General features: G+C 42.6%; 4 protein-coding genes across 5 annotated transcripts; 1 reads left to right on the top strand and 3 right to left on the bottom strand.

The window, feature by feature from the left end:
* Positions 1 to 4,639: 4,639 nt before the first annotated feature.
* On the top strand, positions 4,640 to 8,710 carry LOC108232684. Its single transcript, XM_017410632.2, has one exon. It carries the CDS (start codon positions 5,130 to 5,132, stop codon positions 5,817 to 5,819), a length of 690 nt encoding a protein of 229 aa, XP_017266121.1. The 5' UTR covers positions 4,640 to 5,129; the 3' UTR covers positions 5,820 to 8,710.
* A 1,133-nt stretch (positions 8,711 to 9,843) lies between these two features.
* asap3 (ArfGAP with SH3 domain, ankyrin repeat and PH domain 3) lies at positions 9,844 to 30,088 on the bottom strand. The gene is made up of 26 exons (XM_017418386.3): positions 29,708 to 30,088; positions 26,514 to 26,586; positions 24,450 to 24,595; positions 23,187 to 23,261; positions 21,958 to 22,007; positions 21,373 to 21,496; positions 20,145 to 20,230; positions 19,771 to 19,846; positions 18,491 to 18,577; positions 18,167 to 18,276; positions 17,337 to 17,406; positions 17,146 to 17,233; positions 16,903 to 16,951; positions 16,069 to 16,235; positions 15,837 to 15,970; positions 15,639 to 15,730; positions 15,362 to 15,542; positions 14,395 to 14,480; positions 14,162 to 14,277; positions 14,020 to 14,087; positions 13,238 to 13,345; positions 12,422 to 12,632; positions 12,061 to 12,331; positions 11,767 to 11,947; positions 11,485 to 11,613; positions 9,844 to 11,300 (listed from the first exon to the last, which is right to left on the bottom strand). Exons 1-26 carry the CDS (start codon positions 29,831 to 29,833, stop codon positions 11,226 to 11,228), a joined length of 2,979 nt encoding a protein of 992 aa, XP_017273875.1. The 5' UTR covers positions 29,834 to 30,088; the 3' UTR covers positions 9,844 to 11,225.
* Positions 30,089 to 35,768: 5,680 nt separating this feature from the next.
* Positions 35,769 to 46,524, bottom strand: e2f2 (E2F transcription factor 2). Of its 2 annotated transcripts, none has more exons than XM_017418366.2 (8): positions 46,334 to 46,524; positions 45,757 to 46,067; positions 39,772 to 39,871; positions 39,306 to 39,525; positions 38,894 to 39,055; positions 38,670 to 38,784; positions 38,341 to 38,536; positions 35,769 to 37,770 (listed from the first exon to the last, which is right to left on the bottom strand). In XM_017418366.2, the coding sequence occupies exons 2-8, from the start codon at positions 46,036 to 46,038 to the stop codon at positions 37,493 to 37,495; spliced, it is 1,353 nt and encodes a 450-aa protein (XP_017273855.1). In that variant the 5' UTR covers positions 46,039 to 46,067; positions 46,334 to 46,524; the 3' UTR covers positions 35,769 to 37,492. The 2 variants fall into 2 exon arrangements, with proteins under 2 accessions (XP_017273855.1, XP_017273847.1); XM_017418358.2 differs by having other exon boundaries at positions 35,770 to 37,770; positions 45,757 to 46,101.
* A 4,079-nt stretch (positions 46,525 to 50,603) lies between these two features.
* On the bottom strand, positions 50,604 to 52,354 carry id3 (inhibitor of DNA binding 3). The gene is made up of 3 exons (XM_017418377.3): positions 51,927 to 52,354; positions 51,644 to 51,718; positions 50,604 to 51,341 (listed from the first exon to the last, which is right to left on the bottom strand). Exons 1-2 carry the CDS (start codon positions 52,197 to 52,199, stop codon positions 51,665 to 51,667), a joined length of 327 nt encoding a protein of 108 aa, XP_017273866.1. The 5' UTR covers positions 52,200 to 52,354; the 3' UTR covers positions 50,604 to 51,341; positions 51,644 to 51,664.
* Between the last annotated feature and the right edge of the window lie 5,722 nt (positions 52,355 to 58,076).

Genomic DNA, 58,076 nt, shown 5'->3' with positions numbered 1-58,076 from the left:
TCCTGGATCTTGTTCTTTTGGACACGATTGGACATCATTTTGCTTTTAAAACCGCCAAGATTGTTTTCTTTCTTACAATGTTTTGGTAAAAGGAGTGACGTACAGAAGCCATCTATCCAGCTACTTTTTTACCTGCTTTTCCATGCAGGGTCCTGGGGGACCTGGTGTCTATCTCCAGTTGTCATTAGGCAAGAGGGAAGGTACATCCTGCACAGGTCGCCAGTCCATCATTGGACCACATGGAGACAAATGAGACACACAGTCATTCCTGCTCTCACTCACACTAACAATTTTAGTGTTGCCAATTAAGCTAACATGCATGTTTTTGGTCTGTGGGAGAAAACCCACGCATGAGGTTTCTCATTATAAGGTTGTACAAAAGTCTTAAAGGGGAAAACGCTCCATTTTATTCGTCCTTGTTCTGATCTCCAGTGAACATGTAATTATATGAACATCGTTTCGTTTCCTGACTTTAAATTCTTAGAATGAACGAACCGACTGCATGTTGTCATTTCTGACACTTGTCCTGTAGTACTACAGACTGACGAGTGTTGGTTCCGCTGTTGCACTTTGCTGGGGGTGTCAAAAAATAATTGTGGTCGAACCCACCGTCTGATGTGTTTCCACAGATGATCACTGGAGGGAGATAAAGTGCAAGTGCAGGCCCACTGAATGCATTTCTGTCAACAACAAAAAAAACCCACAAAGCTGGTATCTTTCTCTGCTGTGAAATCATCAGCAATGTTACCTTTTATTTAAAGTACTGATCGGGCTAGTTAAAGTATTGCTTCACATGGTTTATGAGCTTTATATGTTGGTACAATCACACTGAAGCCTTGCAAACAGTGCTATCTTACAGCAGTCTGGTTTTCCTTGGCTGAAGCATTTTAAGAGTAATTTTGTCCCACCTTCTTCCTCCGAACTTGGGCAATCATCACATCGAATCAACACTTTTTTTACCTGCTGTTTCCTGCCTGCGTGTGCACAGCAGCGCTCCCTTACATAACAGGCATGACATTAGTGCACCAACATGTCTGAGATAAATGCCTTCATCTGCACACGGACGCGCAGGCTTTTATATGTTCCCACCAGGCTCCTTGACCTCATTTTTGCCAGTAACTTGTGATGAATGATTCGCACACACTCCCACATCCACACACACTCCTACGCGGACTGACTGACTCAGGCTGCAGCAGCTGAAAGAGAAAACTGATATTGATTACAGAACCATGGAAAACAATCGCCATCATTTATCTTATATCGCAGAGGAAGAGAAAAGGGGGGGGTTGCACTTTTAATGCTCGTCCTGTCTCCTCTGTTTAATGCTGCTGTCAGTTTTTTCTTGATATATATCTGTTTAGGAAGGTCTTATTGATTGTATTTCTTGTTTTCTTTGCCTGATGTAATATATGCCTATAGCCTCTCCTTTGCTTCTTGCACATAAAAAAAACCCAATATGGAAACATATTTTCCCACTTTAGCACACTGCTCAAGGGAAGTTACAGTTTTATGGCGACAAGAATTCTTAACTGCACATGCACAAACAAAAGGCAGCTTTTACAACACAGCATTCATATTTTTACTGGGAGAAAATTACCCTCGCAGTACATGATATGTACCATTTAACATGCAAAACACTGCACATGACCGGCTGTATATTATACTGTCACTGAACCCTGAAGAGACAAACAAGGTTGTTAGATTTCTATCAATATTATTTGTTTTTTGCCCCAGAACTTTTGGCATTTACCTCTTTATATATATATATATATATATATATATATATATATATATATATATATATATATATATATATATAGTGTGTGTATGTTCTGTTCTGTTATATTGGTTCAAGGAGGATTTTTTTGTAGTTTATTTACCCCCAACATTCATTTTAAAGCAATTTATTTCACTTGTCTTCATAAGTGTGGTTCTGTGGAAATGTTATGAACAAGTAACATCACACCTGTTGTAGATAGCTGTTTGAATGACCTCAGTTTGGAGAAACAGAGTTTCCGTCTGACCAGACTGGCGAGCTAAGAGTTAGTTTGAGAAGAGTTGAGATAAAGTGGGTTGTTTAAAACAACTCCAGCCTTATAAAAGTCAAAGTAGGTCATACAAATGTGTTTTTATAAACCTTTACAAAGCCAAAAATGTTGAATTACATCGTTTTCCTGACAGAAATATTATGTTGTTCCTGCAGGAAGTGAACCAGGATGCAGGAAGTGAACCAGGATGCAGCAAGTGCTACGGCTATCTGCATGGCCGTGTAATTTAATATTATCAGTATCTAAAATAAATCTTAATTACATGTTTTAGAAGGAGCATTTATTTCTGACCTGGTTGATGAGCAGCTAGTCCAAGAGATGCCAAAACCAAAATGGATGACCCCAATCCAAAAGATTTTATAGAGGTTGATGTAAACTTTGATTATAAAACCTTTACATTGCTGTCAATTTCACAATACACCACAGTTTACATGGAATTGTGAATATTTGCAAACACAATATTGTCAAATCCAGCTAGCTGTAGCACTTCTGGTGCAGCCTGGGTTACGTTCAGCAGAAATGGCACTAAATTTCCACCTGAATAACAGTGTAATATCATTGATGGGAATGTAGAGGTTTATAAAGTAGCATTTGCAAAAAAACAGGAGTTGTGTTAAGATGGCAGGGATTTACTTTGGTCTTGGACCCGATCAGGCTACCATCTGAACTTATCATCTGAACTACTGCTTTAAAGTTTAAAGGCACATCAAACTCATAGTGCAGTCTATCTTTTTAAATTAAAGTTTAACTCTTTAGAATGAAAGCCTTACTTATCCTTCACTTTCACTTCAACCAGACAGATTATGCAACAATCTGAGTGCAAGCTAAATCCTCTGCCACACACACACATACACACACATGTGATGTCCAAAACAAACAGCTGATAAAAAAAATAAAAAAAATTCAACCCAAAACGGATAGGAACATCCACCACACTACCACTATCAGAATACAGAGATTAAAGTAATCTGGAACAGGAAGTTCTGTTTGAGAGATTGACCCAGGCTTTTATTTTGGTCATGGAGAAGAGATTTGTGGAACAGGGTGGGAGATAATTGTATTTTGGAAGGATTTGGCACATGAACGCAATTAATTTAGAAACACTCAGCAGGATGGCGACTTATCCGGTGCCAATTTTTGCTGGTAAGTGTGGAAAAAAACGTGCTTGACCTTTTCAAACCAGGATGTTTTTTTTTTTTAACAGAACAAACAACTGTGCAGAACATGAAACATCTTTAGGGCTGAATGTACATCTCCTTCCTCCTTCCTTATGCTTTTCTGTCTTTTTTTTTTGTTCTGAATGACCCCTCTGTTTTCTCTAGAGATCTGTAAAGCTAAAAGCAGGAAGATCGCAGCCATTGCTACAGCTAATGCAATGCCAATCCAGAGATAAAAGCAAAGTGCTAAGTGAGCACTCAAATATGCATGCACATAGACATCACACACATGCAAACCCACCTCTGACCCGCTAAAAGCGTCATCTGTTTCACTTCAAGCCTAAAAGAGGACATTTATTTAAAACCTCGCTCCTCGTGGCGTTGATCGTTGCCAGCCCCGCGTGTCTCTGAGTGAACTTTGTTTTCCTTTACTTACTCTGGTCGTTCATCGTCTCTGCAGCGCAGCCCCACGGTTAGTCAATACTTGTCTAGACAGAGAGGTAAACCTACCCAGGGACTGGCTGTCGGCGCAGGAGAAAACCTAGTTCAAGGTGTTATATCACGATGATGGTACTGGTTACTGTCGGGTCAGTTTGCCTAAAAAGCAAAGCTGGTTTGGGTTTGGGTTTTAGGCCGTCGTTACATAAAGTAAGAGATTCCATGGGCAAGATCCTGGCTTTTGTGTTGGTATACATATGCAGAAACATTAATAATGCAGGGCTTATTATCGATATCTTTTATAGCACACTTAAATGTTCTTTGTAGATTTTTTTTTCCTGATGGATTCAGTCGAAGGAGGAAAATGTTGCTGCTTGGAAGGTTTTACTGGTTCTGTTACCAAAGAATTCACGAGTTTCCTGTTTAATACCCATGAGCAAGGCTTGTAACAGTTACTGGCACCACCAAATTATAAGCACAGAGTTTTCATTTTACTTGACTTTGGTTATTTGTGGTTTTACCGGTCTGTGCCTTGTTTTCACGAGTAATGCCCACCTCCTTTGCCCACAGAGACGTGCTCTGTTTGATAAACAGTGTTCGGCGTGAGATACAACCGCAGTTAAAGATTGCTTCAGCTCAGCCTGAAGCTTCTTCTGTCTTTGTTTCTCCTCCTTCGCAACAACCTTCTCCTCTCTACGAAGTTTATTTCACCAAAGTGTCGTATAGTGGTGGAACCTATTGGTAAAATAGGGAGCAAGGATATTTCAAGGTCTCTGACTTTGCTTTGAAGCTCATGGAACTGATACGCTGTGATATCTGATGCTCTCGGTCAGCATTCTTGTTTTTACCAATCTGAAAGAAGAAGAAAAAAAGGATTAACTGTGGACAATTAAAAAAAATGCACTCTGTCAAGTGAGAGATGGGAAACCGGTGAAGCAGGAAAGGGTGGTAATGCCGAGCAGCAAAGTGATTAAGGGAGAGATAAAGTGGAGCATCACCCCTCCCTCCTTCCTATGCCATTTGATGTCAAGGCTGTGTTGCCATGGGTAACCATCTGAGAGAGACAGGCAGGGAAATGGAGAGAGCAGCTGGTGAGCAGGATGGTAGCAGAGGCAGGGAGAACAGAAAGAAAGTGAATTAGAGTGAAAACAGCACAAACTGAATTGATCCCTCCGCACCTTTGGACTGAGCAGAGCAGATTGAAGCCCAGCTCCAGAGGACGACGGTGAGGCAGTCAGGCGGAGGACACGACAGCTTGCCAGCATCAGCAGCACAGAGGAAGGCTGCCCAATCATCAGCTGACGTGCGCATGAGCTCAGCAGCCAATGAAATGCCAGGAGGCAGCCTCCCAAGCACAACAACTCGGATGCAGAGACCGCACAACCCGAGCTCCGATGTCTTATTAATGAATGGAGCCGTTCCCGGGCTGCTCAGCTGCACGTCTCCGCTGTCTCTGCTCGGCTCCTGTCTCGTCTGACGCAGCAGAATGGAGAAGGGCATCCGGAGCATCATTAAGGAACGGAAGAAAGGTGAATCGGTGGCAGCAAAGGGACGTGAAAGAAGCACGGAGAACAGTGATGAGGACGCAGCTGAGGACGCGGCAGTAGCCCTTAAAGGTACGGACTCGCAGCCTGACCTCTATCCGCCGGATTCATCATCCCCATCCTCCTCCTCCTCTGCTCTCCCTCTATCAGTCATGCCGCCCTCCGCGTCTGCCTCCGCTCTCCTGGCTCTGGCGTCCCCAGCAACCAGGCGGTCCATTTCTATGGGGGACTTCCGCAGGGTGACAGGTGCTCTGCTGGCCGGCTCTGACCCCCCATCCAGGTCGGCCACGGCCCCCTCCTCCAAACTGGTCACCCCGAGCTCCAGCATGGAGTTCGAGGCCGCCCGGCGGCGCCTCCTGGAGGTGGAGGAGCGGCAGCGCGTCATCAGGGAGATGGAGCGGCGCCTGGAGGAGCTCAGGGAGATGTTCGTGCGCTCGGAGCAGCAGGTGGTGGTCCACGGAGAGCTGGTGTCGCGGATCTCCACCGCGGCCCAGCAGGGAGAGCTGTATGTGGCAGAGAACACCCAGCGCCTGAAGAAGGGCATGAGGTTCAAGAAACATCAACCGGCCATCGTCTTCTCCTCCATGCTTGGACTTCGCACATGCCTTCCTTGGCCTGTGAAACTCAAATGAGACAGTAGATGCTTGCATTTCATCTCTGACTTTAGAAATGTGCTTTACATACCTGGTAGGACAGGCCTCCTGTCTTCAGCTAACTCTCAGTGACACGGCTGCTCTCCAGCTTTCGACCTTACTGCTCTTGTATCCCTAGGCTGGTCCTTAAGGGGTTTAGAGTGCCTACGAATACCACAGAGGCTAGTAATTAGCTTCCCACTTTGTGTAGTTTTGAAGAGGCTAGAAAACCAATGCTCGCACCAGTACGACGGATGTCATTGTGTCCTCACTGTTTTCACAGGTGGTTTGCTGCTTGCAGTTGGCTTATGAGCGACTCGGATGAAATCCACATTGCATGGATGAGTCAGATGATGTGGGAGGAGAGGCTCACACTGGCCTGGGATGCATCAAGAGATTTACTGCATTTTAGCTCATTTTATGTTGCGTCAAAGTCCCATAAAGAAGGCAGAGCAAAACGGGTCATGACACAAGAGGAAAAACAAGACATGATCTGCTTTTTCAGCACAAGAAAGGAGGGAGGATGAGAGGTTTCTGTATAGATAAAATTAAGGAAAACAAATTTGGAACTCGATTTTTAAAAAAAAAGTGCCTTGGCCTCAATCCCAACCATGGCATCGCAAACAAAAACAAAGCAAGAGACAGGAGGGAAGACATTCGTGCTGGGACAACTCCACCTGTGGCCTCTTTTTTTATCCTGTCACCTAGCAACCACTCATCCCTCCATCCTAAATCTGCTTCTGCAAACACACCAAATGTATCCAGCTGAGAGCTGTAACCCAACACAATGTGACAGCTGTGGAGATCCGATGAGAGATTACAGATTGAGGTTTGGAGTAAATGCTATCCATGATTTTAAGAACAGGGGTTGAATTTACGTTAACTCACGCATGCATCAGATAGAGCTTTTGGGATACGACATCACTGCTTATTGTGTCTTACACGACTTAAGAGCTGAGACTTTGCTTCCTGGACTGCAAACAGGACTTAAAGTGCACACGAGCCTCACTAGCACCATTTAATTGTGGTTAACGTGGCAGCATAAGGAGGTTTAACTGTTTTCATTCAGGATTTCTGCGCGTTTTCAGTGAACACACATTCGTTTCCTGTACTTTGAGAGATCAGATGCTCCGTTTCGACACTCCCTTGCGTTAGCTGCATTTGTGTGTGCGTGAAGTGCGCAGCTAATACACCGAGGATATCTTTTTTGGGGGGGCATTTGAAGGTTAGGTTCAGTCTAATTGCAGTTTGGTGTTAGTGTCTATACGTTTTTCTAACACAGTTTCTGCAAAGGTCATAATTCCTATTGGTGCTTTGTTTAATCTCCTGTCATACATGGGTTTGTGCGGAACAAAAACAAAAAGCACAACTCTTAAATGGACAAGCACATGATTTGATTGTACAATCACTTACTGTAGGTTTCTATAAAGTTCTCGTTTGCTTTTAGGTGCTCCGTTTAAAACTTTGGCTTGCTCGCAGGTGAATGAGCTTCCCTTAGGTGAGACACAAAATGAGATGCAAAGTAACGCATGTTAAAGCAGATGTCTTAAAGCACGAGTTTTAAAATGTAGGTTGATCAGAACGAGGCCACTTGTTAGCTTTGGGTAGTTTCTATTTTAGACTTTAAGGGCTTAAAATTGCAGTTTCTCACAGCTGTTTAAAGAGAGTTACCACAACCTGCTGAATCCTAACAAAAAATGGCTTCAAATGATATCAAGGAAACACTGCTGGAGTGCCTCTTTAATCACAAAAAATGTCACGGATTTTAAGTTTTTGTCGAGCTGATGAAGCCATGAAGATTTTCTCCTTGAATGTTGATAATCTATATAAGCATTCCACGTGGCTACTGTAAACACGGTCTTTGTGCACATAAACCCGTATTCTGCAAAGATGTTTGCAATTAGAAAGCTTCTCAAGATTAAATAGGTCTTAAAGGCCGTAAATATGAATTTACGCTCCTGTGTATATAGCTACAGATACACACCTGCCTGACATGTGGTTTTTATGCATTGGCATTAGGAGGGACGGTGGGAATATTAACGATTACGGCGACAGCAACATGGTTACCATCGTAGACCTCATCCGAACAGGAAAAACAAAAACACGCTCAAGTCATGTGGACTGCATCGTTTTTCTTCTTCTCTGAATGACAAAAAAAAAAAAAAGACATTACCCAAAGATCTCTGGACTCACTTGCAGAATGAATGTAAAGCTGATTGTTAGGTGTTTCTGTCATTTTTGTTTCCTGATCACTGATGATTGGTGAAAACAGATGCATATTGTTCGAACACAAGGATTTTTTGCTCTCAGAGCCCTTTACCGTCACAAATGCTGGCTAGCCACAGGCACAAAAACACATTTCTAAAATATACTATTTGAACGTTTTAACATTTTGGGCTTCTTAATGTCCAACCTGACCCCCACTCATCGGTTATTTAATACTTTAATTTACAAAATGATATTTTCCTTGACTGAAAGCTCTACTTACATTTGAATGTGAGCTAACACCTTTGGCAGCGTAGTTTAAAATGTATGCTTAAAAACAAGGTTTGGTGATAATTTGCTTTCACTTTTATCTCTAAAGCAACCAATTACATTTAATGATACACTTTAATCGTCAAACCTTGATGTATCTGATGTTCCAGCTCTGTGTTTGAGGAAAAAGGCTTTCCGCTAAAGTGAAACAGTGAATGTTCTGCTCTTTTCTGCTTAAATCTGCCTAAAACTCTTTTTGTTTTTTACTATTATGTACTCCAGCACAAAGTAAGACACATATATGTCACACAATCTTATTCTAGAAAATTCCATTGTTTTGTAAGAATCTTTTTTTTTTTTTTGTAAAATAAGCTGACTTATTAGAATAAATGCACTAAATATAACTCACTGTTGTGGAGATTTGTTTCTCTTTCAGAACAGAATCAGAGTCCTTGCCGCTTTTTCTGAAAGCTGCAAACAAAGTGTTAAATTTCCCATCTTTGCATCAGAACGGGAGGGACTATTTGGGTCACCTTGCAGCATTTCACAGTAGCGTAGCACCTGGTCAGCAGAAAAGAAAAAAAAAAGCTCTGACGTAACAAAACTCTTCAGACCGAATGGAAGTGGAGCTGATCTGACCTAAACAGGCGGTTTGCATCCAGTCGTTTGCTTGGCTGATTGAGTTCCTCCTCAGAAACACTTAGTGCCTCAAGTGCTGTTATCACACACTGGGATTTGTGAAGTTACATTAAGCTGATCTTTCCACTGCATTCACTTCATAAAAATCACCACCATGCAGATGAATTATAAACATAGACCTCAGTATTTTGTTTGTGAATGTCTTTACTTAGCTTATTTGTGAGGAGAGAACCATGAGTAAAATAACCTGAAAAATACTAATAAATCCAGGAGTCTTAAAGGATCCATCTAATGTTCCACTATATATATGTGTAACATTAAATTATAGTGCTCTTAGGCTCCAGCATGATGCCTTCCTGTGCTGGCAGTTCGTATGATGGAGGGTTATGTAAGTGACAGGTTGGGATTTTATCTTCTGACTCTTGGACGGAGGGTCAGGGCAAACTGTCATCCAGATGGAGTCGAAATGAGGCTGCAGAGGCAAAATAAATAAATAAATCTGCCAAAAGTGATGTCTGAAGGGATTTAGATCAGGTTGGTATATTGGTTAAAGAATAAAAAGGTGCAAGGGGTTTATTTCAAATGTGCACTGATCATTTAAAACAGGCCAAGGATAGACTCCATTTTATCCTGGTCTCTGTTTTAGGGTCATAAATACGTCATAAAATATTGATATTTATGTAGAAATAGTGCCATAATTGTTTTATTATCTGAGAATATTACATATTTGAATGAATTGTTTTACGATCTAATGTTAGATTCTGTTTTTAAGACAGGATGAAATGTGCAAAAGGTGTTAATTTGTAAGTTTCCTCCCTTAAATTAACCCATCATGTATTTGTGCTGTATGTAAGGGGTTAACATGATTAATTTACTGCAGGTTCAGAGAGACACCACTTTGAGAACAACATTAGTGCTGAATTAAACACTTTTAATGTGTATGTTACAAATACACTCACTGAAATGAGCTAATTAGTTATTTACATTTCACACAGTTCCTACTTACAGTGAGTCTGACGCAAACACCCACTGCCTCCAGCATCTGCTAACCCGGCTGTCTCCTGATTTCTTTATTTATTAACCAACACTGTAACCAGACAATATTAACAGAAACAGTCAAGTGCAAAAAAACTCCTCACCATCTTGATTAAACTTGTACAAGATTATAAGAAAGTCACCTTTTCTCCTACCTGTCAGTGTTCTTCTGTCTAGTCCCTTAATTTGTGACATTCAGAAAACAACTTGAACAAAAAAAAACATCAAACTGGCAACAAAAAGTAACACTGTCCTTAAAAATGTATATCAAGCGTTAAAACATAACGACATAACATAACAACACTGTTAATATGTCGATTTTACACATGTACAAAATAATTATTAATGTGAGTGAAATGTGTAACGTGAAGATTTGTTTTTAATAACAGGAGCCGTGACACCTTAACAACAATCCTGTCTCCCATGATGCACCCTGAACCCTCTCTGTGTACACTGAGTGCAAGCGTGCCATAAAACGCGAGCTCACGTTTGCTGAACAAATTACTGCGGCGAGGCGCCGTACCTAACAAGCCCTCTTTGAGTACCTTTTCCTGGTAGGAGAGAGGGTCTTTTTTTCCCCCCCTTATCACGCTGTGGCGACGTTCTCCAGAGACTGGCGCCTGGAGCCAGTAGAAACTGGATCCTCCACTCTGTCTGCAGACCAGTCGGCTCAAAGGTTTTCAGCTGTCTCGTCGGGCAGCACAGGCGTCTGGCATTTCGTCGAAGACACGCGTAGGCACGTCCCAGGCCGGGGGCCGCAGCAGACACTGGGCGGGTTTGGACTTTAAAAGTCTCATTAAACTGTGGTTTAAGATATTAGACAGAATAGAAAGCAGCTACATCCCTGTTTAACAGCTGGCTCTGCGAACGCTGCAGAGGATTCCTCTGAATTTAAAGTGCCTTAAAGGGTTTCGCCCTGCAGGAAAGTTTCGCCTTTATGTACAAATCCTAGTTAACTTAAATATCTGCAATGCAAATGTTTGATCAAAAGCACATTAGCTCAGATAAGCCACAATCCTTTATCTTTGCTCAATTGTGGCTGAAGGTTTATGTTGACAGATACGTTTCTTTATGGGTTTTCTTGATGAATAAATGTTTAAAGGAGTAATATATCCTTGAAAAGATCATTTACATGTATAAGCATCCTTTGGCAGTAGATCCTCAAGTAGAAACTTAGATCCATGATTATGGCAGTCTTTTCCTGGGAATAAAATCCGCACTGTGATACAGTTCCGCTGGTTCAGAAGCACGTCCCTGTCAGTCACTTAGTTTGTGTACATAGTTGACCGGAAAGGTCCCACTTCTCGATGGGTCCCCATCAATGTGTCCAAACTGTGAGGATAAGGAGTAAAGCAAAGATTATCATCTGAACACACTAAAAAGGTTTATGGAAGCGTATGAAATTAGTCCCTGGTTATGTGAAAGTAAACTCTGTGTACTGCATATCATCACCTATGGGTCTGAGTGTGTATAGTTACAAAACTAAGCCCTTCAAAAAAACTGCAGTTTCACTTACCCACCAGTGGGGGTCATCAGTTGCCGTAACAACAATGATTTCGGATTTAAAGAAAGCAAGCTGCTCAGAGCTGACTGCTCGGCAGTCCACCAAAGCCTTGACACGCTTGTGTGGCCTGGTGCCAGAAACCTGCAGGAGACATGTAATCCAATTCTCAGTGTACCATCAGCAAGTTCATATTGACTGTGAACTCTCCCTGGTTTCTTTTTTATCTCCTGTCTCTGAGACTGAAGACTGCAGGCTAACACAACAACACAATGAGGTTTCTGTATGAGGTGGTACCATTGCATTCCTGCGGGAGCGTGGGGGGCAGGTCACAGTGTGCGAGGGTGAGGAGGACGAAGACGGAGCTGAGGAACCTGTGGTATTTTCCACAGGGCTGCAGTATAACTCTTCCTGGCTGCCCACACACCTTCCCTGGCTGCTTCCGCTGCTGCGACGATATGATGTGGTCTTCTCCGAACTAGAAAAGTCCCCAAAATCATGAGAAATTAGGATAATTAAAGGACTTTAGATGGACTTATTAAAGAAGGCATTTATTCACACTTGTCATGTCAAGTTGAGTTTTTTCCTCACCTGACAGGTCCTACAGGATTCTGAGGGGACACTGGTAAACCAACACCGGTTTGGCCATCCCAGGTCTGCCTGTGTGTCTTCTGCAGACATCCCTGTCCTTGCGGGGACCTCGGGGGTCTCCTGCTCTGGCCTGGACTCTCTGAATTAGGCAAAGAAACGGTGTGTCTCATTTGCGTCTGAGAAACGGTTGTGTGGGAGGCCGGGTTAGAGCTGCGTCGTCGGAGGTGGCTTCCATCTTGTGTCAGGACTGAAATCTGAGGGTCTGAGCGACCTGTGGAGGTCAACAAGAAAAAGCGAGAGTAAAACTGTAAATCCGTGGAGCGAGCTTGAATCGATTCAGAGTGTTTAAACAGTAACGTACCTCTTGGAACTGATTTAGCTGGCAGCGGTGGTGGCACTGAAGCTCCAGAGGGGGCGCTATTAGCCGGAGGATTTTTATACAGGAAATCCAGATTCTCATAGGTCTGACAAGGTTTGCTGCTCGAACCATTACTGCTGCTCCATCGTGTAAAGGGAGATACACCACCTCCATTTGATGACGTGAAAGAGCGAGTCTTGGATACTGGGCTCACCTGGAGGAAGGTGGAGATGGTGACCTAACATTTCAAAGTTTCTACAGGCTCATATTTAATTGTTAAAGTCGAAGCACAGCATTTACTGTGAAAGTTCAGTGACTGTACACAAACGATTAAAGCAGATAATGACACTTCTGAAAAAAAGGTTGCTTGAGTTTAAGTTCTTGACCACGAGGTTTAGGTCTTCTTTAATACAATAAGTTCACTTTGTCAAATTTTCTTTTTATTTAAAGTAAAACAGAAAAAGCTTTAGTGGTTGAACTAACTCATAAATGATAAGTTTGTGCAACAAATGATCTGCATTTATAAAGATCTTGTTGAACTTGGCTTTAAACTGTTTTTCAATGAGAACTGAAACAATTCCTACATTTGTCTTTAGTTTATAATTAATGTTGTTTGAGGGACCTAATTTTAGAAATTCAGATTTTGTCTGAAAACAACTGGTTTTCTATGCTTATCTGGACACGAAAAATACAAAAAGCAAACTGAATACTGCCCGTACTTTTCAAGACTGCATAACAACAACTTCTGAGACGAATAGTTGAAGTCAGTAAGGAGACTGTGTAGGTGTGTGTGTGTGTGTGTGTGTGTGTGTTACTTACCTTCTCATCCAGGTCGTCTTCACTGTCATAAAACTCCTGAGTCTGAGTCTCCCATGGGAACTCCACGTGAATCTGAGAGTTAAATTTCCCACTTTGGGCGAGCTCCAGCTAAAAAATACACACATGAACACACAGAGATAAACACTCAGCACACTGTTTATGTAAACTGCATGTCAATTTCAAGACAAATATTTTTTAAACACTGAAATCGGGTTGTCTGTAAGGACAAGAATAACATAAAATTGAAACTTTTACCCAAATTTGATTTTAGTTTTCTTGTTTTTTGCTTCTTTACTTTGGTTTAGATTAAAGTTTTGGGGTCTCATTTGTGCTTTTTTCATGGTTTTAAACAGAAACTACTTTTCGTAAAGACAAAAAAACTATAGTCTGCATGTTTTGTTTAGAATTAAATGCATTTTACCTTACCATATTTATTTATTTATTCATATTTTTTTCACAGCATCCTGAAAAACAAGGTCATTCACAATCAGACAGGATGTTGCATAAGGAGGGTCTGATTCAGCGAGGCAGATGGCCAGTAAGAAAATAAAAACTAGTTTATAAACAATCCACACTGGGGCCTGACGCGGCTGAGTGGGGAGTTTTTTTTAAGGTAGTATTTCCAGCTGTGGAAGCAGCGTTGTTTTGTTTCTGGAGATGGCCTTCTGGTAGGTATTTTAATGCTGTAACTCGATTCCTCGTGTGAGCTCGCTTCTGACAATGCGTCTTCCTCGAGTGTTTGAAGAAAAGTCTTCAAAGTTAAGTGGAAAATGAGGTCTCACCAGATCGATGCACTGTGTGTGCTGCAGCCTCTTGGCGATATCAAGAGCGGTCTCCCCACTTGAATTCACTGCAGAAGAAAAAAAAAGGGGGGTTACTTGTTGCTCTAGGTAACTGAAATCTAATTAAGAGAGTAAAATGTACCTGTATGAATGGCTGCCTTTGCTTTGAGCAGCAACTTGAGTGACTCAGGCTTGTGATAAAGGACGCTGTGGTGAAGAGCTGTGTTCCCTTCTGTTGTCTTCTTCTCCAGGCAGTTGCTGCACGGTGCACATATGGCACCGACAGATGGTATTAGACTTCGCAACAGCAAACCCCACTACGTGTATACAATTTCCAAGAACAGCAGCAAATGCAAGAGGCAAAACTCGTCTGACCTGTTCTGACAAAGGAAATCCACCAGTGACAGAGAGCTTTTCTCCTCCAGGCGGACGGCGAGGTGAAGAGCGGTCTCTTTGATCCCCTTGAAGCAGAAGAAAAGAGAACAAATGAGGCCAATCTGTTGACCCTGAAATAGATGCTCCAATTGCACACAGTTTTCCTCAAATCGTTGAAAAACTAGCTGCCAGTCCTGTGAGATGTTGCTGCTTCTTGTTTAGTAAAAAACAAACCTATAGATAACGTCCTGCTGTCAAGGCTTTGTATCGGTGCGTTAAAAAGTGAAATCAGCTTCAAGGATGATCTGTTTACATGACGTGCCAAAAGAGAAACACAAGTGTTTGGGTAATTCAATAAGGCCGTCTCGTTTGCTCTCTAGAGACATGAGCTCTGACCTAAAAGCTGAAATAATAACTGAAAGCTAACCAGCACAAACAAACAACCTCTTACACTCACAGCGTAAGGCCTTACTACACACACTGCTGTAGCCGATCAGGAAGTGGCTGACAAGAGTCAGAGTATGATTAAAGAGAAGAAGATGAGGCGTTAGCAGCGGACAGGAAATAAAGATGAGGAGATGAGGAAAGGAAAGGATTACAGGCCGAAACAGATGACAGGGCCTCTGATGAACCTCCCACAAGAACAATACAAATTCCAAACATGGTCTTCAAACATCATGATGACTAGGATTGTTTTTTTACTGCTATTTTAGTTATCAAGAAAAAGAAGTGAGTTATAAATTTTTCCAAACATCTCAGATACATGTCCAGAAATGTAAACAAAAACGGGTGGGAGGCCTTGTCAGGATGTTTGTGTTGTTCGCACTAAACGCCAGACATCTGTGGGAGTGTCAGAGTTCAAATCTATCTGGATGGTACGGGTTCAAAGCAAACACTCAAACTCTAACAGGAAACCCTCTTGCGATGAGATGTGATTGTGGACGTGTGGCTGTTGATTTTCTCTCACCTGTCCTTCGGGGAGCAAGAGCGGCTTGGACAGGTCGGCTCCCTCGGCGTAGAGCTGCAGAAGAGACACGAGGTCCCGGCTCCTCACGGCATCGTACAGCCGGCAGGGATCGGCTTCTTCTCTGCGCAGGACGTACCGACGTTCGGCGTACTTGGCAACAATGTACTCCTTCCTCGCATTCCTATTTCGAAACATTACACGTGTAAAACATTCGTCTTTTTCTTCCTAATAGACCTTTCAAACAATCAGCGTGACAGCTGAAAGAAAAACAACTCACATGTCACTTTGTGGTAAAGGTTTGACAGAGTCATTGGGGAGGCCTGCCTCCATGATGTCATTGAATCTGGTGTTTCCAATGCTGACAGCCAACTGGACACAAAGACATGAAGGTATGTCAGAGGAAGTAACGTTTATGATTACGACAACTAAAACCCCACAAAGGTTGTCTTTTCGTATCCATGAGTATATTTCATACCAGTAGTTCAGAGGTGCTCAGCAGGTCGAGGGTGAGTGACTGGATCCTGGAGTAATGCACTCCCAGATCTCTGTGGATGCCAGAGCATTCGATACAGGTAAGGATGCCCAGGTTGGTGGACAGCCACGTCGGGTCTGAGACACACAACAACAACAACCAGAAAAAAGGTTAAATGTTTCTCTGAAATAATACACAGAGAAATGCAAAGATCAGTGAGGAGATATTGTCGGACCTGGAGCTCCACAGTCTGCACACGCCTCGTTTCCCGGCATGTGTCGAAGCTCTGCGATAATGGCCTGGGAGAGCTCCTGGAGCCCGCTGTCCTGGAGGTGAAGCTGATCTCCTCCCAGCGCCGTGTTCAGGGCCTCCTCTTTGCTGTTCTGCAGCACTGACATCCAACTAAAGGAAAAACAGTGCCCACGTGTTAGCTGATTTATCATCTCTAACAGCTCGTGAGGTGGGAGACCATGGGAAAGCAGAGGACTGTCTTCAACACATTAAAGGTTCTCTGAATCACGCGCACGTGTTTTCAGTTGTTTAATGATCACTCTCGCTTTTTCAACTTTACAAACACGCGGAGTCACATCTGTCATTTCTGAAGCCTCAGAACTTTTCCCTTGCAAACTGTTTTCATCTTTCTGTGAACCCAAACTCACAGAGCCCCCATCAAATCAAAGAAATCTGGCTGCAGGCTGAAACACAAGGAAAAAGGCAGGGGACAGATGCACCACCCCCCATCTGAAACCACATCACAACAAAGATTGATTCCTTGCTTGTTGTGTGTGGCTACAAGTCCCACCCAGAACCAGCTGGGCCAGGAAGTCTGAGAGGACAGATGTTTCTGTCTGCGTCACATCATTTCATTTCAGTGCTCTGCTTCGCTTCGAGTGCCAGCTTGACTTCTATGTGAACCCAAAAAATAGGTTAAAAGCTAAAACTCTATATGAACATTTAGAAGTCTCTTTCCAACACAGGCTGAAGTTAACTTGTAAGAACTCATTTTTACAATGAGAAACTGAAAAGTAAATAATAATACGCTTCTGCCTCCAGATGTTTCAGTGCTTACATCATGCAATCCTGCTCATCTTCTGCCTGGAAGTGATACGTCCGGTTATCTGCAAATAAAAGGGAACACTGTTTGTAAATATTGTTGGAAGAAAAATATAAATTGCCCTGTGAAATACAAACTAAAGACTGTTTAATCCTAAAGTAAAATGCCACAGATCCTCATTTATGTTACTGTTAAAACAAAAGCAGCTGCCCTTAATTCTCTTATTGACCAAGAGAAGATTTTAATAAAGTAACTTACGAGTGACCAGGTCGAAAGTCCTCTTGTCCTCTGGGTTGGGCCGGACCTGACAGGTGAGTAGGTTCAGCTTTGCTGGTGGCCGATTGATCTGAAAACAGGCAAAAAAACAAAAGGTTGAGAGGAGATATCATGTATGTGTACATTTGCCTAAAGTTTAGCCCATGTGGCAAATTTCAGTGATTAGTCCTCACCGTACTGTGTGAAATAGTCAGGCACCCGAATTTGACTCCACATTTCCTCTTCTGCCAAACCTTCCTGATCCTGCACGATGAACGTTGCAGGATTAATGAGAGAAATTGAGTTTATATGACACTGCTGAAGTAACACTGCCATCCTGAGTTGTGTGCAAGCCCCTGTGAGCTAAAAACGAGTGTTAATGTATGCTGTGAGTTGGAGTAGTGCTGATCTAAATACTATATTTAATCATGCTCGCAGTACTTCACTCCTGTTTTCGTCATCTTGACTGAAACTCGGTGCATCAGCTGAAAGCAGGTTCTGTTTTCTATCTGTGACCCAAGAATTTACTCTCCTCCATTCGTCCTACTGAACCACATCCCCCCTTCTTATCGCACAGTAATCTGGCTCTGTGTGTGTATGTGTGTGTGACGCAAAAAGTTGAATCTGCTTAGTTAGCCATTCTGCCAAAAAGCTCCTAAGGAGGGGCCCCTGCTTGACTCTTCATCTCACAGTAATGAAAAGCAGATGGGGCAGACAAAGCTGAGTCGGCCCTTCCCAGTTTGTGCCAGATTTGCTCACTCTTTAAGCGACTCTGATCTCTCCTGCTTCTTCTTAAAGTTGCGTTTATCACTTTGAAACATCAAACTATATATAAATCTGTGACAAAGCTCTTTTATGTTTAAGAGCTCAATCACAGCAGTATATTCTCCTGATAATCTGCATTTTGTTCTTATTAACGGCAATGAGAACACAAATCTTGTTCTCTTGTCTTTAATTACTGTTTGAGCAATCCCAACATCGTTACTCTTGTCGAAACTGCTTAAAACCTGATCCTTTTACGCACCCATCACTCTTCTTCAGCAGGAAACCAGACTTCTCAGTCCCATACTTCTTGTTTCCCTGCGGCTGGTGGATACTGTATCCATTGCCGGAGTTTTGCCTGTTCAGGTATTCCTGGGATACAAACAGGGATTTAGGACTTCACTTCGAAAGCATCAAATCAGTTCTACGGATTAGGAACCATTGCGGCTATGCAGAACGGTCTGATCAGCAAACATCTGCACTCATTTTGTTTTTACACTGACAAAACAAGAATGTGCAACCAGCGCACTTAACACACTGAGTATTTATAAGGTTTACACATATGAAACATTAGGAATATGCATACTTCTTTGCCATCCACTTGCAGAAGTAATTTAAGAGAATCCCTCAGCTGAATGAGTTGTTTCACCTCCTCGTCCTGCTCCATACGCATCTGCAACAAACACCGCAAAATTCTTTAACACAAGAACAGCAATAAAACACAGTTGGAAAAACGGTGCGTTGCCAGATAACGTCATGTTTTTTATTCCTAGTTTATTTTATCTGGGTGTGGAACAATAAGACAGCAGAGCTTTGTCTAACGTCCTGAAATAATGCAGAACAGAGCTCATTATTTTTTATAGATTTTTCTTTATTAAGAAGTAAAGTGATCACTCTCACATGCGACACCAGTTAGTTTACGTGAAAAACTTTCAGTTTTATTTTTCCTGGTGTGACAGCACAAAACTCGTGTGCATTTCCTTCTTGAGGCTGAGGTCTGGCAAGTCTGAGCGGGTCTGAGTTCTGCCTCGGATCAACCAGAAAAACGTCTAACGCTTCCCAGTATTCACAGTTAGCAGGCTGTTTCCAGAGCTCTGCCCAGAAACAGGGATAAAGCAAAACTTGTGCAAGATGGAAACCAAACTGGAGACCAGTGGTTGGAGAAATGGGCGTAAGGGAGGGAAAGTATGAAAACAAGGGGAACATTTCTGCTATGAACATAGAAAGAGAGGTCAATAAGAGTATATTCTGGAAGTTTAACTGGGGGGAGTGTACACACAAGGAAACAGACTTTGGTTAAGACGGTAAAAGTGAAACTAACCCAGAAAGAAGGAACTAAGACATTGAAAAGAGCTTTAATGGCCTTTTTCTATGACCATATATAATCTGTTTTGTGTCTCAATAACATAAAAAACAAAACATGGCAAATATAGAGTGAGTGTCTGGCTCTTTGGATCAAAAGCAAGATAACTTAAATATGTGCGGCATGTGTGGCATTCTGGGATAACATCAGTTTGACAATAATGCACAGAGGCAAAATTGTTCCGACTTGTGATTAATGAGTTTTATTCCTCCAAAATCAGAGCAAAGCTGGTTAGTAATGCGAAAGGATGTCACAAACGAAGGGCTTAAAACACAGTTTCAACACAATAAAATTTATAAAACCAAGAATTTTATTTTCTAAGGCACTCCCTTATATTTATAAATGAACAGGACATTAAGGACATATGAAGTGAGGACACAAGACGTAAATTCCCCGTTATGTGAATCAGGTAAGCGGGGAAATTCCCATAATTAAAAAAAAATATTTTATCCACTGAATCAAGAAAATGGAGGAAGAAAAAAGCGACTGCAGCTGCTGTTTACCGTGTGAATAGAGGAAGCGAGTTTCTCAATGAAGGGCGCAAGATTCTCTGCAGCCTTCAGCCCATCCTGAAAGAAACTGAAATCAGAAAAGGAAAGATAACTAATGGTGAGTCATGAAGTTAACAGAAAACATCACATGCTCGTGCTGTGTGCTCGTATACTCCGCTCCGGCATAAAACTCTCCCATGAAATAGGTGAATGGTTAACAGAAAACATCAAACCCAACGAGGCTCAAATAACACGCAGAATTCCTCACTGACCACAGCTCTGATCAGATCCACATGTTTCTCTGCCAGGTTTCTTTGTTCAGCCTATTTCAGGTGTGCAACAAAATGGCTGTTTGAAAAAAAAAATAATCGCTAGCTGAGACTGACCTGTGCTGGGCCTGGAAATATTTGATGAGGCTCTGCAGAAGATCGGGACCCTGACGCACCTTCAGCTCCTGGATCTTCAAAAGATACTAAAAACATAAACAAAAACAGTCAAAAGTGGATGCTCAAAAGCATAAAGCCTGAAAGAAAATGAGCGTTTAATTTTCGACACTCAACACACCTGTTGTTTCTGTTTGGCTGCACACTTTGTGACATAAATGAAGTGGTTTCAAAGGTCATACATCCCATTTCAACACTCACTGAACTCAGAAGCATGAGAAAGACTTTGCAGAAAGAGAAACGCTTCAGCTTTGTGTGGAAGGATTAACTACACTATCTGCACCATTAAACAGAATCTGAATTTATCTGTCTCTTAGCAGAAGCAGCAGAGTGAGGTGTTTTAATTCTGTGTATTCATGTGAGTGAGTTTTAATGAACATTTGTATTTATGTGAACAGAGGAGGAAAAACTGTCACAGACTGAAGGTTTGGGATGGTCAGCCAAGGTCTGACCCTGAGCCAACCTGGTGCAGCTGGATATGAAAACATCTGGGGTTCAGCTCTTCTAACGCACCCTGGATGGGGAGACTGTTTCAGACCAACATAGATCAACAGGTGCAGGCTGAACCTGTGATCAGACCCCCCCCCCTTATCTAGCAGGGCCTTTCCCTTCGCAGGATGTGACTAAATCCTGCAAGGCAGCAAAACCAAACCAATGAGGGACTGAGACTGGAGAAAAAGACGAGCCTTGAAGAGTGAGGAGTCCCAAGGAGGAGGGAGGCATACTGTATCCCTTTGTGTGTTTTTTTTCTTTTTTCTTTTGCTTTTCAAGACTGTAGATTAAATGAAACACAAGAAGCACATGCAGAGGGAGCTTTTTGGGGGACTTCTGCTGCAGATTATTACTCCGTTGGGACACTTGCATTATTAGTTGTAGTTTATATTTTTGTCTTTTAGTTTTAGGACAAAATAATATGTAACCTTGTCATCTCCACTGCACATTTTTTATTTTTAATAAAGTTTGAATGTGAGCAGTCAACCTTTGATTGAAACTCCTCCTTCATCCTCTCTAAGTTTTACTCTCAATTTTTACTCTACTGGTTCTTCGCCTGATTACAGAAAAAAAAAAATCACACAAGCTGAGCTAACATGGGTTTTGGGAAGCCTCCCTCCCGGGTTAGCCATCTCAAAGACTCAGAGAGGAGACACTGAGGAGGCTCTGATCCCCGTACCTCACACATTTGCAGCTGGAAGATCCTTCTCTCCCTTTCCATGTCCTCCCCCCCGTCCGATCCCTCTGACTTGATCAGCCCCAGCTGCTTTGTCTTCTCCTTCCTCTCCTTTTCCAGCTTCCCTCTGACAGGGAGGAAGAAGGAAACACAAAAATAAGACAGACAAAAGATTGTTCTCTTTCATGCACACGTCTCACCTGTTTTAAACATGTCCAATTGTCTGATTCAGTCTCAAAAGCTAACTTCCTCAACTAAGAAGCTGGAGGGGAAAACAAAAGAAAAGAGGTGTAACCTCCTTATTATATTATCAAACACTTTACACCATCATTTCAAGATCAAATGATAGCTGCAAAGTGCAGATGCCTCAGCTACATTTCATGCCAATGTAATGGAGAATAACCAAAGGGAATAAAGTATTACCCTTTCAACATATGCTGCTGTAACAGCTTCAGCTATAAAAACAAGTTCTCCTAAAGCAATCACATCTGCCTAATGATTCAGATACGTCTCACTCGGAAAAACAATCAAGATTAAGGATCTTGAACACTGCTATATGAATGTAAGCGAAAACACAAGGTTCATTACAGTTTTGTGTCGTAATCCTTCCACCTCTTCTCCATATGTTTCTTCAGCTCCTGTGACAGAACAGAACAGAGGAGTTACAGCATAAAGACATAATTATTACTTGTATATCACTGGCTTGTGTTATGTCTTGCCAAACAGGATTTCTGTGGCGCTTTGCCACTTTTTTTCGCAGCGTTAGAATGAAGCACAATTCAGTGCAGCAGTGCAATCAGCTATTTAAAGTCAGGGCAGCGACAGGAGCTTACACACAGCATTAGCCTGTTATTACTGGTCCGTTGGCAAATCAAAACACGGAGGGAGACAGAAAGGTTCAGTACTGGAAAGCAACTCGTTTTTACTCAAGCTTACTTAATCTGGATAAATAACCTCATTGTATCCCTTATCTTAGTAGGCTCAACAGTGACTATAACACAGACAGACAGCTTTATTTTGTTAAAAATTCGCCTTAAAAATTACTTTTGTCAGTATATTCCACAAATTCAAACAATATGGTCCACAAACTAAATGTTGCCTTTATATATTAGTACTAATGTGTGTAAATAAAGATAATATTGGAGACAAAAACAATTTCTGTAAGACAATCCTTTCTTGTCTGCAGTATTAATAATAGTGTCTATATTAAAACTTTAGATGATTTTTGTTGCTAGTTCTGTATCTTGGAGTAGTTTTGTATCCAGCTTGAACTTTAATGTTTATGTTTCTTCGAACCTTTTTAGATTTCCAGTCTCGAAAAGAATACAATGATCTACAAACGCACTGATGGATTTTCACTTTCAGGTAGTGAAGGTCCTCTAAACAAGTCCTCATTTAGCCAGCAGAGGTTTGATTATTACTGAAAGTAGCATTCATTCGAAGAAATCGTATCATCTGCCACCTTGCAGGCAAAGTCTTAAAGTTTATGTTTGATTTACTAGTACTCGAAGTAAGTGTTTGGAGGATTCTCATCTGTTACTACACTAAATTTTAGCACAATATCTGCAAAATTGACTGAGTTACAGCCATTTTTGTGTTCGCGAAGGTCAAAAATCAGTGGTGGACATCTTGAATCTGGTTGACTACAAAAGTTAACCGGTTGTAGATGTACATCCAATGGTTACTTTCACTGAGTTTCAATATAATTCATTCAGTTGTTCATGAGATTTTGCTAACAGACAAACAAACACACACAGACGCAGGCTTATGGTCGCCCACCTATCATGGCGGTGGGCGATAATGACTTCCATACTCACTAATCTACTGTCACGGAGTTCAGACTTCAGCACATTCTCCAAAGGAAAGGCCAGGATGTTGTTGAGGTTTTGCACCTGAAAAATGTAAGCAAGCAGCAACTGAATTAATGTCCAACATCCTCTGAGATGAGCCATCTCACATACATGCTAATTTAATTCAGCCCACTCCACAGCATTGCCCAATGGACTCGCGTTTCTGGGAATGAGAATGAACAATCCCCAAAACATGGTGACGCAAACCATTTGAATTTGTGAGTCATCAAAAGAAAACACTGGCCATTACGCTGCACGTATACAAGTCTTAGATCTAAGTGACTGCATGATGCAATCGTGTTAATGAGCTGTTTGTGTTACAGTAAAGAATGAGCTGAACTGAATGAAAATAACATGAACTGACATTGGATATGGAAAGAATGAATCAAAAAACACCAAGAAAAATCCCGACCGGCTGCCCTTTACAGTAATACATGTCGCTAATTAGCACTAATTCCTTGCCTGCAGGTAAATCAAATCATTATTTTTGGCAACCATCAATTAATAATTCTTTCCATGAGTTCCCAGTTAACCACACACAGATTTAAACTCTGTTTGTAAGTGCCACTGCAGTTTTTCCAGGGTTTCTGGTGAATTACAGCCGAGCTGCTTTCCACTCTTAGGATAAATAATGTCCAACCATTTCCGGGAGCTGATGGCGGAGCTAACCTTGCATATATTGACACAGAGGCCCGAAGACCAGCGGGACTGTTTTGGTTGGCATCCAACCTCTGAGGTAACTAGTTGATCACACATTTAGCTCTTACACGAGGAAATACCAGCTCCCAGTGTCAACACATGACAGAAGATCAATGCATGAACCCTTCTGTGCACACAGCACAGGACAAGGCTGATTTTGTGGCATACGTCCTCAAAAAAAACCTTTGTTTTAGTCTTTTGGGAGCATTTTTCACATCTGCAAGGCCTATTCTGTGCTGTGAGGCCCTGACTGAAGCATGGGAGGGAGTGTCTGTGCGACGTATGGTGATTGTGTTGTGTGCTGACTCACACATGGAGGTCTGGGATGAATTATCATCGCCATAGAAACTATCAGTGGGACGGTTCCGGACTGCCCGACTCAAAAGGCCTCAATGCATCATGTTCAAATCACACCGGGATTTGAGTTTGCAGCCTTCCTTTTCTAAACCATTTTATCTTTGCTATGGATCACTCACTCTTATGTGCTTTTTACTCTCCCTTCCATTTTCCATCTGCTCTTTCTTTCCTTACCAGATTTTTGAAGAGGGATGTGACCTCTCTTGTAAACACAGCCAAGTTGAGGAAACCAGTGGAGATTTCATTGTTGTCCTGGGTCAGGTGGCTATTCCCCAAGTTCTCCAGCAACTCAATATACTGCTCTTTGTTTTCCACATGTGCTGTAAAGAAACAGACACACACAAAGAAGAGTGTGAGCATAAATACAGATAATAATACAATGACTCAGACTTTGGTTACAAATGCAGAAAATCTGACAAAAGGCAGACAGACTTGTCCTGTTGCTTTGGAAATACTTCAACAAGACAGACATGTGGGAGGAATTAGTTCAGGTTTACACCTCTCCTGGACCAGCAGTCAGGCAGACACATGGAGACCCATAATTCTCTTGACTTATAGGTCCCTATTTGAAGGGTCAGAACCTTAGTAAGTTAGAAGTTTGTTTATTTTTTTACGGACAGAAAAGAATATGAGCGCCACTTCAGCATGTTTTGTTTTAGAGCAAGGCGGCAAAGAAAGCAGAAGTTCAAGCAAGGAAAATTTGATTTTTTTTTTTATTATTAAAATATATGGGCAGCATATACAGGACTGAGCAAAAACCTTGGATCATTCCTTATTTTTTAAATATTTGGCTTTCAAATAGTGAGTTTCTTGTAATCTTTTAACGTGATCAAAAGTAAAAGCCAGTAATAAACTAATGAGACTGAACTAAATATAAGCAGAATAATGTCTGCTGTAGTTTATTGTTCGAGACTAAATAAAACTGTTCCATGTTTGTAGATTGGTGACCGACCAACACAGTTGTACCAACCATATTAAGGGATGAAGGTTTAGCAAGAATACAAAACTTTTGGACAGCATAATTATTATTTTTTTGTTGGGGGGGGATGATACAGCGCATAGGATGTTAGCAACCCTCAAACAACAAGCAGCTGAGTCACCGAGGAGCCGGAGGATGATTTTACCGCTGACCTTTAAGTGCCAGATCCCAGCAGAGAAACTCTACTCCCTGACCGGGCTTCCAGAACACACACAGACTCACAGGCCGCAGCACGCTGGCAAGAAAGCTTGCACTTCAAGTTTACAGGAACAGAAAATGACACCGCGTGTGTTTTCGCATGTGTGACACATTATGAAGCCATCAGAGCAGCACCAGGGGGGGAAAGTGGGTGTACAACTTTGTCTGTTTATGATGTTCATCAGACTGTCCATCTACAATTAACCTCAGGAGTAATGAAGGGGCTCGGCAGCATAATGAGTGAGTGAGAAACAGGCCTCCAATCAACGCATTACTGGAACGAGCCCATGTGATTCTACTTAGGTGCACAGGAAGAAGAAGGAGAATAAAATGGGAGTAATGATGGAGCACTTCTCTGTAGAGGCTATAGCAATGATTTAAATAAGCCAATTGCCTAATTCTATACTGCTGCCTTATTGTGATTGAAAATAAATGAATTAAAGCCTTTAAATAAAATTGTGTCTGCACAAAACATCAAAAGCTTCATGTCACTGTAATGCCAATGTGCAATATCAATACTGTAAAGGATTGCTAGGACTACAACAAATGTCATATATTATTGTTTTGTCTGAAAATAAAATATTTGGCTAATTACTTGAAATACCGACACCTGGTGTAAACGCTAGTGACCAAGAGTTTTGTGATGACAACAGGGAGAGAGGTTTATCACAGCTGATATCGTTATCACAGTGTTTAACAATGACGTCGCAGCTGCAGCCCCTGGATCGTGCACACACTCAGAGAACCAGTTTTGACTGCTTTATGGGAAGTTACGGGTCACAGACCCGTGCACCTTGTTGTTGCCAAAACCCCACGTGCCATTTATCTTACCGTAGACGCCACAAAGCAACCCTCTCTGTATTGTCTATAAACACGATCGCCCATTATCTCATGTTTCCTGGCCCATGTCTTATAAACCCTCTTATCTCTTATTTTTTAAAATAGAATGATTCCTCTCCAGTAATTTTTGATGCTAACTCAAGCCACTCGTTCATGACGTCTTCTCACCCCCACCAGATAATGCATTGTGTGAATGAGGCTTCAGTAAGGGACAAACTTACAGAGTCCAGAAGTGTGTATAGCTTTAATCAGCTTCTTCATCCTCTGCAGATTTGTGTTGTCCGTCTCCAAACACTGCAATGACACAAGAACATGCAACAGAAATTGAAACAGTCAAGAATTAAATACTTGTTTGTCAGGTTTATGCGCTGGCTGAACAACATGCAGAAAAGAGTGACTTTGCGCATTGTTCACGCGTGAAAATCGCGTCTGTTCAAACTTCTCACGGCGTATGACTCAGGCAAACAGGTTCCACCAAGAAGAAAACAGCCGTCCGTGACGTAAGCATGTTTGTGTCAAATCAAACTTTTCAGGCTGAGACGCTTTCTCTGACCGAGACGATACTGGGGGCGGGGTTCTAAAGAGCAACAAAACTTAGGATGCAGACATGATGCAAGCTCCACTGGAGCAGAGTCATCAGCTTTTTCCAAACCAACAAGGTTCGAAACAGCAATTTGCTTATTCTCCTCACAAGGGCCGCTTGGTGCGAGCAAGCGACAATCCACCTACATTGCACCCAAAAATAGCTTTAATTGGCCAGTCATTTAGACTTATGGGAGACTACATCTTATTAGATGTGGCTGTTTCCACACTCCAGTCCCTCCCAGCCGAGTCACCGCTGTCTGAGCTTTGGTTCATTAATCAAACGGTTGCGTCACGTGAAGAGGCACTCATTCTGTGGAGACCGAAGCCAGCCACAATGGCGATTCTCTCTCAAATTAGACAAGCTGTCAGAGAGTAATCCCAGCTGGAGACAATAGGGAGCTCCACCTATGAAGTGTGCTTGTGTTTTGAAGAGGTGCAGAGGTGGCTTAAGAGCAACTATTTGTACCCGCATGTCAGGTTATGTATCCATGCTGTTATTTCCTGTCCCAACTGGATCTAATCAGGACAAATAAGTGACGAGCAGCTAAGTGCATGTGGGGGGTTAAATGGCATCTCCACCCTAAACCACACACATGCCCACATGTTACCCCAGCCATTAATCTAGCTTGCCGTGCAGACTAAACACTATAACCATATGCACCTATAGAGCTGGATGCACTTCAGTCTGTGTGCACATGTGCAGGATTCCAGCATGACGCTCCCCAAACTACTATTCCAGTTATGTATTTTCCAGTGTGTCATGTCCATAAAAAAGGACATATAAATGCATCAGACAGCTGCCTTAAGCTGCTGTCCGTAAAAAACCTGGATTCTGCAGAATCGATCAATGTTTGGTTACGGCAGTTTTGGGGTCTAGGAGCTCCTAATCGCGTCTTTCATCCCTTTTGGGTCATTTGTAATGGTCCTTGCGATGCATGCAAGGCAACAATAGGAAATTAGGTTAGCATGATTTATTATCCCTCCAACAGAAGGATATCCAGGATGGGTTGCTCTAAATATAAATTCAGGCAGGTTGCAGCAGAACACTGATTTGTACCGTTTTGTCACACAAGTAAGGTTCAGCTTGTGTGCGAACTCGGATTATTTGTTTTGAGGCAGAGTTCATGGCAGCCTTTTTTCTGTTTCCTCCCTTCGCCTGAGGAGCAAAGGGAGGAGACATTTCAAACAAACACACCGAGACCTGAAAACAAGCCTTGAGCCAAAGTATCAGCTGAAACTGAAATTTAAAAAAAAAAAGAGACCCAAACTGACCTCCACAGGCCTGCTTGCAAATATTGGTAAACATGCATGCATTATAACCACGAACAAAACACCGCGATTTGTCAAAGAGTCACACTTCTTTCTGTTATGTGCGCTGTGACATGTGAGTTTCATCCCGACTTTGTCCAAAAAAACACTGAGTACAGAAACAACGCCTATGCTGCATTACCTTCAGTGACCTCCACTTTCCTGCTGAACCAGACCAATGTACAATAAAGCACAATAAATGTTAACCTAAATTCCTGGACTCTCTGCAGGTGCAATATGCAGAGCATGCAAAAAAACAAAAAACAAAACACAAGTGCATGCAGTACAAAGAAAGATCTCTCAGACAAATGAAAATAAATGCACCACAGGCATTAATACATGTGTAAAATCCAACATGAATGTTTGCTGATAAAACACTTGGCCCTATCTCTGTGTCCTGTTACAGCTAATAGTTGCGGAGTGAAATTACAGGCGTGGTCTGGAGCAAGACACAAGAAAGATCTCCATTGTTGTCCCATTCCATTTTTTTTCCTATACTTATTCTCACCTGTAATTAATCAAAGGAAGGATAAAAAATGTTCCTTTAGAGTATTTAGATGTAGTTACAGATGTTGTAACGTGCCACCCAAAGACTGTATCCCTGAGCTGAGGAGGTGATCGACCACAGAGGGTCACATTTAGCCTGGTACTTACAAGGTACACACCAAGTACTTAGAGGGTACATACCTGGTACTTACAAGATACATACCTGGTACTTACACGGTACTTACAAGGTACATACATGGTACTTACAGGATGCTGAGTACATATGTGGTACTTAGAGGGTACATACCTGTTATTTACAGGGTAAGTACTTGGTACTTACAGGATACTTAACAGGATAAGTACATCCTGCAGGTACATACCAGGTATACACCAACAGGTACATACCAACTGGGTATGTACCTGCTACTTACTGGGTACTTATTAGGTATGTACCTGTTAAATAAATGGCACTTACAAAGTACAAATCTGGTATTAAGAGGGTACATACCTGTTATTTAAGGGTACTTACTGAGTACATACAAAGTACTTACAGGGTAATAATGGTGTAGTATCTAGTACCTACAGGGATCAGGCTGTTTGAAGTGACTTGTTACTTGTTATATATACCTTAAACATATAAGGCTGTATTATGAATTGCTGCCAATTTTTATGTACTTTCTGGTTGTTACAGCTTTTAACATGCAACAGAATTCATAAATCCCACTCATTTGTACTTTAACCCTGTTGTAAACCAAAATGATTTAAAAATAAAGCTTTAAAAGTTGTCAAAATGTTGCAAAAAAAGTAGCTTAAAATCTTCCCGATGATTTGGAATGGGTCATAAAAGTAGTTAAATCCAATTTATTGTTTACACCTGTTTAATGTAAGACTGGTTGTTAATCTTTAAACTGCTCCTAAAAAGTCTTATAGTTTTATTAAAGTCCCTGAACTGAGCAGGTGGGAAATTCCCATCTCGTGCTCCGCCGCTACAGCCAACAGGTAAACAGGTAAACAGAAAACAAAAGGTGAGTCTCACCTCCTCCACGACTGACACCGTGTTCCGACAGTCGCTCATTTTCGACTGAAAACTGGAAGTCCCGGGGGACGATAGGTCCTCGTTCGTCAGCACCACAAAGTCCGAAATACTTATTCGCTCCGGCATGTTTCCAGAAAAGAAGAAGAAGAAGAAGGGACCTCCGGCATTCACTCACTCCTGGGCAGAAAAAGTGAGCCAAAGTTTTACCCGCGCGCGTTCATTCCCATTTGAAGAAGAAGCAGGGGACTTTTATTCTGCAACGAGTCCGAGTGCTTCAAAACAAAGTCTCTCTACACTAAAAGTTAGCCAAAAGCAGAACCGAGCTTGGACACAGACTCCACTCAACAAATGTGAGCGCGTGCAGATCCTGAGCGTTTATTGTGAGGAAGGAGGGATCAGGGTGGGGGTCCGCTCCTTTCCGGTGCGCCGGCGCATCACCCGGTTACAACCGCGAGCGGGAGGGAGGAGTTTAATTCACTGTCTTTTTTTTAACTAACTTTATTAATAACCTTTTAACAGTACAAGCCAGGGTGAGTTTACTGTCATCACCATCTGAAAACAATAAAATATAAAACACCAGAAACAGTAAATCTAAATTTCTTTATGAAATAATCAGCAACTTTAACATGTTATTTACTAATTTAGTGTTAAAGTATTTATTGAATTGTGACTAGCTTTGAATTGCAGCATTGAAACAACTGTAAGTCATGTTTGTCGCCATATGTTTAAGGAGGACCTGTACGGCAAGCCATTTAATCATAAAAAGATCGAACAGGATCTGTAGAGCAGTCGTCCATAAGTCAGTCATAATTCAATGAACATTTAATTGTCCAGAATGCCACTTGTCCTGTCCACAGTCAACATTTCCGATATCTCAAGCGTCATTCTTCCGAGTACAAATGACGTGGATATATGAAACAAAATTCTTACAAGAGAAACAGTAAGATCTCTGCAAGCAGATATCCACAGTCCCAGTGTTACCAGTTCTCAGTTTTATTCAACACATATGTAACTTATTCTGAAGCTGAACATAAAAAAACATGTTAATCAGGTCATTAGGGATGTCAAGCATTCATGGTTAAAAATCCATTTTTGTCAAATAATGACAAAGACATTAAGATATTTTTGATGACACGGATGAATGGCAGAGGTGACACAATTTGTCCTGAGAAGAACATTTATCTGAAGTGATGTTTGTGGACATAAAAAGGGCCTTTTGGATATGTGAAAAGTCTTATTTTCAGTGCAGGAAGACTGAATCATAGATATCTGCACCAATCATGGTGAGGATGTGTTTCAGTTTTTGTGAGTGTGTGATTTATAGACTCTAAACACCCACATGAAGAATATCAGTATACCAAATATATAGAGTGAAATGCAAACATGATGTCTTAAAAATCTGATTATGAACAATAAAAACACAACAAGCTGTTCATGCAGAAATGCAGAAATTTGCACAAAGATGTACAATGACTGTGCTGGTTTTATACCTTTTTTTCATTTATTCATTTACAATGTATTTAGACTTGCATGTCCTCCTGCAACTATCAGCAAGTCCTGCAGCACCCTCTGCTCCCCTACTTCCCACAGCCTTGAAGCCATTAAACAGCGTCTTTTCTGAAAATGTAACTTTTACTTGTAGAAATGCTACTTTGCATCTTTAATTTTAATTCCACGGGGTTGAAAGTGTTTTTTAGGTTAGGAGGAAGATGAAAATAAGAAATCAGAGACAGGACGGGCTGATCGTTTGAGCTGGGCGAGCAAACTCCGCCTGCTCGGCGTGCCCCTGTGGGGAAACGATGTGGACCCGCTCGGTGATCGAGTGGGGACTTGTACGTTTTGGGACCCACTAGAGAGACAAGAGCATGTGGGTCTCTTTCATTAATACCTCTTTTCCGTGCAAACTCCCCAGAGCCTGGAGAGGACTGCGGTCTCCATGGTTATGCAGAAAGCCTCATTCACGGAGCAAACTTAAGGAGAGGAATTTCAATGAGTAAAGTGAGGGATGGTTGCTGAGAAAGATGGGACCAAAACTCTGTCAAGTTCCACTTCAGGGTTTTACCTTTAAGCTCTCAACTTTTGCACATAAAACATCACTCAGTAAAGGATATAATGCCTTTTAAAAGCAGAAACCATGGAGCTGGAGCCCATGTTCAGAGCTTAGGCATGGTATCTCTTCTTTTCAACTCACAAAGGACACTTTTTTCCATTGAAGGAGGATTACTCAAGTGCCTCCCCTGCACTGATATTTTCTGAAATTATATGGCAAAGTGAACAACTGAGCACCAGAGGGGTGAGGGGTTAAAATAAAAAAATTAAAAATGCAAGAGTGGTATTCGCGCTCTGCATGCCTGGTTTTGTCAATCCTGTCAGCTCAAAGAAAAGAGGCCTATCAGTGAACTTTGCCTGAGGGCGCGCGGTGATATAATAGACTGGGAAGTGCAGAGGGATGATTTCAGGAAGCTAAATCAAACGGTTGTGTTTACCTCAAAACCACACTTACCTTCACTCTGGCGGCAGGATATGAGGGAAAACGCTGGATTAGTCACAGCTCCTGAAGAAAACTCCAGGTTATCTTGACCGCATTGATTCAAGGTAAAACAAACCCACTCTGCGGTCAAATAATAGGCCTACTATTTGTTCTGCTTTTGGTGCAGTGACAAGAACCCTGCAGCCTCAGACTGTACGCATCAAGACACACAGCTGCACGAGCTCTTTATTAGGCAAATAAGTCAAAACGGCCCATTTTGTCCCACATATGCGTCCTCCAAACTCAGATCGTTTCTCAAACGTAATCCTCTGGGTGTGCAAAGTGAAAATTTCCCGGAAAACCAAACAAATCTTCCCCCTAAGCTCAGTCTGTGTACACTAAAACATGGACTATAAAGCTGTAAAACTCCCCGTTTAACCTATTAATCATTCTGGGAAAAAAAAGAAAAAGAAAAGCCCATTACTAAACGGAAGAGAGGCGATAAACAGATCCAGTTTGCAGCACCCTGGTTCACTCACGTCCTTGTATGAATGTGTGTGAAAATTCATGAGGGGAAGAGACCGATAAATAAAGACGCAAACAGCTCGCACTGATGCGCTTTTACTGATGGGATGCATGTGCATCAGATGTGCGTCTGCAGTGGCTCGCTGTGTCCCGACAATACTTTCCTTCATCTTCGCTGGTGCCCCCTAGAAAAGAAACCCAGCCTTTGTGTGTCCGCCAGCTTTTGAGCCTGGATCTTATTGTGGAGCTGTGCAAACCAGTCTGCTCAGGCGTTTTTTTTTCTTTTTCTTTTTTGTTCAGTGAAAGATATCAGGAAAAGACGTAGAAAAAAACTGAATTAAAGGCTTGTCATTCCTTGAATGGAATGCATATTGCCCGCCGCATTTCAGAGCTTTAGATTGAGATCTGTTGCTGTTTCCGTGAAATCTTAAAAACAACTAATGTTCAGTTTCATGTAATATCACAAGATGTCATGCTCAGAGTATGTGTTGTGCATAACTCTCAACTACTACCACATCTAAATTTAACTCAATATATATAAAACTGACTGAGTTGAGTCCTATGTCAATTAGCTGTGGCGTCCATCTTGAATTGGTTTCACTCCAAAAGTTAATCAGTTGTAGATGTATATCCTTTGATTATTTCCTGAAAGTTTCATTGAAATCTGTCCAGTGGTTCATAAAAGATTTTGTTAACAGACAGATAAAGTCATCTTCAAATAGTAAAAGGCAAAATTTTAGATAGAGCTCTTGTGCAATCTTTAAGTGCTCTGAATATGTGTTGAGGAGCACTCTCTACTACTACCACACCAAATATCAGCTCAATATCTGTAAAATGGACTGAGGTATAGCTATTTTTGTGTTTTCAAAGTTCTGTTAGCTGTGACGGCCATCTTGAACTGGTTTGACTTCAAAGGTTAATCAGTTGTAGATGAACCTCCAGTGATTACTTGCTGCGAGTTTCATTAAAATTGGTCCGGCGGTTCATGAGATTTTTTGATAACAGACACGCACACACATGCAAACACACAGACACAGGCAGGCGCTAAGAGGAAAAAAGAGCGACGGATAAGCATCACTGTGTGTGTACAACATGCAGTGGCTCTGTTTGGGTTTTGCCCCCTTGTCTCCACCCTTTTATCCTTTCCTAACCCACGCGACACCTCTGTTGACAGCCTTCCTTTTATCAACGATTGTGGTTAATCTTTTCTTTTTTTTTGCAGAGCTCAAAGCTCACGAGCAGTGAAAATCAGAACTATGAGGAAGTGAAAAAAATATCAAAAACAGCTTCTATTTTTTTCCTCTGTGACGCAGCACGAGGGGTCACAGCAACATCTTCCAGTAAAGATTACAGCTGCCAGGATTTCCTTACTGCTTCCCAGCAGCCGGGACCCGAGGAGTCCTCCAACAGCCTCCCCCTAAACAGAAAATCAGAGGAGAGGGAAAAAAACAAAAAAACAAAACCTCCTTCTCCTCATTTGTTTTGTACGTTGACTCGGCTCCACTAGTCCTGTTATCAATTTACTACCAGTGTCATGGCAGGAGGCCCGGGCTTACCGTAAAAAAGCACAGCGCAGATGACTGAAAACAGCTGGAATGGGGAAGGGAAGCAGGGACGAGAGGATTTAGAGTTTAACACGAATTTAAAAAAACAATAGAAGCTGGTGGAATGCAGGTAAAAGGAGCGGTGACGTTCGGTCAGAAATGACCGTGTGATGAATGACAGCATGACTTCATCCCGCTGTCAAGCTGCGTTTCCTTGTTTGAAACAGATGATAACAAAATAAACCGCGCCTGCCTTTAAACGGGCAACAGGCTCAAACCTTACATTCATTCAGCTGCTAGGGGAGAAAAAAAAAAGTTTCTGCCGACTGGAAACAGGTTCCCCAAACTTGTTTTGTGATTCATGCAAATCTGTCATTACTTTATACCGTGATTCACAGCGACACGTTTGAATTGTTTTGAAAACTTGGCGTCCTCAGCTCTGACTTTGTTGTTGCCCACCGGGAAATGCCGAGGTGAATAATAACGTTTTTGCACGTGTATGTTGCCAAAATATCCCATGAACCACAGGAGGAATTTTAATGAAACTTTCAGGAGATAATCGTTGGATACGCATCTACAGCTGATTAACTTTCGGAGGTAATCCAATTGCCACAGGCAACTGACCTGAAAAAACACAAACGTGGCTCTAACTCAGTCAGTTTTACAGATATTGATCTAAAACCTAGTGTGGCAGTAGATGAGCGTAATCCTCAACACATTCTCAAAGCACTGCGCGAGAGCTTTGTTCAACATTTTCCCATTAGCTATTTGTCTGTCTGTTAGCAAAATATTTCAAGACCAACTGGACAGATTTTCATGAAACTTTCAGGAAGTGATCATTAGATACATCCTTAGAACTGATTGCCTTTTGGAATGACTGTTTCGAACACTAGTTGGTGCTGTTTGTTAATAATCGAAAGGACAGCCAACATTTACCTCTGTTCTTCTGTGTACAGGAAAAGAAAAGTGCTGGTGTGCTCTTTTTAAGAGCTTATAAACCACACAGTTAAGGCTCTGTGTGCTTGTGAAGTCTGACAGTTTTGGTTCACGACCTCTCGTTAAAGACAGGAGCTGCCGGGTGCAGCATCTTCTCACCAACACCCGAGTTGGTGTGTGTTCAAATGAACCCACACCAAGAAAGCAGGTGAAGTAGCTGCATCTTTTACGTTCCTATATGCACAAACAAAAGTTTAAGGGTTTAAAAAAACAACAACTAGAACTGCAATTAGAACGGTCATGTGATATAAATGCTTAAAATGGCATGAGTTAACTGGTGACAAATGCGGATTTTCTGCAGAATGCATCCTGACCCACTGAACTTTGACCCCTCATTGTCAGCCTCCTTTTGTGAGCTTGTTTCCGAAGCAACCAGCTCAGAAAGAACGACCCGTTTCAGGTCATCGTGTCTGATTGCGTTCACAAATCTTCTTTTAAAAATCACACACTGCCAAAAGGCGATCGATTACATTTGTGCCCGTGTCTGTCCGCTGCTGAAATATCTCATGAACTGGCAGACAAAATTTTATTAAAGCTTGCAGAAAGTAACGAATCAACTTACCCCCCCTCAGGGAATGACACTTTGTGTCACCTTTGCTTTTTTTCAAAAAAACAAAAAAAAGGTTTTATATTGACTCTGATGACACGAACAGCCAAGTGTAAACAATGGATTCTGGATTTTATTTATCAACTTCAAGCAGTTCACACAATATGTCAAACTATTAAGTGCTGCACGTCATACAAAAACAGTCCAAAATTCTTAAAAAAAAACAGGTATAAATACAAAATGATTTATGTACAAATACCAAAACAATTCTCATTGAAAACAACTCTACAAATTCTGAATTTACATGGATTATTCTACACAGCACCACACACACACACACACACACGCGCGCGCCAACACACGGCGGCACCCATTTACCGAGCTGTCAAATCCACCCGCAAACACACGTCTTCAAGTTTTGTTAGGACAGGACAGTTAGCTTATCTCTGCAGCGGAGAGGGAAAGCCAGAAAAAAAAAAAAAAAACTTCAGCATTGAATTTTCCGTTTTATAAAATCTCTAGAATGCTTGGGGGAGGGAGATAAAAAAAAAATGATCACAGCTGCTCCAACTTTGGGCAAATGTTGAAATAAAAATAAATTTAAAAAAAGTGTAGCACCACAACATGTGGGAGGGGGAGACAAATAAGCAAACACTGGCCTAGAAAACCTGAACAGTAAACATACAAAATCCTCATTATTTATATTCATCCTAAACAAATTTCAAAACACGAGGAAGAAGAAACCCATCCTCTAATTAAACCCCACCCCCCGCCTGCAACTCAGACGCTGCATTTAATTCATTTGGCTATTTCCTAAGAAATACAATAGTAGTTTGCACTACTAAATCAAAACTCAATAGTTTTAAATCCGCTCAAATCAACAGGGGAGCTGCCAGACCAGAAGGAGTCACCCTCCGTTACAAAGTAGTCATTATACATTTCCAATCACCCCGGTTTTTGGCACGAAGCGCAGCACCAAAATATAAAAGCTTAAGGCAGAGAGCAAACCTGATCACGGATACGGTATGTCCAGGATTTTCTGTTTGTTTTTGTTGCTGTTAAAGCTGCAACAAAAAACTGAGCTAAAACAGTTAAGATCACAGTTTGTTTGGCAAGTGGTGAAAACCCAACAAATTGGACACCCGGCTCCTTAGTGGCTTTAGCTTACTCCCATCCAGTGATTGAATCCTGGCACTTAAAGCTGACATAATACAACACTGCCCCCTAGCGGTCAAAAGGTGGCACGATCATTTCAAATTCTTTTGAAAACAAGGAAGACAATTAAGTCCTGAGTTGGTCACAGTAAACGCTGCCTCACAACTACATATCAGACGTTTTCCGCTGATAATTTGATCCACACGCCGACTCCTGTTTTTGGATTTTATTTTTGCAAGTTTCTCAGTAGTTTAAAGATGTGCCCGAAAATCCAAAAGTCACTGCTTTTGTTGTGAGGGCTCCCGGAGAAGGCACATCTCGGAATTCATGCCAGCTCACGTCCTAAAACTCGCATCATCTTTACAATATGTACAAACAGTTTGCACTTTGTTAAAATAAATTAAACAAAAAGGAGGAGAGTCCTCCAGCTGGCATGGCTAAAATGAGTGATGGCTTCATAGTGTAGTACGCTCTGCCCCAATAAGGGCATTTCTTTTAAAAAAATATACCCCCTCCCCCTCCATTTTTTTTTTACCTCCTTTAATTCTTCAGCTCTTTAGTAGCTCCCCAAGGTCGTAGGTGTCGAAGAAATCCGACACCCCCTCGCCGTCCTCCAGGCTCCACAGGTAATCGTCGTGGTCTATAGGCGGGGAGAAACTGACAAACTGGGTGTTGGGGTCTGAAGTGAAGGAGGTGCCCGGAAGCTGGTCCTCGGTGATCTGAAGAAGGCTCGGAGGCAGACCCAGCAGACCCTCGACGTCGAGCAGAGAGGAAGCTGCGGGGGCAGAGGCGGGGGCGGCGGCTGCAGGGGTGGTGGAAACGCTCGCTGTCGGATGTAAGAAAATAACATTTGGAATTTAATTTTGTGTCGTACGAGATTTTATGTAGATGTTAACAAATAATCTGACAAAGAAACCTCCAGATTGTAAATGTGCTGATTACTAACAGGTTACAGGTGGTATAACGGCCTATGGAGTGCATCTATGAACAGTAAAAAGCTGATAAAACAAAGATCCATACAAAATTAAAAAACTAGAACAAAGACCCAAATGAGACAGATGTCAACCTTTAATTAGTGGGGGAAAGAAAAAAAAAAAATATCACAGAACCTTTTAGTTTTACATTTGGATGTTTTTCTCTCAAAACTGTGAAAACTGACTCATCAAAACCATTTTCTTCTCATAAGCTCCTCAAATTACAGCTGTGTGCGTTTGTCTAATTGTTGTCAAAATAACTCCCAAACCGTTGCATGTATATACACAAGAACCACTTCTGGAGTCAAACCACCACAGCTAAGTGGTATGTGGTAGTAGCTGAGAGTCATCACTAACACACACTCGGAGCGCTAACCAACATTCAAGATCTGCATGTATAAGTTCGGCATTAACCAACTTACTTTCCACAGGCTCCTCTTTGACGCTGTGACTTTGTGGGGCTGCTGGGGCTGCAGCCGGCGGGTCGAGGCCTTGGGGACGTTCCTTCTTGGGCGAGATTAGGCTCTTAACGGGGCTCGCGTCCTCAAGCCCCTCCTCCGGACATAGGTACACCTCTATGGGGCCATTTCGGCTCTTTAAATAGATCTGCAACGAGCCCTGTCGTAACGAGGCAACGAGAACAGGAGCTCAGATCAGTTCCCCTGACGCGTCGCTTAGTCTGGCATCAGCTACCAACACATACAGAGACATTAATGGTGTTAGGATAAAAAGGAAATGGAGTTCGCCTCACTGCAGCAGTGTCCGGCACCTCCAGCTTGGTCTCAGCAGGAGCTTTGACAGCAATGACCGTCTGGTCTCGGAGACTGTTGATGGAGCGGATGTCCTGGTACGTCACGTAGCCCAGCGTGCCAGGTGGGGGTCAAGGGGGAAACAACAGGAAGGTGCATGCGCGTGTTTGTACGAGTGGACACAGACGACAACTGGAGAACGACAGAGCTTAGTGTGACAGGATATCTCTGGCTGTCCTTGACCTCCGTGAGCTGCTTGAGCTGCGCCGTGCTGGACTGGATCAGGTCGTCCAGACACCTCTCGGCTCTCTCCAGGTCTCCCAGCTCCTTCCTCAAGACGCAAGCCTTTTCCCCTCCACCGGCACCGCCTTCAAAAACATCCCCCACCCTAGAAGGACGCAAACAAACGGACTCATGAACGAGTTGATCCAAGATTAAAACATCCTGAATTCTGTTAAACAGTTCACACAGCTGCCGACGTCAGAAAGTGACCCGACTTCCACTAAGGGGCAGGTAATTTTTTTTAATTTATTTTAAAACACACACAAACCTACAGTTGAAATTTCAATGGCAAGGAAATGTTTTTTACAGCAGCCGGTGTAGGAATCCACGTTTCCCCGTCCTGCATTTGGACTTACAGCCACTGGATGTTGTTCTTCGACTTCTTTCGGATGAGCTGCACTCCCTCGAGGACGTTGGTGATGTCGTAGATGCGTCTCTTCTGCACCTCCAGGATTTCGGTGGCCCAGTTCAGGTCGAGGACGCCGTCGGGAGACTCGGCAATCAGCCCCACAAACTTCTTGGTCAGGAGGCCCAGTGAAGTGTCGTAGCGCGTCCGTTCACCCGGAGACTTCGGAGCTGAGGGCAGGGACGGACAAGAAAATTGCACATCAGCCCAGACACAAACCTAATTATATCCTCTAAGCAGACTAAATCTACTTCAAGCAATGAGAGATTCTTGATCTCCTCTTTCCTTTGCGCTGACCTGCACTTCCCCTGACTTCCCTCGTACTCACATTACTGTTAAATATCACTCGTCTAACTTAACTCAATTCAATTCATCCCTGTTGACTTCCCCACATGTGAGCCACGAAGCGTACTCACTCCGTGGACTTGGTATCCTCGGCGTGACGCAGCCTTTGCCTTTGGGTGTGCGAAACTCCGGCAGGTAAAGGGGGTCCTCTAGATCCAGCTTCCTTTTAGCCTGGACAGAAAGAGGTTTGCGTGTGTTCAGAATCACTTTTTTTTTTTTTTTAAAACAATAAATACAAAGAAGTTACTCCCCTTTTAAATTCAAGGAGATCCTGAAAACAACGGATTGTCCCAATTGTCTGACGGGTCTGAGTGTATCGTGTGGGGCCAGTCTAGACCACATGGCTGTGAGCAGAAAGGAGCTCATTAGGGGTGTGTCAGAAAGTGCCATGTCATAAAACTGCAAGTACCGGAACAAAGTGCTCCCCTCTCACTTTCCCCGAGCACTTCGAGAAGAGCTGCTTGTATGTGGCGGGGTGGCGATTAGTTCTCGACCCACTGCCTGGCAAGCTCCAGGACGTCCCCAGAATCCCTCAATAACCACCCCTCTTCCTGACAAGCCTCCCATCTTTGCCTCCAGAGCTCTTCAGACGAGCCCTCTTCACAAAATCACGAGAAGATGCAGCTTCACACAAAAAATAAAATAATAAAAAAAAAAAGGCAATCTGTCCACAAACAGGAGCGATGACGGCCATTAAATATTAACACAGCCTCGCATAACAAAAGTGAAAGTCACAAGTAAGCAGAGTAAACGACACAGATAAATCTTCTTTAGGACGGTTGTCAGTCGGTAATTATCCTCCTACCCCTCACATGGTGTGGCCTCGCAAAACCAGTGGCGGCAGAGCCCGTGAGACGCAGGGACTCAAACCTGCCAGGCGATCTGTTCCGGCTGGTTTGGACCTCACCTCCGGGCTCAGTCTCTTTCGCCTCACGCAAAAATGTGCCGACAAAGCCCTCTTTGTCACAACGGCACACGTGAGGCTAACTAAGCCGAGTTGGTTAAAAGGTTCTGGGGGCAACTGGGGAGGAAAAAAAAAAAAGGCGTGAAAGGCTCGACCATGTGCGGATGTGCTTATTTATGTGACTAAAGAACGCTGCCATTGTCCAAACGTGCTCCCTGACACGTCCACCTGTTGGCTGGTGACATCTGGAGCCACACAGGAGGGATTTTAACCCTTATAATACACATCCAGAGCCAGCTATGTACAGTTTTTAACAGGAAATAAAGACAAACGGCTACTTAGAAATAGAATTTTTGGTATTTTATTGGATTTTTATTTTAGATCGGTGCTTCTCCGACTCCTGGCAGGAGCCATTAAACCCCAGGGGTCACACGGAGATTCGACGGTTCGTCTACGAGCTGTGACAGCTGTGGTTCGATCGGCGAGGATATCTATCAGCAACAGCTGAGTTTCCAAGTCCCGATGTCCAAGCGCACAAATAAAACAAAAACGCAGCGAGCCTCGTCCACACGTGAACATTCCCCGCCCTCCTGCCGCCAAAAAATGATCAGGTATCCATCAGAACCAAGGCAACAGTTTCAATTATTCCATCTACGGTTTGAGTAACAGTCGCACACACATGTTGTAAGAAGGAAACCAACCGTTGCACGGTTGCAGCTGTACAGGCAAAGGGTGGAGGGGGGGGGGAGGGGCTTGGATTTTTCTGGTGAGTCAACCATATTACACAAACACTTTCAGAAACTGAGAAAAAGACACTACTTCTTTTTTGCTCAATGCCTCTAAAAGAAGAAATGTTTCAATGTACAGAGAGGAACTGTTAGGAGCATTTTCCTGTACATATTTATAAAATGTAAGAAGACTGTACTCCCCTCTCCACTTGTCCTTTATCTCAAAGAGACTAGCTGTATCACTCGGCCCACATTTGCCGTAACCTCACCCTGCACGCTCGCCTGGAAACACCCTGCAAGCCTGCAAGCCTTCCTCTGCTGGCTTTTCAGCCTGCAGCTGGTTCCCGCCACTGTGTGCAAAATCTCCACAGTGGCATTTTCACACACGGGAGTCACGTGAAAGGGGGCCTGCGCAGCCGGGCCTCAGAGTCAGCCGACAAAACCCGGCCAAGGGCAGGTTACGGTACACCTGAAATAAGGTCTGCCTCACCTTCAGGTGGCTTAAAGATGAAAAATGACTGTGTGCATCTACAGAGGTAAAGGAGAAGGGTGGGTCTGCCTGTTGTGGTTGCTGATGAAGGAAGGAGGGGGGGGGGGCTGCTTTGAAATGCAAAACTCCCACTGCTGAGAGCTCCGGTGCTTGCCTGAGGGTGTGGTAAAACAAGGTGAATAAGAAGGAGAGCGCATGCAAACAGTTTGACAAATGTCGCGCCGAAGCATCAGCCTGGTAAGGAAGGGGGTTTAATTACAGGGGGGCTCTGGAAGGCACACATTCGCGTGTGAAACAAGCGGGAAATAAGCCCTGGCTTTCACCGAGGAGATGAATTTTGCTGGAGATCTAAACATGCAAATTCATTCCCACGAAGAGAGGGCTCCCCTGGACTTTGAATAGAGGCCCGGACACTGTAACTTATTCACACATTATCAACAGTTTACACACCCCCGGGTAAAACTTCACATCCTCATCGCTGGTGCGCTGCCGTTTTACTGCGGCTAACAGGGCCTGCAGGTAAACCGGCCCGACCAGAGCGTTAAAAAGCCCGCGATGACGATGATGGTGACGACGAAGGAGCTTCTGGTTTGTTTGTACAGGCAGGAACTCCCGTCTCGGGCATCTGGTTTACTTGTCAGAAAAGTTAAAGCTGGTGGTTACTGTGTTGTTTAACTTAAAATGAAGTGAGCTGCACATGAACAGGCAACATTTCCTGTAATCATAAAACCCATAACTGAACATGCAGTGAAGCTGCTGCATCAGCAAGACCATGAAGACAACCAAGCTCTTGTCTCTTTTCTATCTTTTTTTTTCTTTGCAACTCAAACACGTCCTAAAGTAAGACCAAAAATTCCCTGTTTACTCACATGTTTTTTTTTTTAATCTTTTAAACATAACCATAAAGGTGTTGGTTTTAATCTAATCTTTACCACCAAAACCACATTATTGATGCTTAAACACAATAAGGACGGAGCATCATCCTGTTGGAATCAAACAGGACCATTAGTCATGCAGTTGCGTGGGCTTTTTTTTTGTGTGTGTGTCCCAACACGAACAAGTCAGACATGTCTTTGGCTTGTGCCCTGCCCTTAACGAAATATCCATTTCAAGGTACCCTTTTCCTTTTCTCTAGAAATACGGGCCGACTCCATTTGCAGAAATGCTCACACATGCCGTTCCTAAAAATTTGAATTCAGAGGTCAGCGTGGCTTTAAATTATTTGAGGGAATACTTTAGATCTTTCAAAGTGGAAGTTATGAAGAAGTAACACCATACATGTTTGTTTTGCCTGGTTTGACAACCTAATGGATAATCCAAGGGGAGGCAACAACAAACTGGATCTCTGCCAGCTCCAATCTTAAAGGTTTTATAATGGGTCAGACATCACTATGTTAGAAATCTTTACACAACCATAAATTTCACATTACATGCTTTAATCCTGCAGAAAGCTCATAAAATTCCAGCCAATAAATGCCTCAGATAACTACCGCAAGTGCTTGAAAAAATCCATAGAAATCTATAAAAATTAATGCATGTGGCTAAACTAATAACTGTGTAATGATTTATAAAAAGGGGATTACATGAACCGCTACCAATTATTTAAAAATTGGAGTGGATTTGGGACTCGAACCGACCTGCTTGGACAAAGCATCAACTTGTCTATTCAGTCAGAACTAACAACCTATTTATTAATCGTTCATTCCTTTTCCACAGATCCCTGATACTGTCAGATCTTCCATAGTCTGTTAGGACCCATAGTATATGTTACAGATGACTCTCAGCTACAACCACATCAAATTTTAGGCTTATATCTGTAAAACTGACTGAGTTAGAGTCGTTTTTGTGTCGGCTAATGTTGCTTAGCTGAGGCAGCCATCTTGCATTGGATCAACTCCAAAAGTTAATCAGCTGCAGACATGCATCTAATAATTACTTTCTGAAAGTTTCATAAGAATCCATCTTGTGCCTCATGAGATATTTTGCTAACAGACAAAAAAGGTTAACTAACAAATAATGCTGAAGATTTGACCGAAGATCTTGCTCAATGAGTATTACTTTAGGTATACTACCGCACCGGATTTCAGGACAATATCTGTGAAATTAACCAAGTTCGAGCAATTTCGACGGTCGTCTGTAGCGGCCATCTTGAGTTGCCTTTAAAAGCTAATCAGTTACAGTCTATCGTTACTTTGAAAGGTTTCATTAAATTCTGCCTAGTGGTTCATGAGATGTTTCGCTAACACGACGGACAAACGGACACAAGCAACAGGCAAAGGCAACGTCGTCGCACGCTTTCCACCTTTTGTGCGACGGGCAAACGCTCCACCGGTGTGGGAAAATAAATCAGCACGTTAGCTCCTCCTCGTTAACTTCTGATAAGAGTAACGGAGACAAATAATCTCCCCCATCACTTTCCAGGTGACCGTAGAAGCCTGGGACAGTTTTGATGTAAAATATGTCGATTGATCCGGTTTAAACGCTGAACTGGAGAAAGGAAGTATGATAATTCTGCACTGTGACGCAGAAATCCAGCGTAGGTTCACCTTTGCACAGCATGAGATCTGAAGACCACGCCCCAACCCCAAACAAGCCTCCGAGACTGGCCGTTTAGACGTAAAAGAGCCAAAACACAAGAACTACAAGCTCAAATCGTAGATCGTCAACATTTTCATGAACGCAGACAGGATGAGGAACCTCTCTGCCGATACAGAAACTTTCACGCACGAGTGACGTTCGCTCCAACACGCCAGCAGCTGTTCACAGTCGTGACCTCCGACCTGCAGTTGAAACGGACAGGTTCGGTTTAGGTGCCGACGGAGCAGCTGTCCGTGGGTGGGAATCGTCAAATCGCCGAGAAACTGTCTGTTTGTGTAAAACCTGTCTGGGTGGGGGAACCCGTCCCGCAACTCATATTCTGTAAAAAAAAAAAAAAAAAAGTTGGGCCGCTGTGTAAAACGTCAATAACAAACACAATCTCAAAACCAAATTTTGTGGATAATGGAAGAATTTCAGAAAAATGTTCCTTAACTGAAAACAGTCTACAGTTCATAATGTCGTCCAATTGTTTCGAGAATCTGGAGTTATTATTGGATGTATGTGATCTTCAGGCCCCTCAGGCAGCACTGCATTAAAAAAAACAGATCTGACTCTGTTCTGGGCATCACTTCATGGGCTCAGGAACGCCTCCACAGATCGGTGTCAGCATCCACAAATGCTGCTTAAAGCTCTATCATGCAAAGAAGAAGCCATGTGTGAACAACGACCAGAAACACTGCTGTCTTCTTTCCACACTGGTCTGAGGGAAAGTGATCCAAATTCCCTTTGAAAACCATGAACGCCGCATCTTCCATATGAAAGAGCACACAGTTCAAAAGCCTGCCTCTCTGATGGTATGGGGGTGCATTAGCTCCCATGGGTGAGGAGCTCACACATCTGGAAAGGCACCATCAGTGCAGAAAAGCATGTAAAGGTTTTGGAACATGTCCTCCCATTCAACAAGAAGACCCAGGGACTGCTGAGCAGCTAGAATTGCTCCATTGTGAATAAAACGCAAGTTTATAAGCTTTTCGGACCACTGCATTCTGTACATATTCCCATTTTTTACTCTTTCAGAACTGGGGCTGTACTTCCTCCACAGGAGATCGGGGAGCTAAATGGGGAATGCTACACACCTGGTTTCTGCAAGCTTCAGCTGAAAAACAAAATGACATATTTCTAGGGAGGGGTAAAAAAAAAAGAGAGAACAATCCATTCATGCAAAGCAGCGGCAGCCACAGTGGGCCCTCTGTGAGTTATCACGTAATAACCCATTTAAATGCGCTCTGCTAGAAATCATAAAATATATATTTATTCCTCCCACTCCCCGAGCACAACAGATCTCCTATGAAACAGTGCGTAAGTGTGCGTGTGTGTGTGTGTTTGATTTGTGTACCGGCAGCCGCCCGGAGGATGATCTGATGGGTTTAGCCTCGGGTCCATGGGGGGTCGAGTACAGGCTGTTGGCTCTTTGTTCGCCCGCTGCCGTGTTCCCGATCTGGGTGAAGTACCCGGCTGGCACCGTGCTCATCGGCGGGCTGCACAGTCCGGCGACGAAGAGGTCCGACTTCACTCCGCCCGAGCACAAAACCTTCAGCTTCTGCTGCGAGCAGGAGAGTCCCACAGTGGGCCGAGCCGGTGCCGGTGCCGGAGAGACGCCTTTAGGCATCCGCATCATTTTCCTGAGTAAAACTAAATTTACCCGGACTGGCACAGCCGAGGGACACAAGGAAGCTGTGAGCTAAGCACACGAGTGTTATTAGCAAGCTACAAGCTCGCATTTAAATTGGAAAATACCTGCTACTATAATAACAAAAAAATAACAGGAGCACTGACTGTTTAAATTAGCTTATAGGGCTAAAAATGCACAGGTTACATATTAAATACAAGCGTGTTTTCTGAAAATATTTCTCCACAGATAAGTCAGTGTTATCCTTTGTCTTGCAGCATACTATAAAGGAAGGTCGCCTTACCAGTTATAAACAAAACCGCCTCCCAAACACATAAACCGCCTCAAACATCCAATGTTTTAAAGAGCAGGCGGGCTTTCGGGTTCCCCTCAGGCTGGAGCTGTAGAACCTCAGGTGCGGAACAGGACCCAGTCCGACACCACTGTCCGTCCACCTCTCGCGGTTCCTCTTCTCTCCATACAAGGAGAACAAGAGCTGGAGGGGGGGGACAGCAAGTATTTTTTTAGCGCCAAACTTCGTGCCGCGAAATTTAGATCTCCCGCGGTTGGGGCGGCCCTCTCATTGGCTGCCGGCACGCTCGGCTCGCTCGCGTTTGCATAGAGCAGTTGTGGAGGAGGGGCGGGGCCCGGCGCTCTTAAAGGGACAGTGGCACACAATTCAAGATGTTTTTTTTTTACTGTCAGGATGAACTTAAAGACAAAGACGAGTCAAAGCTACGCGTTTATAATGTCCATCACATAGCTGTAAAGCTGCAGTTAACACACTTTTTTCTTATTAAAAACCATAATAAACAACTTTATGAAACATACTGACTGATATGTCAATCAGTTCCTTAGTTGGGATGTAATTTGGGTTTGTGGTTTAAATGTACAGACCATCAATTTGAAAATTGGGATGTTTATATGGTATAGCTCATCTCCATATAATGAAAGTACAATGTGTCCAGCTACAATATTTTTTATAAAAATATTTAGTTACAGCTCACGTCTAGTTTCAGTGAATGACATAAAAATATCTCTTAGTCTATGCAAATGTTACACGCAAAACAGGGTGTCTAGAACAAAATTAAGAGAAATATTAAAACAAAAATCCATATTCAGTCTGTTTAGAAAGCAAGAGGTTATGTTTATTTTATCGTCCAGGGGCATTTTCATGCAACAAAGCTGGTTTTATTCTTTATATGGTATAGCTCATCTCCATATAATGAAAGTACAATGTGTCCAGCTACAAGTGGGCAGTCTGTAAATGATAATTGGATTCATCCAGCCCCACTCTTGCTTATTGGCTGACAGGAGATATTGAAAGAAAACACCCCCTCCCCCATGTTCACAGCCACCAAACCCAAGCCATATGACTTGACCCCCATTGGCCCAAACAAAGTAGGCTCACGGCCTTGGCGAGTCCTTTCTCCTGGCTTCATATGGGCTAAATTTTAAAATAAGAAATCTCATTTAAAAGTGTTACAGAAATTGCTCAGACTTTAAATATTTAACGGTCAAGCAGGTGAGGAAACAGCTGCTTATTACACAAGATAAGAAGATAAGTCTTATTGGATCGTTGGTGAAGAACTGAAATCTCAAAAATGTTTGCGACATTAAGGAGAAGTTGAACACTGGATGTAATATCAGAACTATAATTGGAGCCACCCTCTTGCTGTTTCTTCCCCTTTCTTCATGCAAACTGTTGAGAAGCTCATAAATGGTGTCGTACAATCCAGTAAAATGGGATTTCAGATCATTTCTTTTAATATTCTGACTGCATTAACTAAGGTATTTAGTGATTTTAAAGTAGACACACACAATTTGTTGTTAAATAAAATCTTGTTTGAAGATTATGTCATATGTGATATACAATTATTGGAGTTACAGTATACAAATAGACTTGACAAGGCTTTCTACAATCCTTCATTGGGTACGAACATAAAGTTTTTCAGCAATATTTAAAAAATTCATAGTTCACGTTATGATTCTCAGACTCCTGAATGGTTCAACAGAAGGTAACTGGGCTTCTTCTTTTGTTTCTTCTCATCCAAAAGGCTTCTTTATTTCTGACCATGGATTGGGACTTCCAAGTTTATAAAAGTACCTCTTTTTCTATTTTGAAAATGGTCTTTTTTTATGTGCATCATGCTTCTAAATTGCAGCAAATTGTTCATAGTTCACAACTGAAACGTGTACACTTGTGTACAAAAAGTTATTCCAGTTTAGGCGATCACAGGTGTGTTTTTTACTAGGTGTCTTACGTTCGTTTGGTTAATTGTTCACCATTTGCAACTCTGATTCAATGCCAGATGTTGCTCATGTGACAGATTACAGATTACATCTTGGCTTGAATGATTTCACTTGAAACACACTAAAAGCGCACTATGACCTCCATTTGAGGCTCAGTTGGTTTCATTGCACATCCTTGCAGAAATTCATACCAACCCTCAAAGCAATGTGCAGTTGCATTATTTAGATGTCAGTGGGGCACACGTTACTGCACCTAACACCACCATCTTGTGGCGTATTCAGGCACCGCTACCATAAACATTGTTTTTAGCTGACTGGTTTTAAAAGTATTCTGCATCATTGTGTCTAATTCTGCTTATATTTTCACCAGGAGTCATCTCAGGGCGCTATACAAAATAAAAAAAAAACAAGTTTAAATTATAAATCCAAATCAGACCGAAACAGATCCAAATTTAAATCCAGTTTCAGTCAGTTCATGCCCTTTATAATGCAATACATTCACATATAATACTCCCTTTTAAACAAGAGAAAACTTCCAGCTGAACAAAACACAGGATGAGCAGCCATCTGCCTCTGCCAGCTGGGGTTTGAGAGGACAGGAAAGAGACACAGGCAAACACAGAATGACTGGTCCAGGTGGGGTTTCTAAGGGAAAAAGAACAAAAAAAACAAAAACAGGTAAAATGACAGCAATTATTGCATGTACAAACATGGTAAAGACAGCAGCAGAGTGAGGAAATGTGGTCAGTTTGCCCTCCAGCGGTCTAAGGCTATGGCAGCAGAGCTAGGATAGCTCAGGAAACCCAAACCAACCCTAACTATGGGGTTTATCAAAAAGGAAAGTCTTAAGCCTAGTTTGAAAAGTAGACAGGGTGTCAGCCTCACGGACAGAAATTAGAAGCTGGTTCCACAAGAGAGGAGCCTGAGAACTGAAGGCTCTCTGTCCCATTCTACTTTTAAAAACTCTAGGAACCACAAGCAAACCAGCAGTCTGAGAGTGAAATGCTCTATTAGGAAAATATGGAACAAAAAGATTTTTAATAGAAAGAAAATTTGTAATTTCTTCATGAACTTTATTATTTGAACTACAAACTGATTCACAACCTTTCTCATGAAAACTTCATTAATGCTGGAAAAAAAAGCACAGTTTCAACATTTCACACAGTTGCCACTGGAAGACTAATTTGTTTTGTATTTAAATATAACATTTCTGAATCTGACGTGTTTGTCGTCCCATACTGATTGAAGGAAACTAGAAGATTTCAACTCCTGTTCATGTAGTAAAGCTCGTTCTCTGATTCAGGTCAAATATGAACAAAGAACCCACAAGTCTGTTTTTTTTTTCTTTTTACGGTTTCTTTATTGATTTGTTTAAATTAAATTAAATTCACAAATAAGACAATTGCTGTACATGTTCTATTTGAATAAGATTGTCGATATGAAGTTTACTTTCGTTGGTTTCAGACCAGAAAGCAGCTGTTCTCTCATTTACATACTTGAGGTGAAGCACAAAGGGGAGGAACAGAAAAAAACATTTAAAATTAACATAAAACTCGACAATGTTTTGACTGCATATTAAACATGTAAATCTGAACCGTGAAGGGAAAGCAGATTTCCGCCTTGCGTGCCTCATCTCCTGGCTCCATCATTTATTTACCCAAGGAGTTTGCCGGGGCCACTAGATGGCGCTGTAGTGTCACTTTTAGCAAGTAGGTTGAAGGTTAGAAGTGGGTCATCATGTTCAAGACTTCAGCACAAATATTTTCCATTTGCAGTATCTTTTACGCTTTTGCAAGACTTAAAAAAAGGATAAGCAATAAAGTTGCAAGATCCATGTTAGGCGTAACTACATCCTTATAAAATAACACATTTCCACATTTCAGATAAATCCACAAAGTGGAATGAGCTGTTTCACTTCCCTCAGAACTACATATAATTTCATAAACGAAACCTAAGATTTAGAAAATCTTCTTACTATTATTATTTTTTCCTCGCAAAGTCCTTGTTTATCACCGTTCTGGGATATAAGTGTCAATAAGGACTTAATTAACTGATGAAAGGTCGGGTCAGTTCATTGCAATTGTTTAAACTGGTTTTCGGGCCTTCATTGGAAAATTAGAAGCACTTACAGGAAACTCCCTTTGTTTGATTTCCAACCGCCCAACCTCAAGATTCATCTGAACACATCCTGTTGTATCAGCATTTCATTGTCATCCAAAGCCCTACAAGCGTCATCGGAATCTTTCAAACTCATTGACTCTTTCTTACCAACAAAACAAAAAGAAAGCAAAGCAAAAAAAAAAACGCTGACAAGAACCAGACTGCTTCTCATCATGTGTTTTTTTTTTATTATTATTCTTAACGTACATACAAAGAAACCTTTATAATAAGGAGTTTATGAAACTCACAACATGTAGTCTGTAGAAATAACACAATCCCTACAAACACTTCGAATAAACTCTAGTATAGAGTTTGGATTATAGCAACTAAAACTCCCATAAAAAAATGTAGACATTCAAAAGGACTCACACCGTATGTACAGATGCTTAACACTAAATTTAACACAGGGGGTGGGAAAAAAAATGCTCTTGGGGATTAATATGTGAGGTGATACAAGACTTGGTGTAGAAGGGTTCATGTTGGGCCCACAAGAGGTCTGTTTGGAATGCATTACAAAAAAAAAAAATTAAAAGAAAATTACAAATGTTTTACTTCTACATTTAGAGAATCCTCAGGCTTGCAAGGAAGACAGTTGGTCGCTTTCACTTTCCAGTCCTGGGTTCTGCTTTGGTGTGTTGATTTGTCTGCTCAGGAGCCAAAGAATGAGTCTCTGTGTTCTTGCTCGTGCACTACTGTTGATCCCTGCTCATCTCGGAAACGATCCACAGCTTTGTTTTTCTCTCTCTCTCTCTCTCTCTTTCTTGAAAGTCCTCCTCCTCCTCCTCCTCCTCCTCCTCCTCCTCTGTCTCTTCTCCTTCTCTTTCAAATACCTATCCCACCCTTTCTGCCCCTCTTGTCCTCTTGCCCGGAGTGAAGTGGAGACATGTGTTTCCCTGCACCTGCATGGAAGAGAAAGGAAGAAAAGTGAAGTCAGATCTCTCCCCTCCTCTCCCCTCCCCTCCCTGCAGAGGGGAGCAGACAGACTGGCGCCTTGCATGGAACTTTCATTAACCCCAGGCAGATAGCAATGAATCCGCTCCACAATCACTGGCCTGTCTAAATATGCCGCGGTGTGGAGCAAAGTTTCTCCTTAAGAGCACATTGAAGCTAGAGTTAACCCCACATAGATGCCCTATATTTTAAAAACTGAAAAATTAGTGTTTCTAATGTCATTTTTGACCCAATAGAGAATAATACATACCAGAATGTTCAGTCCTTTATCCTAATGGCACAGCTGCTCTTCTTCTTTGGAGAAATCTCGAGTAATGTCAGCAGTCTAAAGGAGGAGCAGAAAATATATACATTATTAGCTGGAAATGCTGATTTCAGACCACAGTGAGTGTGTTACCAGATATGGTTAAAGTGCACCAAAACTTCCAAAATGTGCATAAAAACGACTAAAAGGTCTACCCAGATATGAGTAATAACTGCCTTCAGTGTTTGGAGATGTTCAGAGCATCAGTCCCTTTCCCCCTCATCCTCACCTTTATGGATAACACCATCTCCAGGTCGAAGATGTAGTCGATGACGTGCTGCAGGATCTCCATCTGACTGACGGTCTGGTTCTGCGGGATGCTCGGCACCAGCTCCTTCAGCTTGGAGTAGCAGTCGTTGATGTCGCACAGGGCGCTCACTGGCTCGTCCACGCACGAGTGTTTGGGGTTATTATTCCGGCTGATGGTGAGACTCTGCTCCGAGACGCAGCACACGGCTCTGTAGCAGCTCCTCACCGAGCGGACGGGACTGATGGCTTTCATGATGAGCGGGGAGGAAAAACAAAGAGAAAGCAAAAATAAAAAAATCAAACAGCTCGTTGCCTCGGTGTAAGCTGGGTACTTTCCCCGACTGGTTGGATGGCTGGTTAGTTAGTTAGTTGTCCTGGTTACAGTTGTGGGCAGCTCTGACAGCGAGGTACCGCTTTTATACGCTGCGGATGTCTGAACACGCCCCCTTTTCGCATCGCGCTCTGATAGGCCGGCGTCAAAAAACAAGCGCTTTCTCATTGGCCGGTGGAAGAATGAGGAAATCGGGATGAGAGTCCCTGGAGGGGATTGACAGTCAGTTTGTTATCTTTTTCAGGTGGCTGTGTTTGTTTGAATTAGATAAAGTTTCCAAAGTTAAGAAGTGCAGAAGGACCCCACAGTGAAAGATGATTAAATTTGCTTTTAAACGGGCTGCAACAGCAATCATAGTGACTCATAAAAGGATTAATTTGTTATGTTTCTGTTAAATAAAAACCCTTCATAAAGATTAACTGCCAAGTTCTTGAAAGCGCTTGTTTTATTCGATTATTTGATTTATAAAAATGGAGGCATGTTTACAAAAACATCCATTAAATCTGAACATTTAGACACAAACACAAGACTTGTGCAATATAGGAAAAAAAGTAAAAACAGCTTTTTTTACATGAATCATGTGGTGTTATTAAGGAATCAGTCATCCGAGTGTCAGTTTGATGACTACTCACTTATTGTGAAATTCTAAGCTTCATTATAGAACATTCAGTTACAAGAAATGTATTTTTCTCCAGCATAATATGGACTCAAATTGTGGAATTAAAGCCCAAATCTAACCTCCTTAGCTGGTAAACTGCCCTAAAAGTTACATTTGAACTAATCTTAAATGTTGCTCCCTTTCAGTTTACATCAAAGCACGTCCCATTCTGCTCCTATTTGGGACTTATTTTCCTCTTTTCTCACAATCCTGTTTTGTGGAGGAATGCAGGCCCGAGCCAGCTGTGTGTCCTATCCCGGCCCAGCTGTGTTGATCTAACGCGCCAGTCCCAGACATGCTGGCGCCAGCCTCCCGACGTCATCCATTCACCCCGACGCGCACTCCCCTCCTTGGCAGACGGCCCACCCTCCCAGCCTCCCCCAGATGAAACCATCGGAGTGGAGAGAAGCAGAGGCGCTCAGAGATCGGATTGGCTCACCGGAACTGTCAGTCACACAGATCATCCGAGGCTTCTTTTTGCTTAAAGTCTGCTGTTGCATTTTGTCATATTTTAAAAAAAACGCAGCAGTTTTAAGCCTCACACTCAAATATTACTAAAGCAAAGCATACAAATGAGTAAACTTTACCATGCCGAGGCAAAACCAAAACATGCAGCAACACACACGTTGCTCGGAGGCCTGAGCGTGCCAAAATGGTAGCCTGCAGAAATATGAGGTACAGTGCGAACTCTTCCTTTTGTTATGTAATGCTGTTTTAATTACAGCTAAACTTGCTCCTGTTTATTGCATTGCCTCACAAGAGAGCCAGAGAGAGAAAAAAGATCTATAGCATGATGTTACAGTTGCGTAAAAGCACCACATTCTTATCTTTTGTTTGCTCTTGTGTGCGTAAATACGCAGGCGGCAGATATCCTTCCAATTATACAGAGGTTTAACAGATGTTGGAGCCACATCTGCCTTCCTCTTTCCCTCTCCCTTCCTCGACCACTGACCCTGTGTGTGACAAGTCACTCAGCAACCTCACTTTAGAGCAAACCATAATATTGAACCGTGAGACAGGACTTCGATCCGGCGCTGTTTTAAAGACGAATTATGAGAGTGGCGCCGTTTATCCAAACAAAACTTTGACCTCAAATAGTTCTCTGAAATATGTCAAGAAGAGGGGTGGGGAAATATCGCTCCAGATTTCCCAGATCTGGTGGGAAAATAAGAAGCTTCGGCGGATTGGAACTGACATTTAAGCGGACATTTAGGAGCCATTTTTGCACAAATTGTCAATAATTCAGAATGAAAGCTTTATTTTCGTCTCTGGTATTTGTTTACAGATATCAGCGTTCTCAGTGGGTAAATCTGTGCGAAACACACACCCACCCACTCACACTCACACACACCCGCGCGCGCGCACACACACACACACACACACACATGCAGCAGTGTGTCTGAGCAAAGATCAGGTGCTTGTCGGAAAGGCCCCGGACACAATCGGCTCTCTCTTTCAATGGATGGGAGAATTCCGAGGCCGGCGTCAGTGAGTCTGCCTCCCCTTCTCCCTCCCCCTCCCTCTCCCTGCTCCTCCGTGCAGCTGGACGCAGACAATCAAGCCATCAACAATCGTCACGCATAATTAGCAGCACCCCTCCCTTCTCCTTTTTCGCTCCCTCCCTCCCTCCCTCTCTTTCTCTCTCAATTAAATCTCAATCTATTGTTTTTTTCTATTTACTTCAAAGGAGGGAAAAATACTACTTTATGAGAATAGTCTTGAGCATGAGCTCATCTCATGAATAACTCTGTTTCCACAGCTGGTGATCAGGTCACTATCTCACCCCTCCTCTCATTTTTACACCTCAAACACCTTGTCCCAACATAAACAGAGTGTCTCCTTTTACTTCCAGAGGAAAGGAGTGTTGAGTAATGAGCATCAGCCAAACTGTCATGTGGAGAGCCAGTGTTGCAAGCAGAAGAGGATCTTTTTCATCCACAAGTGCAGGGCCATCATGGGGGCATAATTAAGTAGCGAGCAACACAGTGAAACTTAATTCTTCAGCCTGATGTGTCATGAAGGATTCCTCCTCCTCTTCCTCCTCTGCGCAGTGTTTTCACTCCGTCCTTCATCAAAGACGCCTCAGTCTTCTCCGTCAGCTTTGAACAGCCTACAGATCCCGAGCTTTTTGTCCCTCGTGACCCAAGCAGTGACATGACATTTTATGCACATTGTTGTTTTGTATCGCCCATTTGTTAGTAGTCTTAGAGTCTCTTGTTTAAGCTTGCGCAAGGCGAATTCGCCGGAATTCTTCAGATGAGAGGACACCTATTCTGTCAGGGAATTGAGTGACACACTTGTCATTTTTTGGACTCAGCTTGTGGCTGCGAGTAAGAATTGCAAACGTTTGCGGACTCCAGTGGTTGATGGCAAAGTCCAGTTGCCTTTTATTGAACCATTTAGAAATGATCAAGAAATAAGCAACTTTTATTTTAATTTGAAACACCTTAGGTAGTAATTCAGTAAGACGGTAATGGTTTCACTCTGTTTCAGCTTCCAGTTGTGGGAACTGCTCTGTTGACATCACCATGCTGTCAGGTGGCCCAGTTCATGTCCTTGACTGTAAAGATTTTACTGCTCTCACTCTCTTCGAGCAGGACTGAAACCAGTCGCCGGAGCCGTACTTCATGGGACTCAACCCACAGAAGGCCATAAAGCCCATGGCCACCACTTAGGGGCAAAACAACCTGAATATATGCAACTAGGCCAGGAGGGGAGGCTGCCAGGTGCTGGTCACACTATTGTTTTGTCGTTTTCATCAACTTACTGGAACAGATGGTTTACGCTGGGGCCGTCCAATGAGGATAAACATCTGGCTTTGTGTAAGCAAGGCCAGACTTGGTGACTGCGGTCGGTGCCGGTTGGTGTAGCACGATCTGATTCGTCACAACATCTTCCCCATCGCTCCTCTCAAGCGGCTTTTGAATTCAAAATTGTATTTCGGATCGGCAAATAGTCATTCTCGTGGAAGCACACAGTGGCGTTTTCCAGCCAGGCGCCCAACAGACTGTTGAGAGGACGAACTAAAACTCTCCTCTGAAACAATTTTAGTGCTTTTAAAACTACAAAGAAAAAAAAAAAAAGACAAAAAGCAAGTGTTCGCAGACAGCACAGAGACACAGTTGATAGCTGTTTCCACAGTGAAAGGAATCCACAGTCTGTTTGGTTTTAGCTGCAAAACCACAATCAGGACTTCACCCAAAATCAAAATGCATGAAACATTTTTGACCATTTTACTACCAGATGATTGTGTGATTATTTTTATCCTTGCTGCCAAAAGGCAAAAGGTGGGCGATGATGTTTTTTGCTTGTGTTTGTGTCTGTCTGCCAGCAAATTATCCCAGGAAGCACTGGACAGATTTTAATGAAACTCTCGGACAGCAATCACTGAACGTGTACCTTGTGTGATTGATTGTGAATTCACTTAAAACAGACCTGAACTAGAGTTCTGATCTTGCAGTTATGAACAATGCCTCTTCACAGCCACGCTTTATAAACCCCCGGAGTGCAACTTGTAAATAAAAACTCTTTGAATCTGGTCATTATGTTACTGGCTTCAAAAGTGCAGCTGGATGCAAGATGGAAGAAGAAGCCTGGAAACTGTGGCGGATGGAGGAAACTAAAGTGGAAATAAACTGATCGCTAGATTTCTGATCGTAAACAGCAATGTGACTGGGGTGAAAGAGTTTTCGAGAAAACCTTGAGACATGTGAGGTAAACTGAGGTAAAGATCAAATATTTGTTTTCTATATGAAGGGGAGACATCAACTGTGAGGTTCAAGATGGAGAGATACAAACACTCACAATATTAGCTGCCGTGACCAGGGCTCACTGAAGGGAACAGAAGGGGTCTAAGCGGAGGAGGGAAATGTCTGACGGGCCGACTCGAGGGCAAGTGTCAGAAGAAAGTGCCTCTCAGATTGTGAATGAATAAAAGTGGAATTGAGGGAGAGGAAGATGAGGGTCTGACATGGTGGCGGCTGCTGCTGCGGGGCATCAGCTGGTCACAGAGACACACACTGTTCGCTCCCTGGTGAGTATCTGTGCACCTGTGTGTGTGTGTGTCATCCGTTTCTAGGTCAAGTCAGAGATCTAGTGACTTTCTCCGTCTGTCACTGACGTATTCTTCATTCCCACTGCACACACACGCACAGATAGGCCAACGCACACTCCTGCCTCTCTTGTCTGCTCCTGGTGTTACTAATGAACTGAAACGGTGCAGACTGAGACGTGATGCACAGCTGACGTGCCCCCCACTCCTCTACTTACCCTTTCTTAATCTGGGTCAGCGGTGTCCGTCTTGGTCACCCCTGGTGGAGCTCACCCCCTCCTTCCAGACGGCGGGGGCAGAGGTTTGGGCTCCCTGTGACCTGATTAAAATCTCTTTTAGACACTACAGAACTCCACAAACATAACACATCCCCTGAACTCCCTCGTTCCAGCTAGTTTTTATCTGTATTTAAGTAGTTATCCGTTCGGAGCGACTGCTACGCCCCTTTAGTTTTCTGTACTCCTCCACCCACTCCAAGCATGAACTTCAGAGCAGCTTTAATCAGCAGCATCATGGGATGGACACTCTGCCATCTGGGGAGCTCAGAATGGTCGTGTTTGGGCTTGAAGGAGTAAATCCACTGAGTGCATGAAACGATCACCAAAACACCACCTAGTTGATGATAGTTTGGTTTATTATGAGAGTTTTGAACTTACTGCTGTTCTTAAGTGAACTATTTTAAACCATGATTCAGAGTTTGGGACAATCCTCCCACTTTGTGACTTTGGCCTCAGCTGTGTTTCCTTGCCTAGAAATGAAAACATAATGCCTCAAAATCGGCACTGTTACTCTTTAAAATAAAAGTGACCCACGCATGAGTCACTCCTAAAGACAGTAAAAGCTACCAGGAAATGCTTCTGTCTGTTTAGCTGTGTTCAGCCTGTGTGTGTGTGTATTGTATTATGGACACTTCCTGCGAACATTGCCTGCTCGCTCTGTAATTACTGAAAATATCCTTGCTCCACTGAGTTGAGAGGCTGACCAAAGTGGACATTCAATGCCACTCAAGATGTCTAAAAAGCTCCTTTCTTCCATTCCCCCAAAGATGGTCAAAATAGCAAAATGGAAGCAAGTTCTCACAACCGTGCAA

This window comes from Kryptolebias marmoratus, linkage group LG10, assembly GCF_001649575.2.
Source record: "Kryptolebias marmoratus isolate JLee-2015 linkage group LG10, ASM164957v2, whole genome shotgun sequence".
NCBI classification, from domain to species: domain Eukaryota; kingdom Metazoa; phylum Chordata; class Actinopteri; order Cyprinodontiformes; family Rivulidae; genus Kryptolebias; species Kryptolebias marmoratus.
Note: the sequence above shows the minus strand (reverse complement) of the source record. Positions and strands in the feature narration are given on the sequence as shown.

Excerpts from the sequence above, each read along its gene's own strand:
- LOC108232684 (XM_017410632.2), top strand. The coding sequence starts at position 5,130 with ATGGAGAAGGGCATCCGGAGCATCATTAAGGAACGGAAGAAAGGTGAA.
- asap3 (XM_017418386.3), bottom strand. The coding sequence starts at position 29,833 with ATGCCGGAGCGAATAAGTATTTCGGACTTTGTGGTGCTGACGAACGAG. Across the intron at positions 26,587-29,707 it reads CGGTGTCAGTCGTGGAGGAG|TGTTTGGAGACGGACAACAC; the intron begins GTGAGACTCACC and ends GTGTCATTGCAG. Across the intron at positions 11,948-12,060 it reads AATCCTGTAGGACCTGTCAG|TTCGGAGAAGACCACATCAT; the intron begins GTGAGGAAAAAA and ends GGACTTTTCTAG.
- e2f2 (XM_017418366.2), bottom strand. The coding sequence starts at position 46,038 with ATGATGCGGATGCCTAAAGGCGTCTCTCCGGCACCGGCACCGGCTCGG. Across the intron at positions 39,872-45,756 it reads CATCCTCCGGGCGGCTGCCG|GCTAAAAGGAAGCTGGATCT; the intron begins GTACACAAATCA and ends CTTTCTGTCCAG. Across the intron at positions 37,771-38,340 it reads CAAAGAGGAGCCTGTGGAAA|CGAGCGTTTCCACCACCCCT; the intron begins GTAAGTTGGTTA and ends TACATCCGACAG.
- id3 (XM_017418377.3), bottom strand. The coding sequence starts at position 52,199 with ATGAAAGCCATCAGTCCCGTCCGCTCGGTGAGGAGCTGCTACAGAGCC. Across the intron at positions 51,719-51,926 it reads AGATGGTGTTATCCATAAAG|ACTGCTGACATTACTCGAGA; the intron begins GTGAGGATGAGG and ends CTCCTCCTTTAG.